General features: G+C 42.4%; 1 protein-coding gene across 1 annotated transcript; it reads right to left on the bottom strand.

Moving 5' to 3' along the window:
* Nucleotides 1-5297: 5297 nt before the first annotated feature.
* LHCGR (luteinizing hormone/choriogonadotropin receptor) lies at nucleotides 5298-64324 on the bottom strand. Its single transcript, XM_059660741.1, has 11 exons — nucleotides 64164-64324; nucleotides 43063-43134; nucleotides 39479-39553; nucleotides 36464-36538; nucleotides 34365-34439; nucleotides 34199-34276; nucleotides 24321-24389; nucleotides 18628-18702; nucleotides 14866-15051; nucleotides 10904-10984; nucleotides 5298-6423 (listed from the first exon to the last, which is right to left on the bottom strand). Exons 1-11 carry the CDS (start codon nucleotides 64322-64324, stop codon nucleotides 5298-5300), a joined length of 2073 nt encoding a protein of 690 aa, XP_059516724.1.
* Nucleotides 64325-64834: the final 510 nt, after the last annotated feature.

Below are 64834 nucleotides of genomic sequence, written 5' to 3'. Positions count from 1 at the left end.
TTACAAATGTGTTCTTATTCCCCCCTTGTCCACCCCACCCCCCAAGCCCCCTGTTGTCTGCGTCCATCACTTGTGCTTATATGCATGCATACAAGTCCTTTGGTTGATCTCTCCTGCTTACCCCCACCCTCCCCTACCTTCCCTCTGAGGTTTGAGCCTTTATCTGATCAACGCTTCTCTGTCTCTGGATCTGTTTTTGTTAATCGGTTTGTGTTGTTCATTATAATCCACAGATGAGTGAGATCATGTGATATTTATCTTTCTCTGACTGACTAATTTCTCTTAGCATAATGCTCTCCAGCTCCGTCCATGCTGTTGCAAATGGTAGGAGTTCCTTCTTTTTTACAGCAGCATGGTATTCCATGTCTAGATGTGCCAAAGTTTTTTAATCCACTCATCTGCTGATGGACACTTAGGCTGATCCCAAATCTTAGCTATTATAAATTGTGCTGCTATGAACATAGGGGTGCATATATCCTTTCTTTTTGGTGTTTCTAGTTTCTTGGGATATATTTCTAGAAGTGGGATAACTGGGTCAAATAGAAGTTTCATTTTTAGATTTTTGAGGAAACTCCATACTGTTCTCCATAGTGGCTGCATTAGTCGGCATTCCCACCAGCAGTGCACGAGGGTTCCTTTTTCTCTGCATCCTCTCTAGCACTTGTCACTTGTTGATTTGTTAAAGATAGCCATTCTGACAGTGATTTTTTTTTAGTGGCACATTACAAATACTATTATTACATAGGTCATCTTTATTTATGTGGTACATTTTATCATTAGAAAAAAAAGTCACAGTTGTCCCATTTGAATTTCTGCATGATGCCATGCCCCTGATCTTTTAAAAATGGGGAAAAAATAATTAAAAGAGTTGGCTTGCCACAAAATAAAGTCCAATAATGCTTATCCTTGCATGCTAATATAAATGATGATAGTTTTGGTGGTGATTGCAGGGAGAGTTAAGATATTTAACTCAATTATTTTGTACCATGTACCCTTTTATTAGTTTTAAATAATGCTAGAAAATATTTTGGTTCTTGAAAAGTTGTCTAAATGAATGATTTTCACAATTTTTATATATTACTAGAGGCCCAGTGCGCACGAAATTGTGCACAGCTAGGGTCCCTAGGCCTAGCCTGTCCTCTGTCGCTTGGCCTCTGCTGCTCTGTGAAGCTACGTGAAGCTCCATGCTCCAGGATGCTTGCGGCCCCTCAACTGCTCTGTGGGGCTCCCCTGCCCCTCAACTGCTTTGTGAACCCCGCGACTGCTCCTCAAAGCTCCCCCCACCCCTCGACTGTTCCGCGAAGCTCGAACAGACCCCCTGCCCCACGACCTCTTTGCGAAACTCGCTGCCACCTGGGTGACTGCTCCGCTAAGCTCATGGCCACCCCATGAAGCAGCCCGCCACCACCGCTCAACAGTCCCCAGTCCCACCCCGCTGCTAGCCCCCCTCATGGTGAGTGGCTTGTGGCCGGGGGAGTGAGGGGAACCGAGAGGTGCTTCGTGCACTTCATGGTGACCGGTCACCCATTTGGTTGTGACGGCACCTAGCTGTTTATATATATTAGGATACTTTAATAACAAGTATATGTTTGCATGTACATAGATACACAAACCAAAACCCAAAATTTCAGAAAATCATGTTTGTCTTTAGCACATGATAGCTTCTTATATTTTCTACTAGAGCAGCAGTTCTCAACCTGTGGGTTGCGACCCTTTCACATTGGAAAACATATTTTTGATGGTCTTAGGAACCGAGACACCGCTCCTCTATCCGTCTCCACGCAGGTCCACCCACATGCAGATATGCCCACATATGAGTACCCAGCGTATTAAAGGGTTGCGGCATTAGGAAGGTTGAGAACCACTGTACTAGGGGCCCAGTACACGAATTTGTGCAAGGGTTGGGTCCCTTGGCCTGGCCAGTGATTGGGGCCGATTCGGGGGGCTGGCTAGCTAGGGAGATACCGCAGAAGGTTGGCCAGCCACAGGAGGTTGGCCGGCTGCAGGAGGTTGGCTGTGGGAGCACACTGACCACCAGGGGGCAGCTCCTGCATTGAGTGTCTTTCCCCTGGTGGTCAGTACACATCATAGCAACCGGTCAACTGGTCATTTGGTCATTTGGTTGCTTAGGCTTATATATATATATATATATATATATATATATATATATATATATATATATATATATATATATATATTTGAATTTGTTCTATTGCACTTCAAAAATGATGGTATTGACCCAATAAATTGATTTCACTACCTACAGATGGGTCATGATTCATAGTTAACCAGTATATTTAACACATGTGCTAAAGATAGAGTGTGACAAATCTTATTCCAAAAGAAAAAATTATTCTTTAAGCTCTATGAATTGGTGGAGTTTATCCAAGACTTGGCTTTGATATGATATTACTTTTACTTTTAGAAACCTCTTCCCCATGTCCAAGCTAAACATTTCTTGTTGCATATTATAACAAAATATCAAAAGTAGGTTCTAAGTTCTTAGAAATACAGTACCTTGGCAAGTGTCATTCTATACCCTTTTATAGGTAGAGGTTACAATTACAGAGGTTACAGTTTGCTGGTTAAATGACATTTGTGTAAGTATCATGTATCATAATTCCCAACTCAAACTTTTTCTCATGCTTATATCCTACAGTGTTTTCTTACATACTTTCCACATCTCTCTGTAGGCTAAGAAGATCATGCTGAGTTTGCATAGTTAGTGTCTTAGGGATTGACCAACTGGCCTTGGCTAGAATACCTTCTTTACTTATTTTATTCAATGTGCAATAATATGTATAAATAATCATATGTATAGCTCAGACTTCATAGGTCAGTGAGACTCCAGTTCTGGTTGAGGCTCTCAGTTTCAGTCATTTAAGTTGTGCAGGAAAACAAATAACCTTAGATTGAAGAGCAACAGTTAATTGGAGTGGTGAGCAGGGAAATTTACTGGGGGATTTTCTTTTGACTCATGTTAGTAGGTTAATATTATGCTAATATTCACATAAATATACTATAAGCCAGGTGGGAACTTTGTGATTTATAACTAGAAGCTTAAATTATAAATAGTAAGTCCATGGTAATCATTCGTAGGAAAAAAACTCAATAAAAATATTGCACATTAAAAAAAGATTATTTCCATTTATGAACATATTTACATAAATCTTTGTGACATAAAGATTCTTAATTTATGCATGGACTTAATTCATTTTTGAGGAAACTAAAACCAAATATTATGACTGTAGGACAAAATACCTTTTGAAAATATTTTGTAAGTTGAGTTATTCCAGGTTGATGAATCCTTTTTAGTCATTTTGGGACTTATTTATGATAGTGTCAAACATTGTGGAAAAAAATACAAGCTATAAATATGAATTTCTTGAGCATTTGATGTTTTTATGATTTATGCATGAGAGATTATACAGCTTAAGAATGCACACACTTTCTATGAGACCATCTTATAAGGGAAAAGCTTTCCTTATGATTGTTTTATATTTCTGTTATAAAAGTGAATCATCTAAAAATATTAACCACCTACCATGTGTAAGGTCTAGGGCAGTGATGGCGAACCTTTTGAGCTCTGCGTGTCAGCATTTTGAAAAACCCTAACTTAACTCTGGTGCCCTGTCACATATAGAAATTTTTTGATGTTTGCAACCATAGTAAAACGAAGTTGTATATTTTTGATATTTGCTTTATATATTTAAATGCCATTTAACAAAGAAAAATCAATCAGAAAAATGAGTTCACTTGTCACCTCTAACACGCGTGTCATAGGTTCGCCATCACTGGTCTAGGGTATATATAGTAGGAGAAACAAATACATAATAGAAATGAGTGTATCAAAGAAATAAAAGAAATCTATAACAAGTGAAATAAGATATTCAGTACTTGTAAAGATAATAATACCCAGCAGTATAGAATAATTTTATTGTCCTATAAGAATAAATTCTGATGAATTAAAATATTTTCTAGTAAATATTGGATATATATTTCTATACCATCCTTCAAAAGATAAAAAGGATAAAAGTTATGTATTTTTCATTTTTATTTTATTTTTAATCCTCACCCAAGGATATGCCTATTGATTTTTAGAGAAAGAAGAAGGGGAGAGAGAGAGAAGGGTGGGAAATAGCAATGCAGAAAGAACATTGATTGGTTGCCTTCCACATGTGTCCTGACCAGGGTTCAGACCCTCAACCCAGGTATGTGCTGAATAGAGAATCAACCCCACAACCTTTCAGTGCACAGGACGACACTCCAACCAACTGAGCCACACTGTCCAGGGCATAAAGGTAAATATTTTTAAATATTTAAGTATTTTCTTTTATTTAAATAAAAAGATGGGGCTCTTGAGAGAAAAATCCTTATAGATTTTGTAACTTCGGTGTAATTCAGCACACTGATTGCATTCCATTGCCAAGATCTTGAGCTAAGAGACAGGAAAACAACATTGAGACAGGAAAACTCTTACCCATAAGGAGTTTACATTCTGTTATTTAATGTTTCATTAGTCTTTAGAGAATAAACACTAAACCAAGGAAGTAGACTGAAAAGTGCTTTTAAATGCTTACCTTACATTAAATTTTAGACAATAGAACATAATAGGGGATGAATAAAAGTCTCTAAAACAGCACTATCCAATAGAACTTTCTATGATGATGGAAGTGCTCTGCGTCTGTGTTGTCTATATATGGTAACCAGTAGGCACATGTGGCTACTGAGCATTTGAAATGTGGCTAGTGCAACTGAGGAACTGCATTTTTAATTTATTTTTATTTGATTTAATTTAAATTTAGCTACATGTGGCTAGTGGCTGTCAGATTGGACAGTTCATCTCTAGAGTGTGTTTCTCAAACTATCTGAAGAAATAGGACAAATTAAATTTCTAATCTGTTATGGACTAATATTTTTGTAAAATGCAATAAAAATTACTACAAAGATGAAATAAGAAAAAAAATCAAAGATGTAAAATGCCACCTAATTTTTTTAATAGTAGATTCAACAGACATAAAATTACTCCGTCAAAATTGCTGTAAACGTTTCTAAACACTTGCAACTTCTGTATTCTATATCATTATGTAACAGACAAATAGTGTTTAGACTGGTGATGGTCATGGACCATACATTGAGCTAGGTATAGGTCTTTCTTTGCCTAATGTGCCTAAGAATAAATAACCTCCTAAAACCAACTCTTTGTTAAAATTACTGGTACAGATAATTTCTACATATTTAAGTATAGTTCAAAAATGTGGTTACTGATGGACAGTTATTACTCTTTACAAGTCTCGTCAACTGTATATGTCTCGACAGTGCAGTGTGGTCAGCTTCAGTGTAGACTGGATGGGCTTATTTGATCCAGTGAAGCCATTTTTGCAGTTGGAGGTATAAGCTGAAAAATCCTCCCTTCTATAAAGTTCAGCCCGATGTTTACAGCAGCCAAATTTGCTCAGCAACAGAAAGAAATCCCTTCGGAATGCCTTTGTGAAAATCGCGTACAGAAATGGATTGGCACAAGAATTGACTGGATAAAAAAGAACCAGTAAAACTTTAGAGTTGGTTACTGTGATAAGGGGCATTTTGAAAGCAGCTGAGATGGCAAAAAAAGAGATAGGTGCCATGCAGGTGAAGTCCGTGAAGATGAGAACTGCCATTTTCTTAGCAGTCTTTGTATCTTTGTTGGTAGCCATCAGCTCTGGATTTTGAACCATAAAATAAATTTTAATGTAGCAAGCACAAATGATGATGAAGGCCACCACATTGAGCATCAAAATTGTTAATATGTATACTTGTGAGAGAGTGGTTTCCACATCCATAGGGAGGCAAATGCTGACCTTCATGTAATTGCTGACACCCACAAGGGGCAACATGGCAATTAGAGTAGAAAAGAACCATCCTCCAAGCATAATCGGAATGGCGTGTCTTAATCGTAGCCTTTGGTCCAGCTGAACAGCATAGGTGATGGTGTGCCATCTTTCTAGTGTGATGACTGTGAGGGTGTAGACAGAAAGTTCACTTGCAAATACAGTGAAAAAGCCAGCAGCTCCACACCCACTTCCTGTCTGCCAGTCTATGGCATAGTTATAATACTGGCCCTTGGTTTGGGAATCAACTGAAGCAATGAGCAGCAGATAGAGCCCCATGCAAAAGTCTGCAAAGGAGAGATTGCACATGAGAAAACGGGGTACTGTCAGTTTATGACAACTGGTTAGGAGAACAAAGAGGACAGTCATGTTTCCCAGGATGGCTAGGATATTAATCAGCCAAATCAGGACCCTAAGGAAGTCATAGCCCATAATATCTTCACAGGGGTTAAAAGCATCTGGTTCAGGAGCACATCGGACTGTCTTGGGTGAGCAGAAACCATAGTCATAATCCCAGCCACTCAGTTCACTCTCAGCAAAGATGGCAGAATAACTGTAAGAAGAATATTTAGGCTCAATGTAAACTTAAGGAATTTTCTGATTATTTAAAAAAAATTCAACAATAATTCTTACTTTTAAAGCCTAAGAAATAAAAGGAGACAACGCCACAATAGTCTCAGTCTTACATTTATTAAATTATCTGAGAACTCTGAATTGATGTAGGCATTCCTTAAGAAGGAAATAAAAAACCATTTAGACTCTATATCTATTTATATATAGATTTTACACATTGATGCAAAGATTTAATGAAGCTGTTTACAGAGGACAATTTTCTTTGGAAAACAAATTTAGAGACACAATATATGCTTGCTAAATCAAAAGGAATTCTCTCTTGGCATTTTTTGTAGCTATTTATCCCATAGTTGTCACCCAAACTGCTCTGAAGCTGTTTGTGGTAGAACACAAATGGAATTGGAAGGCTCACATTGTTGACGTAGTCAGCTAGTGGTGGACTTGCTTGCACCTTAGTCCCTGCTAACTAAATAGCCCAGAGAGAAATAGAAACCAAAGATGGATCAGTAGGACCCTAGAAGCAGAGGAAGAATACAGTCATGGACAATAGGAAGAAATTGTGAAAATAGATAATCCTTAGTGGTATGTATTCAATTCAGAGAGTGGCTTGAAGAGGGACTCTGCCCCTAAGGAAGAAACAGTCCCACCTCTGCCACTCCCTCCTCACCCCATTGCTATTGTTTGAGTTGAGGTTTTCATCTTCTTTAAGGGACAATTTGTTTTCTTCCTGGGATCCTTCCTCCAATTTTAGCTGTCACCCAGTCCATCTGACATTCCTCCTGGGGTGGCCTTTCTTATGCACAAATCTGTCATTTCAAACATTCCCTAGGCTCTCACAGGCTATAGGATAAAATCCAGACTCCTCGTGATGACCTCCAGGTCCCTCCTTGATCTGCCCCCTCCTCCAATTCCTTCTCCAGGAAGCAGTAGTGTCGCACCATTCACAACATGAGCTCTGAAGCAAGACTACCTGGAAAACCAGGAGAGTTACTTAATACCTCTGTGCCTCAAATTCTTCACTTGCCAATAGGGGCAATAATCATACCTTCCTTGGTAGGGTCATACTAAGGATTAAGTGCACGGACACATGTGCAATGTCTAGAATAAATCCTGACACATATTAAGTGTTCAGTGAATATTAGAGATTCTTATGATTAACTCACAAATCCCCTGTGCAGTCATCCTTTTGGTCCATGAAATGACTAGTGGCTTTCAGAATAAGTGCTACTGTTTCATTCTCTGTCTTTGTACACATGTGCTGTTTCTTCTTCTTCCCTTGCCTCTCATTTCCCTGGTGAATTCCTCCTCATCCTTAAAGTTAAGCTCTGTGATTCTCTGTCTTGATTCTACACCTCCAAGGAGTTTATTCCCCCTTCTCTCCCCCGTGGCTGCACTTAGATGCTATTGTAATTATCAAACCACATTGCCTTTATGTAATGATGCGTTTAATAGTTTATTAGCTGCTTGATGGCAGGGGACTAGGTTTTATTTATTTCTGAAATCTCATTGCCTCACACAATTTTGGCTCTGAGTATCCATTCAGTAAATGTGTGTGCAATGAATAAACCAGAGTGATCCTCGCTCTGAGAGGAAGGGACAATCACTGTGTACAGTATGATGCATGTAGGCTCACAAATTTTCTCTTTGCTCACAGTCTGCTACTATAATCTTGGGAGCTGGAGAATTAGTCATAATTTTTTTTTCTGTCAGGGCCATTACAATTATGTATTTCACTTGAGGGTTCCTCACACATTAAACAAGCATTTTTCTCTACTTTCAAAATGTAGCTTCTCATGTTCCATCTAAGGAAGTGTGTACCTAATTCAGTGAGTGGATGGAGTGATATATTTGAGCAATGTAATTACTTAAATAAAAGAACACAAGTTTTAAAAAAAATAAATCTATGACCTGGAACTTTAAAAAGGTGCTAGAATTCATAGATAGCAATTTGTAACTGGAGAAGCTCTGCTGCTATGCACAGAAGACTGCAAAGGAAACTCATATGTTTCATTATTAAATATAAGTCCTCAATTCATGCACATCAATACAATTACCTATCTTTTTAATCTCTAAAGAGGGTGGTTATAAAGCATGGTTAAAGAAAATAGGTTATTTCTTAGCATTATAAAGATCCTTAAGACCATCTCATTGACCCCCTCATTTTATGGTAAGGAAACCAAGATTAAAGCAGGTTAGTGGCTTGCCTAAGATCCCCGGCACTAGGCACCTGTGGCAACACGAGGTCTGTATACCCTTAGTTCAGGGGCCTTTCCTCTACTTCACCAGCTCCCAATCAGCCTTTTTCAAAGTGTGGTCCTTGGACCACTTCCATCAGAATCACCAGGGTGTTTGTAAAATACAGATTCCTGGCTTTACTTCAAATCCAGAATCAAACTTTCTAGGGACAGAGCCCAGGAATCTGCATTTTAAACAAGTTCCCTGGATGATTCCTACAAAATAAAAGTCTGTATTAAATCAAGTGTAAACTTTCAAATGATTGCTGCCTTAATTTCCCTTATCCCTTTCCCTTAGCAAAACTGTTTTGGCTTCTAGAAAACTTCTAAAAATTCTGAATACATTTAATATCAGTAAGAGGTCAGGCACATTCCCTCTCTTACTCCCCTGGTCCTTCGCCCAATCTCCTTTTTTTTTTTTTTTTTGCACTACTGAGTATATGTCTAGCAATATTCTCCTTGGTGATTTATCTTCAGACCAAATACCCCTCTGCTGCTACTTACATTTGTGTCCTGGGATGGCTTCTGAGGGCAGCATTGTGCTTATTGACAAAACCCAGCATGGAGCTGTGTTAAGTGCTGAAGCTTATGGAGGGAATGTGAATGGACTCATATAGGCTTAGCGATATTGAGTCAGAGGAAGGAGGAGCAGTAGCACCACTGCTCCAGCCACAATGAAGGAAGAAAGGAGAGGAGATGGGAGTTGTAGAACAGTGGGCCAGCCATAACAATAAGCACACCATTATATCTTGGGGAGAGCAGGTAAGGCTTAGTGGCTGGCTCTACAATTTCTAAACTCCAGGGTCTTAGGAATAGCAGCAATCTGGTGGGAAAGGGAGAACGGGGATTTATCATAAAAATGTTTTTGCAGGAAGCACATTTTTAAAAAATGACTAATTTCAGGTAGATTTGAGGATGCTGGAGATTAGGGGACTTGTTTTCAAGCAGTGTTAGCAAACGAGATTGTATGCTCATTTGGGGAAGGCTTGTGGTGGGGGCCAATGAGGATTATTGAGAATGACCTACAGTTTCCCCTCCCCCAAACCATCCCTTGGTGCTACCATTGGCTGAACCCAGAAGTGGTTTCCTGTTGATGAGAAAAAAGCCATACAATCGCAAAAGAATAATGTGGAAGGTGACCGAAAGGGAGGCTATCAAGAGGGAAGAGTGGGAAGAGTGAGAAAAAGAAACACCGGAGGCCAGATGGTGACAGACCTAATTAAAAGAACAAGAAAAGGATCCAGAGTATAATATTTATAATGTACCCTTGATGCTGTCACATTCTTCAACTCAGTTCTGAAAGCCAAACGGTGTTTCTGCTGTCCCTTACAGATGAAGAAAGTCTTGTCCAGGAATACCCGGCGTTACAGGAACATTACTGCCAAGGATTCCCATCCAGCTCTGAGGAGCTACGAGGCCCGGGGTCCTTCCATCATACTACCCTGCTGCCCATAACTTGTAGATTGATAGTGGAAAAGAAAAGGGAAAAAAGATGTAGAAGAGGGACAGGAGATTGGCAAGATATCCTAGAAGGGCATCTGGTTTTGTAGCCTGAAGGACACATGGGGGAATGATCAAACTTCTAAATCACAGTAGATGTGGCCTGGGGACTCTGGGGTTATCTTCTGAGGCATGTTTTTTTTACGTTGGAGGTATGTGAAATGCCAAGGCAGCCAGGAAAATGTTAAAAAAATCAGTCAGTAAAATGGTAACTTAGCTCCCATCCAGTATTGCTAGTGGTAGCATTAAGGCTGAGTAATACTGAGCTCCAGAGTGGAGTGGTCAAGGTGGCCTAGGTGTCTTGGAAGGAAGTGGCTACTTCTAGAAGCTGTATCTGCCATTGGTTGATCTTGCTGGGATACTGACCATATGACTAGTGAAAATTCCTAGTGAACTAAATTTTTACTTAAACAAGCCCTTAATGACATTAAAATACTTGCAAATAAAATTTGGATTTTTGAGAATTTAATATAATTGTAGAATGAATAGGTAGGTACTTACTTATAGAGTTGTTTTTTTTTTTTTAAAACCAATTGAATGAGCTACCTGATCAACTGGATGCCACTTGCAAAGAAAAGTTCTCATTTTAAAGCTATTTTTAAATGCTTTGCAAACATCCCCCTAACCAGGACTTTTATTGAAAGAAAATTGTTCCACTGATAATACTAATAAGGGACATGCAGAATGAGATAGGGCTTCCTGAGTTTCTTTGCATGCAATACTTACAGGGTTTCATTATTTGGTTTCCTTGCTGTGCTTTCACATTGTTTAGAAAAGTTTTCAAAAATGGAAAATGAAAAATTCTGCCTGAAAGAGAAGAGGTGGAAAAAAAATACCAGTTGAGCTTTTGGTCTTCAAACTAAATCTGATCATGTCTATTTATGCTTTGTTCATCTAAATTCCTTGCCGATTATACCAGCTTCATGTTCTGCACTATTGTCCTAGCTGAAACGCTTCCTGGGGAGAGAGCAGAGGCTTCTGAATTGTCATTAGAGTGCCTCCAGCTTTGATAAAATGCTTGAATGCTAAGTGTTTTGTGTGGGCTCTAGAGAGGAAAAAACTTAAAAATTTGTCAGATTGAATTACAGTTTTTTCAATGCTCATTAAAAGCTGCCTTTATGGTATATTAAGGTTTGCTTCTTGCCACCCTCCTCACTGCATTGGCCTCAATGAACAAATAACCCTTCAGAGTTCATGGCTTTGAACTGTAACTGGGAATCTCATTTATAAAGATTTGGAGATACTGGACCTGACATTATGTGAATTTTCTGCTCCCCCAGGAGTATATGTGGGTGCTTCTTTTTCTTTCATTTTTCCCTTTTAGCAGTTTAGCCAATAGAAGGGGGAGAGAGTGGAGGCAAAGAATTAAAGAAGGCATATCTACAGTAATAAAAGAGAAAAATGGTAATTGGCGTATGACGATACCCTTTTCATTGGCTAATCAGGGCTATATGCAAATTAACTGCCAACTATGATTGGCAGTTAACTGCCAACAAGATGGCGGTTAATTTGCATATGTAGGCACAATGCAGGGAGGCGAAAGGGAAAGCAGGAAGAAGCCCCCTGCCACTGACAGTAATCGGAAACCCAGGGGGGAGCTAAGAGGTGGGGGGCAGGGCAAAGGCGGGGCCGCCTTTGCCCTGCCCCCCAGCCATGATCAGAGAATCAGGCACCTTTGCCGCCCTGGCCAGTGATAGCAGGAAGTAGGGGTGGAGCCAGCGATGGGAGCTGGACACGGTCGAAGCTGGCAGTCCCAGGAGCTAGGGGTCCCTTGCCTGGGCCTAAAGCGGAGCCCACAATCACGGGGCTGCTGCAACTGTGGGTCCCCGCTGCCCGAGCTGGACGCCTCAGCCAGAGGCGTTAGGCCTGGGCAGGGGCGGAGCCTGCAACCGCGGGGAGCTGGGGGTCCCCTGCCCAGGCCTGACACCTCTGCCAGAGGCCTCAGGCCTGGTCAAGGGGCCGATCCGGTGATTGGTGATCGGAGGGTGATGAGGGTCAACTCCTCTGGCCGAGGCATCAGGCCTGGGCAGGGGGCTGAGCCGGGGATTGGGGGGATATGATGGTCCCCTTGCCCAGGCCTGAAGCCTGGGTCAGAGGTGTCAGGCTTGGGCGGGGGGTGGAGCAAGTGATCAGAGGGAGATGGGGGTCCCCTGCCCAGGCATGATTCCTGGGCCAGAGGCCTCAGGCCTGGGCGGGGGCCAGAGCCAGTGATCGGGGGGAGATGGGGGTCCCCTGTCCAAGCCTGACACCTCTGGCGGAGGCGTCAGACCTGGGCAAGGGGCCGATCAGGTGATCAGAGGGTCATGGGGGTCTACGCCTCTGGCTGAGGCATCAGGCCTGGGCTGGGGGCAGAACCAGTGATGGGGGGAAATGAGGGTCCTCTGCCCAGGCCTGACACCTCTGTCAGAGGCGTCGGGCCTGGGCAAGGGGCCAATCCTGCGATTGGAGGGTGATGGGGGTCAACACCTGAGGGCTCCCAGTATGTGAGAGGGGACAGGCTGGGCTGAGGGACACTCCCCCCCCCCCACACACACACCCAGTGCACGAATTTTGTGCACCGGGCCCCTAGTATGCTTATATTTTTGAAATGAAACCAAAGGGAGGAACAAAGGAAAAGTTGAGGAAGAAATAGAAGAAAGGACAATAGGCTGTGAGAACCTCAATCTTCCCTAAGGAGGAAGGAGATATGAGGCAATCTGAACTAGGCATTTCTATACACTATCCTTCCCAATATTAACAAAAGAGTTATTTCTTTTAGGAATGACTGTATACAAGCAGGAAAATGGAGAGTATATCTGAACTATTTGACCCACTGGACTCATTTTAAATAATCAGCTTGTTATTCGGGGTGAGGATTATACATCCTGAAATTTAAATAAAATCGTGTGTGTGTGTGTGTGTGTGTGTGTGTGCGCGTGGTGTGCTAGCTCTAATCTGACACTAAGGGGTTCTGTGTGTACCAGTCTTCAGTTAACATGAAATGTGGTTGTTCTTGTCCTTCAGATAATAGCAGTGGGGTTCGTCTATCTTTTTTGAAATTTTAATCATAGATACCAAGGAAGTTTTTGGGGCCCTTTGCCCAGGCAGCTGTGAGCATTATCCAGACTTAGCAGCTGCAGGGCAAAGGGTGACTCAGAGATTGCACAAACATCCACTGGCCCAGCTTCAGGCTCTGCATCCTCACTAGCATCCAAGGTTTTGAGCTTAGGGACATGGAAGGAGTTAGTTAGTCCCACTCAAGACAACCCCTGTGTGACTACATTCCCATTGTACTTTGATACTGGTCCACAATTGCATAATCCACTCCCCCTTTTTATACCCAGAAGTCTACTGGAATAAAAAAACAACCCTGAACTAAAGTTCGTGCATGCCAGTAATTTCAGGAAGGTTGTGACCATTTTGCCACAAAAGTGGTGTTCAGACTCAGCTTTATCATAAACCACTGTCTGTGCTGTCTCCTAGTTGGTCTCTCACCAGTTTTGCTCACTTCCAACCCATCCTCCATCCTCCTGCCAGAGTGATATTTGATAAAAGGAAGTCTGGGTAATTTTGCTTTAAATTTTCAGTGGTTCCCCATCCTCTAAACAACTTGGCCTGGCACTCGGAGCCTGTCATGGCCCACCTCTCCCTCATCTCCTCACTCACCTTCCTCTGTGTACCCAGAAGTCTTCCTGTCCCAGTTTTTCTGAATGACTTTCATCCTACTGTCTTTTGCCTTTGTGCCTTCACAGGAACTGTTTTGTCTTTGTGGCATGTTTTCCCCCACACCTGTCTAGCCAACTCCTACCTGTTTTTCAAGGCTCAGCAGAAGTCACTTCCTCAGGAAGCCTGGCATGAGCCCTTCTTTTCTTTGTGCACCCAGAGCCCTCTCAAACATACAACCAACCAGGGAACAAAGCAGACTAAAAAACAGGCAAGAAAACATCAGAGCGTGTCACATGTGAAAAGTTAAGTATTGCTTTGCTTTACTTCAGTTACATATGTGATGTGCACTGGGTTACAATGTAAAAATGTAAAAAAAGGTATTTACTATGCATCTCAGTAAAAAAAAAAAAAGGTCTGGAAAACTGCTTTAAGAAAAGAATGAAATTCTGCACACCCTGTCATTCCACTCTGCATCGAATTGAGTCAACTGCAGTAGTAAGATGTCTGTCACTGGACACAAATCAGCCAGGAGTTTGTGCCCTTTTGTTCCCTAAGCTGGTCCTTAGGGAGCTAGGATTCTGTTCGGAAACAAGATGGTCTGCTGCTGTGAGAGAAATAATTTAAAAACCTTCTGTAGGGATTTTGTCTATCTTTTATTAAAGATTAAGACATTAGGTAAAATTTATCCTCTTGCGGCTACTTCCCCACCTCTTAAGGAATTATTGGCTCTGATAAGGATTAGAGCTAATTGATCTTGGAAATGCCGGTAATGTATCCATTTTGCAGCTGCTATGATAGCCTAATAATTTAAGGCTATAATTCAATTAACTCAGAATAGGGTTCAGAAGTCTCTAGCTGCAGGGTGAAGTGACTCTTTGGAATTGGTTTTCAGGAGGAAGCAGGATGGTTCATTTTCTTCTTGTCTATCTGAAAATGGCCTAGAAGGCAGGGAGTGCAAGGGCAGGGAGCCCTCCACCAGTTGCGTTTTGATGTTTTAGCTGCTGCCACAGCTTGGCAGGCTTTACTTATTGTTTTTTACTTACTCTTTTGTTGGCAAGTTTCTAAAAGCACAGCAGTGGCTGGGGTAAGTCAATACAGCATCCAGGAGATTGGTAAATTTTTCTCTTGATGGCAATTTTTTTAGAGAATAGGATGAGGTGGCAATTAGCATCTGAATGGACTCCAGCCCATAGCTAGGCAGGGCTTGTAGTTGGGTGGAAGAAATATCCCTGAACAAGAAAAGGGAGAAAGGCTTTTTATTTATTTATATTATACATTTGATTCATTGAAACTTCCTCTGAACAATAGCATCGTTCTAGATTGTGAGGAATGTTTTCTCTGTCTCGCCTTCCCCTAATTTTCCATTTCAGTTACTCTCATTAAGATCTAAATTCAAAAAAGCTATGCTGTGTTTTTTTCTTATGTACCCCATTATTCTTGTCAAGGTTGAGTATAACTCCTTGTACCTGTCATGCATTTATTAGCATTTCTCCGTCTCTCCCCCCGCCCCCCTAACCTCTCTCCACTTAGCAAAAGTGAAACAACTACCTGCTTTATGAGACAGCAGGCACACGCGGTGACATCAGCTTTTGTGCTCTACCCCAGGGGAAACAGTCAGGGCTTCAGATGCTTTGGTCTCTGATTGATCAAGCCCTGCAGGGTAGGTTTTCATGAAGCACAGGCTGGCTACGCTATTCATAGCTGCTGTGTGGCGTGAGCCATCATCTACCTGGGAAGCAGAATGCACATCCTCTAAAGGCAACCTGGCTTCATCAGTCCAAAGCAAGCGAACTGGCCATGTGGGCAGAGCTGTGCGGAGAGCTCAGGCTTTGTAAACAAGGTTCTGAACTCCTCAGTTTTTCTAGACGAGGCAATGTCCAAGAAAACTCTGAACAAGTTAAATGTGAGGAGGAAGTGCAGTCAGTGGAAATTTAAAAACGCTGCCCGTCTTCTAAGAGGTTGCTGCTGATGCCCCATGAAACTCTTCCAGCAGCACAGCCACCACCCGCCCCCCACCCCCAGCCCACCCAGCAAACTTCCCCAATACATGGGAGGGGATCAATAGGTGATGGATAGACAGATGAACTTGACAACATGGAATGATGTCTAGTGTTGGCCTTGGTGGAACAATCAAGGCAGGAGATCTGCCCCAGGGACTGCAGACTTTTCCTGCTTTCGTGTCCTTACCAGTTTAGGTACCAGTGTTCTCATTCTGCTTTATAGAGTTATTATCTCAGATGTGTTAGGGATTGAGCACACGACTCTGCAGGCCTGGTGGTGGTGGTGGTGGTGGTGGTGGTGGTGGTGGTGGTGTGTGTTGGGGGGAATATATTTTAACTTGGAATTCTAGAAATGACAAGGACTCATTACAAAGGAGTGTATCTCTGATAATAGATTTTCAGTCTCAGTGACAGAGTTGTAGGGAAAATATTTTGGGGGGGTGGGTGGAAGGAATTCATATAGACACCACTTAAATCCACAGGCGAAATGATAATAGCTGCTTGGGAAGTAAGAGATGTGTCTGGTCCCACTGTTCTGAAGAAGACCAGGTGCCTGCAGTGCTCACAGTCCTTTCAAAGTAGGCCGACCAAGCAGCTCTTCAAGCAAACACTGTCATGCAGGGTGCCCTGTGCCTGACCCAGAGGCAATTCCCTTTAGCTGTTCAGTGGCCAGGTTGGCGGCCAACCTGCTGTAAGAGCTCTGCTCACAGGATGTGCTAGATTGGGGAGCCATCAACCAACCTGTCAGAGTCTGAGTCTGGTATATGTTAAATATAAGGTATATTGAAGGGGACCCCCTAGGATAGGATGGCAGAAGCTGAGAGAGAGCAGAGAAGGAAGTAGGCAGGAGCCATGAGGTAGTGGGAACCATAAGGAAGCATAAGTCATAAGTAAGCGTGAGACCGAGTGGAGAGTAGAGAGAGGACTGACAGGGGCAGAAGTGAGGAAGAAAAGAGAATCAGAATGGATGGTGGTAGAAGCTGGGAAGCAGATGAAGTCAGGAGTGGATGGTGTGAGGGGTAGGCACTAGTACAGGCGGGGGTTGATAGTGGTAGGGGTAGGAAGTAGACAGAGGCAAGAATTGATAGTGAATAGGAGAGTTAGGGAGCAGATGGTTAGAAGTTAGTGGCAGAGCTAAGAAGTTTGGAGTTTATAATGGTGGGAGATAGAAAGCAGACAAAATCATGAATTGATACTGGCAGGAGCTAGGATAAAAAGATTAATTGGGTAAGTTCATTTCTTCCCCTGCTTAAAACCCGAGAGCCTCTTCATCTCACGCAGAGAACAGGGAAATCCTTCTAATGGTCACAAGGCCCTCCGTGACGTGGCTCCCTGCCACTTGTCTGTCCTTAGGTTTAAGGACTGTCCTCTTTGCTCACTCTGCCACACCAGCCTTCTTTCTCCTCTTCAAATACACAAGGCGGGTTCCTGCCTCAGGGCCTTTGCTTTTGCTGTTCCTTCTGCCTGGAATGCTCTTCCTGCTGAAATCCACATAACTTGCTCTCTTACTTCTTTCAGGTATTGGCTTAAATGACAACATTTTAGGGTATTCTTTCCTGACCATCCTCTTTAAAATGGCAACTCCCCTTCCCAACCTCCCGCCCCCAACTGTATCTTCTCCACAACCAATACCATCTTGCACATTGCATATTTTATTTACTTATTTGATCCTGTCTGTGTTCCCCCATGCTTCTGCTCACTGTCTTTCTAGAGCTTTTCTCATTTTCTCTTGTTTGTTGCTTTGCTTGTTAGTTTCTATTTGTCCTATGTGTCTGCAGTCCCTTTAAGGGCAAGGAGCAGAGCTGGTTTGCTCATCAGCCTCTCCAGCATGGTGCCTGGCAGACAGGACGTGTCAGCCCATGCTTGTTGGATGCATGATAACAGTGTACTAGACTAGCAAGTAATGGACTGGCACGAGGGGTGACGAGACACCCTGCGTTAGAGCTTCAGTGTCTGGACCTGTTGCATTTCTCCCTGAAACCTGACCGCAGCAGAGGTTGTTTGCTGTAGGATGTTTCCGGCTTCCCAAGGCTTTGTCAGGCGACAGCTGATCCCATTTCCTGTTCCTCTTAATTTTCCCACATGTCCTCACACTAAATCCCTGTAATTAAGGGAACTTGGCTCCACTCCCTGCACCCTCAGAGAGCCTGACACACAGAACATCAGCCTTGTCCAGCAGGTGTCAGGGCCAGTCAGACCTCTAGCCCAAGATGGCCAGGAGTGGATGCCAGGTGGGGAGCCACCCTTTGGCGGCTCACGAGGAGGCCTCCATATTTAGTGTTATGAGTTGAATTATGTTCTCCCAGCTTCATACATTGAAGTCGTGACCCTCAGTACCTCAGAATGTGACCTTATTTGGAAATAGGGTCTTTATAGAGGTAAGCAAGTTAAAGTGAGCTCATTAGGATGGGCCCTAATCTAGTATGACTGGTAACCTTATAAAAAGAGGGAACACAGGAGCCAGACAGGCATGCACAGAGTGTCATGTAGAGATTGGAATTACACTGCCATGACAGAAGGAAGTACTAGCAGTGAGAAGAGAGGCCTGGAACAGTCTCTCCCTGCTGCCCTCAGAAGGGACCAGCCCTGCTGTCCCCTTGATTTCAGACTTCTGGCCTTCAGAGCTGGGAGACAATACATTTCCAATGTTTAAGCCATGCAATTGGTGGTGCTTTGTTACAGCAGCCCTTTCACATGTAGAGGCTGATGCCCCACAAACCAGGTTGGGGACAACGTGGCTAGACACCCTAAGCAGGCCTGTTGGGGTGCACTGGGTGGGTGGGGAGGCAGCACCACTGTACTCACAAGATGTTGGGCCCTGTGGCCCCCTGGAAGGCTCCGTGGTGCATCTTCTTCAGGTGTGCGTTTCCCTTCAGCTCCCTGTGGGGAAGGACAGTGTCCTTAGTGGAGTCTGCACCTCCTGTGTAACCTGTCACAGCTGTGTACACCCATGCTTGGGCTAGCCTGTGCATGGTGCTCAGGATTGAAGGGTACATGGGGCACTGTAGGTAAAGTGGGAGAAAGACATGCTAGTCTTGGCAAAATTGTGAAATTGTGTATTTGGCCCCACCTTTCCTTTGTGATTTCCCTTACTGGCTGGAACCTTTTGTCCTGCAACTTAAAGAGCTCGCCCCTTCTGCCCTGGGGTTATGGGCGATTACTGTCACAGCTGGGAGGAGGAGGGTGCTGCTCCAGTGTTCAGGGCTGGAGGGTGAAGTGCAGCCTGCCCTGGATCAAGGCTCTCAGTTGTCCTGACCTTGGAGGTCTCAGAATTTACTAGTGATATACTGAGGTTTGCAAATACTTTCCTTAAAAAGAAAAAGTAGAGTTCATTCAATGTCACCCCTTTTATCATGTTAATTGCACTTTTTTTAAAAAAAAATGTATTTGTACAGGGGTGAGAAAGGATGGAAGTACAGGCTGTGGAGAAAACTGTCCCATTACCTGGGAGCCCTGCTGGTGTGTGCTGTGTATGTGATCATAACCAGATGTGCATGTTATGGAAACAAAAGATTCAGGGCCACTGCTCTTGCCTGTGGCAGAAGCCCAGAGCTGCTAAGGCAGAGGCTACCTGAGGGCTTCTGTTCCCTTTAACTCAAAGCAGCTCAGCATGAATTCTCAGAGATACTCCAGGCTGGCCCTGCAGAGTAGCCTCTTGTCTGGGCCCTGAGGCTGGGCTCCAAGCACAGGCCCTTCTCTGTGTGGTCAAAGGAGCTGTGAGAGGAGTCCCTGGGCTCAGTCTTGCCAGCCTTCTTTTCAGCACTTTCTTCCTATAAGAGAAGGGTGGGGACTCAAAGAGTATTCTGGAATCCCTGGGCAGTGGCCCAGTAGACGTCCACTGTTGGTGTGGTGATTTCGAGCATGGGAACAGGATTCTTCTGCATCGTGTTACAGTGTTACATGGCAGAACAGATGCACCAACACCAGCCTCTCCCCTGCAGGATGGCTAGGTAATTACCTGGCACATCTCATAGTGTTCCATCTTCTCCAGCGTCTGCGCATGTCTCCATGCAAGAGCCCCTGCATCTTCCTTCCTGGGTAGCTGTTTTCCATGTGCTTCTACTAAGCGTTCTCCTTGGAATCCCTCAGCCCTTTCATCAGAAAGCACCTGTCAGTCCCACATCACCCCCTTCCCTGGGTATATTTCCACTTTTAAAAGATGTGGTTGTCAGAGTCAGTTGCTGTTTAAAATCTAAATCAAAAGACGCTTTCCTTCCAGAGCCTCCATGGTTGTTCCTCCTGATTTGGTTTGTTTTAATTATGTTCAGTTCTGGTCACAAATTGTTGAAACTGAGCTCTGTGAGCAAATAATCCTCATGTCAGCCAGGTCCAATTAATTTTTTTCAAATTTCATGACACCATCTTGCATGTTTCATTAAAATTCAGATCTTTTTGTGTACTGATAACTGCATTGTGTAACTTGGTCAAAGGTAAATCAAATTCATCCACCACATTTTTCTGGAGGGCACTTTTGGGAACTCTCCCAGGTGACCTGGTCCTCCCATTGTGAGAAGCATAGGCAGCATGGCCTTTTGAAGCAGAGTGGGAAACCCCCAAACTCAACCCAAAACTTTCCTAACATGGTGCTGTGGGAATGATGTGGCCTGACTCTTGGACCCTGGGAGGTGTCTGAGGACAACCTTCCAATACTGCCCCTTTCCACCCTGTCCTGCCTTAGTAAGTAATGTGCTTGAGAACTTGGCAGAACTTTGGTGTCATTCTGAACGCCTGCACCTTTGGACAGGCCTATTAATGGGGAAGGTGTCAGACCCTGGGCTGAATGTAGAGTTTGAAACTTTTTCTTAACAGTTTTGAAAACTCCTCCTCCTTCTGTGTTTTAATCTTTCAATGGGTCTTCTTATTCTTAGAAGAGAATTCAGACTTCTCTCCATAACCCCTCAGTTCAGCATGATTTGCTCCTACTTTATCTCCAGGTTTATCCCACACCAGTCTTCCCCTTGCAGATGACCCTCCAATCCCACCAGCCTCCTCGAAATTCCTGGAGCTTAGAAATTCCGTTTCTTTCCCAACTCAGGACCTTTGCATATGCTGCTTATTTCTGTAACACACTTCCCTTGCTATTGCCATAGTGGACTCCTTGCCATCTTTTAGGCTCAGCCTAAATATCATATTCTCAGTGAGGCTGTCACCTAGCCTAAAGTCAGTCGCCCCTCTGTACTCTCGCAGATCTCAGCAATAGATTATTTTCTTCATAGTACAAATCACTACCTGCAAGAAATTAACTTACCCCCTTTTTGTCTGTGGCTTATGCTAGAACAGAAACTTCAGGAGGACAGGGAGTGTTTCTACTCTACCATGCGATCCAGCACTTAACAAAGTGCCTAATATATTGGTGATGCTTAATAAATGCTTTTTAAACAAATGAATGAAGGATATTGATTTCTGTTCTTGCTTTCCTCTTTCTCCCAACGATGAGGTATGGGGGATTCAGAACCTTGAGTAGTTGTATTATTCGATGTTCACGCGCATTCTGGCATCTCTGAAGCAGGGGAGACTGGTGACCAAGGCCCTCCTTCCTGAAGTCCTATTTTCCCTGACCTCCCAAGGTCTACTCCACTGGTTTCCTTCCACCTGGTTGCTTTGGCTTTGGCTTCTCTTCCTCATGTCTTGTTCCCCCAGTTTTATATTCAGTCCTCTTATTTCCCCCCTTGCGCAGGTGACCTCAGCCACAAAGGACTTTAGCTGCCCCCTCTCTTCAGATAACTCTGATGTCTGTGTGTCTAGCTCTGAGCTACCCTTTCCAACCCTCTGTCCTCCCTGCTAACAGATGACCCTCTAGGTTTTCATTTCCTACTGAACGGAGTCCAAATTCTTTACTCTGGCATCTAAGGCACTTCCTGCTGTGTCCACCCATAACTAGAACTTTCTAAAAGCTACTACAGTGGGGCCTTGACTTACGAGTGTCCCAACTAATGAGTTTTTTGAGATACCAGCTGTCTCTTGGCCGATTTTTTGCTTTGAGTTGACAGAGTAATTTGAGTTAACAAGCTCCTTAACGAGCTCCTTAACAAGCTCGGTCTCCGAACGAATTAAACTCGTAAGTCAAGGCCCCACTGTATTTGCTGGTCTATGAAAACATCTCTTGCTTCCTCTCCTGAGCCATTCTTTTTGTTATCCTCGGCCTGGAATGCATTTTCCTTCTGTCTTTGCCTCTCTCGGGCCCAGCTCAAAGTCTGCCTCTCTCGTGAGGCTTTCTCTGGTTTCCTTCTCCCTGTCTTCTGTTTCAGTTACGACTTAGTGTATAGTTTGCATACCATTTGGAGATGCCTCTTCCTAGGCTGTAGGCTCTGTCAAGGCAAACACCAGGTTTATTCATACTCATTTCCTCTGAAAATAATAGCATGTTCCCTTCAACACAGCTGATGCTTGGCACACACTTGTTGAGTGGATAATGGAATGAGGCATCTGAGAGCACTGTGCCAAGAGAGTATAGGCCTCTGATTTAAATTTGGCAGAAAGAGATTCAATTGGCTGGAGTGGACCCTTCATTAAATTCAAGTCAAGAAGAAAATGATGGGAAATTTACTCCATGATAGGAAGGACAACTTTTAAAAAGCTACTGTTTCTTGAGCACTTAGTATGTGCCAGACCTATGCTAAAAGCATAAAAATGTAATCTTATTTAATTATCATTTACTCATTGATAATTATGTGATGTAATAAATAATAATTGAGCACCTACTCTGTGCTAGGCACTGTTTTAAGTACTGAGGGTACAAAATAGACCTTTTCATTTTCAGGGGTGGGTATCCTCAAAACAAGCTATTAGTGGCTCTATTTTATGGATGAGAACACTGTGTCTTAAATAGGTTGACTAACTTCTCCAAGGTAGCTGATAAACAGTGGGATCGGATATAGAGTCCAGTCAGTGATGCTTAGGTCTGTTCTCTTAGCCACCAAGTTATGTAGCATGGTATCTACATAAGAGGGTCTTTGGTTAATATAAAATTAAAGTAAATATATTATGTAGACTTATGCTCCTCAATTTCAGACTGGCAGCATCAGCATCTCCTGAGAGCTTGTTAAAATTGCAAATTCTTAGTCTCTATCCTACAACCATTGAATTAAAGTCTCTGGGAATCAGGCTCAGGAATCTGTGTTTTCACAATTCCCACATTATTCTTATGTGTGTTAAAGTTTGATAAGCACTGGTATAGACCATACTTTATATGATCGACTTATTAAAAAAGGCTTTTTGTTTATTTTCCTTAATTTTAACTACAGTTGAGGTTTCCATGTGCTCTTAGTTTTTATTATACACAGCTGTAGTGCGATCATCAGTCACCTTGTTCCTGTTAGGGTTCTATTAGAGTGGTTCAGCTCTAATAGAAAAGGAGCCTTACAAAGAAAGAGGTTGAGAACAATGAAGGAGCCAGTTGGTTGGGATGCTCCCCTTGATTTAAAAGCTATTAACACTGGGACCAGGCCTGGTGTGGCTCAGTGGTTGAGCATCGACCTAGGAACCAGGAAGTCACCATTTCAATTCCTGGTCAGGGCATATGCCTGGGTTGTGGTCTCAATACCCAGTGGGGGCGTGTAGGAGGCAGCTAGTCAATGATTCTCTCTCATCATTGGTGTTTCTCTCTCTCTCTCTCCCTTTCCATTCTCCCTTTCCAAAGCTCTGCCAAGTTCTCCCTTTCCATAGGGCAGCCAGGAAAGGTGACCCTGCAAATCAAACACAGCCTGCTGGAAGAGGGAGAGGGGGTCATCTCAGGGAAGAAAAGTAAAACAACCAGCAAAACTGATGTGCTAGAAGGAGCCACAAAGTGTTTTCTGGTCCCATTTTTGCCTCCTGTGGGCTTTAGACAAGTCACTTTCCTCTCTGATCTTATTTCCTCTCTGATCCTCTCAATATTATTCTTTAGTAGTATCTTGTCATTTGGTACCATATATCTCTCTCTCCCTTTCCAATCAATAAAAATAAATGAAAATTAAAAAATAAAAGCTGTTAACACTTGGGACTCAAGTAGGGTGTGGTGAATATTCTTGGCTCCCTCACCTGGTGGAAAATGAGCAGCCTATTCCCTCCCCTCGCCCACCTCCCACCCCCTGCAGTAAGGAGATGGGACTCTGAGTGGGTCTGTTGTGGCTGATTAGCTGGTAAATGGAGTTACCCAATTTCTCTGCAGTGGGGCCAGTGGGAAGAATTTCTTTGCTGAAATCATGCTGCCTCTAACACACCCTCAACCTGAGCACGGGGGCTAAGAGGGAGGCTGTGAGATGGTGGCGCCTAAAGTAGGTGTTGAATATTTCAGCAAGCTGTCAACTTCAATGTATTCCGGCTGCATCTATCTTTGAAATCAGGGTGCTCTGGGGTTTCCAGCCAGCCAGTTGCCTAGTAACATGCATGAAACACCGAGGACTAGCCACTTGAAAGTTTATTTTTGTCCTGAGTTAGTTGCTGAAGATTGAATGTGGTCTGGTAGCCAGAGTAATATATCATTTTTATTCATGAGCTGGGGAAATGAGCGTACTTACAGGGAAATCAGCGTCGTCCCATTGAACGCATGACTTCGTATTTCTTCAAACCCATTTCCATACAGTTTGCTGAAGAGGGAAGAGAGAGGTTTTAGGATAGAAAGAAACGGTTTGGAATCACACATCCTTCCTCTGTGATGTTTACTGCTAAGATAATTATTGGCATTCACATGTCTTAGCTGTGTTTCACTAACATTTTAGATTCTAAGGTTCTGGTAAAATGAAGTTTTGTGGGTTTTTTTGCTCCAGTTTGCCTCTACCTCCACCATTACAATCTTCACCACCACCAGTTTTAAATGTTTATTAAGTATCAGATACTTAGCCAGCCATTGTATGTATAGCATATGATTTCATCTTCATCGTCATTTCCATTATCCTGATGTGAAACCTAAGCCTCGTGCTGTTGTGCAGCTTGCAGAAGATCAAAGAAAGCAGTGGCAGAAGTGGGATTTGAGGCCAGACCTGTCTGACTAACACTCAAGTCTTGCCTGCGGTTGTGCAGGCCTGTGTGTGCACCTGGGCTTTCTGGGTTGCTGAAAGTTAAGGGCAGAGGAAGACTCCCGTACTGAGTGAGCTATCCCTTTTCTTGGACGAGTGTAAGTTTTGGTACCATATCTGGCTCCACAACCAAGAAGATTTCAATGTCTGTAAACAGTTCTTTAAGACTCATTATTGGATAATGAAATCAATATAGTTGGGTGCAATCAGCATTTAAAAAATAAAATAGAAGTGATTAGAACAGAATGGATGCAATTAGGGTAGTGTTGTTTATGAAATTTTGTTCCATAATTTCTGTATGTTATATACATATAAATACACGTACACACACACGCACACGTACATACATGTCTGTCCAGAATAAGACACCGGAGGCTTTTTAGAACACAGATCAATGCTGGGGAATGCTGGAGTCAGAAGGAAACTTGAAAAGAATCAAGTGGCACCCCTTCATTTAGCAAAGAAGGAAATAAGATCAGAGAGGGAAGTGGCTTGTCTAAAGCCCACAGGAGGCAAAAATGGGACCAGAAAACACTTTGTGGCTCCTTCTAGCACATCAGTTTTGCTGGTTGTTTTACTTTTCTTCCCTGAGATGACCCCCTCTCCCTCTAGCAGCAGGCTATGTTTGATTTGCAGGGTCACCTTTCCTGGCTGCCCTATTTAACTACCATCCTCCCCTCCTCCAGCATCTCAGCATTCCCTATCCCCCTTCTCTGATTTGTTTTTCCTCTGTTGCTTTACCACCGTCTGACCCACAGTTATGTTATACTTGTTCATTATCTACGCCCCCCTCCCCCCGCCCGCCCCCAGCAGAATATAAACTCTTCTGCTCTCTGAAGAATCCTCTGCATCTAGAACAGTGGCTGGCACCTGGGATGAATACAGCAAGTATATGTTAAGTGAATTGGATGAACAAGTGGGTCTATGGAAGATGAATTTCTTACTACAAATCATAGTCCAATGAGCTTAAGTAGAAATATTGGTGTAAGTTCTTCATGAGCAATGATGGAAGACTCAGGTGAGAAAGGGCTGTGGTAAAACATAAAATTAAACTCCTGTGTCTGGCAGGGTCCTATCTTCCCTCTACAGGGCTGCTGCAGCTGCACAGCCATGACAGGAACATGAGGGATGTGATGTGAGCAAGAGTTGAGACATATTCTCCACCTACTCTTGCCCCACGTGCCTGTCACCTGAAAGCACTTTTATCTTGGTATATGTATATGTATATATATATGTATATGTATATGTATGTAGTGTTTGTGTGCAATATGTATGTATTTTTTTGTGTGTGTGGTTTCTATCAGCCCCCAGCACACCTGACACAAATCAGCATATAAATAAATAGAAGTGGGACTCACGTTGAAGCATAATATTTGAACACTGAAATTCAGAAAATACAGTGGTTATGAAATAATTCGTAAAGTCTTCTTATTAGATTGAGTTCAAAGAGAACAGGGGAGGATACGAATTCATTCCACAAAACCCTCAGGCCTCTCATGCTGTCTGTTATCTAGCAGGGGCTCGGTCATCAGGCTGGGTCGAGCAGAGGCCCTGTCCCACCGCAGCCTCCCTGGCTTCCCCTGCTCTCCTGTGCTTCCTTCCTTCTGGGAGTCTTTTGAGTTTAAGGCTGCATGTGCTAGCTTTTAACCATATTCTGTAATCCATTACTGGATGCCATTTTTTCATTAATTTTCCCTCTCCATTTGAATTGTAGAATCTGAGGGGATAGGAGCTTGGTTTATATCTGTTGTCTTGTAAAATCAAAAACAACCTTTTTGCCCCCTTAGCACTTAGGCCCACTGGATTTTTTTAAAGTTTTACACTTAGAATATTATTCTTTAGTAGTATCTTGTCATTTGGCAGTATCTTGTTATTTATAGCAGTTTCTATTAGATGAATGAATCCTACCTGTCTTTTCTCTAAACTTTTTTGAAATTGAAGTGTTTATCAAAGCATTCTCTTCCATCCACTGAATCAGAATCACGTATGGAATCAGACTCTGGTAGTGGCACCCAGGAGCATGTGCTTTTATAGCAAGCTCTCCCAGTGAGCCCGGGCATGCCACTTTGGGACCCATTGCCCTAGGGCAGTGGTCGGCAAACTCATTAGTCAACAGAGCCAAATATCAACAGTACAACAATTGAAATTTCTTTTGAGAGCCAAATTTTTTAAACTTAAAGTATATAGGTAGGTACATTGTTATTAACTTAATTAGGGTACTTCTAAGGCTTAGGAAGAGCCACACTCAAGGGGCCAAAGAACCGCATGTGGCTCGCGAGCCGCAGTTTGCTGACCACGGCCCTAGGGCATGTCATAGGATCATACAGTTCTCATCATTTCCATAGTGCACACCAGATGGTCTGTTGGTCAGAATTGAGTCCAGAGTCTAGTCCCCTTATTGATTTCTTTGCCTTGTATGTGATGAAGCTACATGTGTAGTGGATCAAGAAGAAGTAGCCCCTACTTTGATTTTGGCAAAGCAAAGCTGCCAGCAGTTGTCTGGATGCCATTCCCCATCACTGCTAGGTGCTGGCTTGATGATCCTAGTTTTGATACATATTGGGATTTTGTTTTTTTTGGTGGGGCTTATAATGCTCTAAGTTAAGTCTGCAAGCCCTGAGCCCAACTGACTGGGCTTGAATCCAAGTCTACTGCTTATGAGCTGAATTACTTTGGGCAAGTTACTTAACCTCTCTGTGTCTCAATTTCCTAATCTGAAAATAGAGGTGATAATAATAGTATTGATCTCAAAGGCTATTGTGAGGATTAAAAGAGTAAACATATTAAACACTTAGAAATGAGTGTTTATTGGAACACAGTAAATACTTAATGTGTTGTTCCTATCATTCATATATTCAACAGTGGCCTCCAGCTCTCCTACCAGAACTGAAGGGAAGGGTCTTCCTTTCCATGTGCTGGTCAGAATTTTCATGAAATGCAGCCACTGTTTAAATGAACTCCACTGGGGTAGAGGCCTCTCTGTTCCTGGGTGGAGCAGGTCAGTTCAGTGGCCTAGGCTGCCCCAAATGTCCTCACTCTCTGAAAGCCCTCAACTACCTTTCGCCTGTGTTGGCATCATTGACATTTTTGCAATTGGACATTTTTCATGTCTTTTTTTGAATAGCCTGGGTCCTGCTTGTGCCAATATTGCAAAGAACATGGCTCATTGTTTCCTTTTCAACTGCTGCTCTTTGTCTCTGTTCTTACCAGACTCACACAATAGAATGCACTGCATTGTTTTGATTAAAGGACTGGCTTCCTTACTCTGGAGAAATTACAAATGCGAGTGGGAGACCTCATGTTGTCAGGCCTGCACAATGCTTTGTGCCCATTCAAACATCTGGAGAGTCACTTCAGATAACTTTTTTCCAAAACATCATGGTGTCAGAATTAAATGAGAAAGGCTTCCTTTGCCTTGAGGATGCTGTCACAGGCTGGGAAATGAATTTTCCTCCTCCTCTCCCCTATTATGATAGCTGCACCTTACTTTAAAGCATTGTCTAGGTTCTCTATTCAAATGTCAGTACTTGTGATCAAACAGAGAGAATAGTACCTTTTTATTCGAAATAAGACTCAGACTTTAGAACTTAACCACAGATGACACTTTAATTCTGAATGCTGCCTTATAGCAAACTCCAGATATTCCTTGGACTGTAAAATCATTTCTTAGGTTATATTAATGTTATACTACAGTTCCCTCTTGGATCATGTACTCACCTAGTTTTGGATGATTTCAAAGAAGAAAGCTTAACTTATGTTTACAGACTCTCAGGGACTCAAAAGACCCAGTTGCTGAAGGGCAAAACATACTATTTTAGAATATATGTCCTAGGACGGTATATCTATCAACAAATTTTTATCAAACAACTATACAAACACCATCTCAAAGAATAGGGATCCTAAGTTTGCTACTGTCTTCTCCATGTGCTAATTCGCTGAAGTCCTTTTATATAGGAATAATTCCTCATGCATAAAGACACTTGTGTGCTGGATTCCCTGGCAGTGGTTGTAGGGATAATTATCACTGGTCTCTACTGTCTGCTGCCAGGACCCTAGTTTTGAATGTTCATCAGAACTCCCCCATTCATGTGGGGCTCACAGACTCTATGGCATGGGGTCCCTCTCTCTGATTTGGTCATGCCTCCTGCCTTACAGCAGACCTGGAGTTCTATTTTTATATATAAATATGTTTTTATTGATTCCAGAGAGAAGGGAGAAGGAGAGAGGGATAGAAGCATCAATGATGAGAGAGAATCATTGATTGGCTGCCTCCTGCATGCCCCCTACTGGGGATTGAGCCCACAACCTGAGCATGTACCCTGACTGGGAATCAAACTGTGACCTCCTGCAAGGGTCTACACCAGCCGTGGGCAAACTACGGCCCGCGGGCCGTATCCGGCCCGTTTGAAATGAATAAAACTATTGAAAAAAAAGACCGTACCCTTTTATGTAATGATGTTTACTTTGAATTTATATTAGTTCACACAAACACTCCATCCATGCTTTTGTTCCAGCCCTCCGGTCCAGTTTAAGAACCCATTGTGGCCCTCGAGTCAAAAAGTTTGCCCACCCCTGGTTTACACTCAATCACTGAACCATGCTGGCCAGGCAGCACTAGCGTTCTTATGTTTCCTCACATCTCACCAAGTTCATGTCAACTTACATGACTTTATCATATGTAACAAAAAAAGGTGATAGGCATCCAAAAATGATAACAACAATGGATTATAATATAGTGAATAAAATGCTTTTAAAATCCACACTCCACGGTGATACTTAAAAAGAAAGAATGAGAGAGAGAGAGAGAGAGAGAGAGAGAGAGAGAGAGAGAGAGAGAAGGAAAGGGAGAAAAAGGAACCCTCTTTATTTTTTTTAACAGAAGAGTGCTGACTAACAAATGTAGAGGAATGGTAGACTTTCCTATGTATTAACTGAATAATCAACAGATGCTGAAACCATTGGACAAAGGTTGTTGGCTACAGGATAGTCACACAAACTCAAATTATCCCACCATGATTTAGTTATTAATGACAAAGGGAAATATGCACCCTTACAATGAAGAGATCAGTCACTACCTTAACCGAATGGCTAAGGAGTGGGACAGTGGGACGTGCTGTTCCTCCTGGTTTGCATTGGGAGAGACATAACGTCTCTTTTGTTGTGTTCTTGCAGAAACATTGACCTGAATCTAGTTATGACAGTATAGACAAATGAATCCAGACATTGTCATCCAGAACAGAGGAAGGAAGAGGGGCAGTTTTTTTGCAGGATGGGGTGGCAGGTGATGTTGGGAGGACTAGGGACATAATAGCAAAAATGCAATGCATACACTTTGATTAGATTCCAAGTTTAAAAAATCTATAAACATATTTTCATTTGAATATGGATTATAGGTTGGATACTGCCATTAAACTCATGTTGATTTTCTTAGTTGTAGTTATGTGGAATTTCCCTATTTTGGGGAGATATGTGCTGAAGTATTTAGATATGAGGTGTCATGATGTCTATAAACTTTTTTGGATGGTTTGGCCAAAGGGAACTGTATTGTATATAGTTACATATATAGAAATGGAGTAGGCATGGCGAGCTGGAAATAGTAGCTGAATCTAGGTAAGGTATATAGGGAGTTCATAGTACTATCTGTTCCACTTGTCAGTGGGGAGACAGAGAGAGTGACTCCAATTACCAGTTTAAAATTTCAAAATAAAAATATTTAAAATGAGATGATGCAACAGTGTTTTAAGGGTGGTCTAAACAACTAGCTTGCTGAATGTTAGTTTTTAATTGTGACAGTGCTGTGCAGACAATACAGTGTGACTGGCTTTATACAAGGGGGTATTAATAATCCCATTGGAAAGACAGAGACAGAGTTACGTTGAGGTGGTGTGACTTGACTAAGGCTGGTTACATGCAGAGCCAGGACTAGAACACAGGCTTTCTAATTCAGTGCCAAGCAGTCTGTGGCTTGTCACAGGTGCAACCTGAAATCTTGTCATTCTTTGCCAGGCATCTTTTCTCTGAATTAGTCTTAGAGAATTAGTTGCTGTGACCTTTCCTTCTCTTTGTGGAGTTCTGATATGAATCAAGATTGTCACATTTTTGAGACTTGCACGACCAGTGATCTAGAATATTTTCTAGAGGTGGTGAAGCCAAATCCTGCTTACCTAGGGGGGGACATTTCAAAGTGGCATCTGAAGGAGATTTAATGGAAAGCCAAAGGGCCGTAAAGGCACATAAAAGTATAATGCATGGCTTTAGCATTAGCCCCACTGAGCTTCTCCAGCATCAAGTGAAGTGTTTTGTTTTTATTAAATGAGCTCACAGTTGGTACAGATTTAGGTGGGGGAGGCAGGAAGGTTTCCATGAAAAGCAAATTCTCAAAAAATACTCATGAAGAGAGAGGGCTTACTTTCATTATTTTCTAACTAGAGAGCTGAACTCTATAGTTGAGAAAATCCAGGCTTTCCTTTTTAAGTAATACCCTTTTCCAAGGGGGTGCTCCACAGGATCCTCCACTTACAGTAGGGCCCATTCAGCCGAGGTCAAGTGCCAAACAAATAACTAATCTCTCCCCTTCCAGACACGGGGGATGGAGCACATTGCCCCCACGGGCTCTCTGGGAGAAATGGATCCACAATCCTCATTAACTTCAGAAGTGGGGCAATTACACCCTGCTGGTAGGCACTATTCATCTTAAAATCAGTACTAACACAAATTAATAGTCCACAAATAATACCATGTAGCTGTTGTGTACACATGCTGAAATATGTGTGAAAAGGAATCTTTGGTTTTGTTACTTTGGTGGGGAGGTCTGGTCTTGTGAGCTTGTAGAACCCCATGAATTATTATTTTCTTCTGCTCTTTCATTCCTGTTCATTCCACTCCCATCATTGTACATTTACCTGAGAGGAGTATCTGTTGGTTCCTGATTATTTTTAGATTTAGGTCAAAATCAAAGGGAGTCTTGGCTATTTATGATCTTTGAATAAAGGCAACTTATTTGAGTGGTTTCTTCTTACTACTTTTATTTAGTTACTTCTAAGCCTCTAGCCCCTTATCCCAGCATTCAGGACCCTCTGCAATCAAATGTTTCTTCCATTCCTTTTTATGTAAACATATTGATCTAAACCTCTTTCCCATCCCTTAAGCAGGATGTTCACTCCCAGTGAGTATCCCTCATCCTATTTTCCTCCTCCCACAGCCTTGTGTTTGCACATGCTGCCTTTCACTTGGATTCCTTGTTCCCCTACTCTCAGTATGTGGTACAACATAATGATGAAGCCCATGACTCTAAGACAGACTGTTGGTTGTATACCTTGACCTTGGGTAAATTACTTAATCTCTAAAAATGAGAGTGATAATCCCTACCTCAAAGGGTTGCTGTGCAACTTACTAGTAAATGGGTATTTAAAAATACGTACTCAAAAATTGTGCAGGCTTTTAATAGGTGCTATATAAATATTACAAATGTTGCTTCTATGAGGTCTGACTCAAGTCTCAGCTCTGCCCTGAAGCCTCTTTTGATTTCTCCAGCCTGGTAAAATCTTGGAGGATTTCTCCAAGACTTTTCATTTCTGTGTACTACACACTCTCACAGTGGCTATCTACTGGCTTGTATTCTTTTTATTATTTCATGGTTTTTCCCCATTGAGATTATGAGCTACTGGAGTACATGGATCTTATATATATCTTTTGTGTTCTCAATAAAGACACCAGAAGACCCTCAATTCTAATCATGCAGTACCCCTCCACTCATTGTTTGTTCTGAAATACCCTGTTTCTGACAGGGATATGATGGATGAATAGTTCCAGATCCACATGTAACAGAGAAACACTTTATAAACAGCTGGAAGAGCTGTGGTATTTGAGAGAAGTGGAGGGGTAAAAAGATTGTAGAGCGGTTTTCCCAGTAACTACAGACTTCCTCCTGGTGTTCAAGAGTTACAAGTAAAGAATTTTACTTATCTTGAAACCTTTTTTGTTGTTGTTGCTCTGTATTCTTTTGATTGCACTAATGAGCTGGGACTACATTAGCCAAAATTTCATAACATAATTATATGTGTTGGTTTATGGATTATGCCTACACAAAGTAAAAAATACTATACAAATGCAGTGTACCATTGATGCCAATTTTTAGAATCCACTGATATACAAGAATCCCCTGAGATGCCTCTCCTCGTGCTTTACAACTACTTCATTTCAGGGTCATCCAGTCCATGCTCTCTCTCTCTCTCTTTCTTTGAGGGTGAGCTCACTTATTACCTCAATATGATCCTGCCATGGACTATAACCAAAGCAGAAAGAGAGAGAGGAATATGGATGTGTGGAGTAGAATTGAATATTCACTGGGCATTGAATATAAATTAGACATGGTGTCCAGGATGCAGCTTCTGAATGGTAGGTCAAAGGAAGGTGCCCCATGTGACAATGGCAGGGATCCAGCGTGAAGGAAACCTGGCAGGTGTACAGTGAAGAGAGTGACTTGTGTTATTTTAGTACAATACTCACTTGAACTCAATTGTGCATGTGAATCACTTGGGATCTTGTGAAAATGTATATTCTGAGTCAGTAGGTTTGCGATGGCCCTAAAAGTTTGCATTTCTAATCAGTTTTTGGAAGATACTGTAGATGCTGGCCCATGGACTATGCTTTGAATAGCAAGACATTAGGAAAGAGCCTGAAAGGGATAGAGCCTTTGAGCCTGGTAGCCTGATGAGTGATGATCAAATAAGAAGACGTTATTTTCAGATTTAATATTAAGGGATTTAGGGAATTGGGCATTGATGGTGTTGCTTCAGAAACAAAAGTCACCCAAGGGGACAGTGAAAAATCAGAGAGAAAGAGAGAGAGAGGGAGAGAGAGAGAAAGAGAAAGAGAGGAAGAGAGAGAGAAGAGAGAGAGAAGAGAGAGAGAGAGAGAGAGAGAGAGAGAGAGAGAGAGAGAGAGAGAGAGAGAGAAAGAGAGAGAGAAAGATGGTCCATTGATCAAATACTCTACCTACTTGGAGAGTATCCTTCCAAACTCTTCTCAGATGAAACTTGAAATTTCTGTGCTCTCTTTTAAACACTCCAGGCTGTCTCTTTGCAGCTGCAAAGCATTCCACTGATGAATGAACAACTTCATCAGTTGGAAATTTTTTCACTATAAATCCTCAGGGTCCATTTGATTAATTTTAAACTGACGGGGTTGGCTGGTTGTGATGTGAACATATGACCCAGATTTGATGCCACACAATTCCTCTCAACTTTGGCATTTTAGATCCAAAAGAATGTCACCAGCAAGTGAGGGGCAAGATATAAGACAAGAAAGAGATCACCTTAAACTAGAAATGAGAATAGCAGGAGGCTGTATGGAAGAACATGAACCTGGGAGTTACTCACAGTGTTATGGATTCGTTATTCATCCCTTGAAAAGCATTTCCTGGTATGGTGGTTATGTGTAAGTTATCACAAATTTCCCTTGAGGAATGAAATGAGAAATATTTACTTTCCAAATTTTAGCTGCAAATAGGAAACTGTTATGCATAGCAATCAGCCTGGTACTTACAGAATGAAATTAAATTCAGAGGAGAAGATCTTCGTAACATCTGGAAGCTTTTGAATGCCAGTGTTACAAATGCTCCTGTGATTTGGGGCAAGGTGGGGATGTGGGCAGAGAGTGAGCAAAAGGGAGTGTTATTATGGCATAAAGATAAAAAACAGTAGAAAGGCATTTTGCAAATACTATTTTCACATTAAATTTAAAAATATTGTGTTTGGCTTTACCAGTCACACTTTCAGATGTCAAAGACTGTGAGACTTTAAAAGCCCCTAACCCTATGGGAGAAGGTGCTCTAATGATTTCTATTTTGAGATCTAGGGGCTGGGACCAAACTTTCAGGTGTTTTTCATTTATGTTTATTTTTCATTGCATTCCAGTTTCCTTTTGCTAATTAGTTTAGACCATGCTCTTCATAGTTCTAGAAAGCAGCTCTCTATTGTAGACAGGTTTTAACTAAGACTCTTCAGAAAGATTAATCTCTATGTGAGCAATTCATATCCAGAAAGATTCATCTCTTTGTGAGCAATCCATATCCCTTATCACTGCAAATTTTCCTTTATTTAGCTATCTGGGATTCAGGAAAGTCTCCCTTAAATCTCACTGAAATCATTCAACATTCTCTTTGTTATTTGAGCTACTGAAGGCTCCTCCTCTTCCTTTCACTTAAACTTCAAAGAAGAGAGAGGCTTCAGTGGTGGGTTAAACTGAAGGATATTTTATTACACAAGAACGGGATTCCTTTAGAGGAGTCAAGTCATCTGGATTTCACTCAACCGAGTTTCAAGTCCCCACTCATGGACTCTGGACAACTGACATGAACTGTTTGGCACCCTGGTGACAATGAAAGGAAGCCAGGTTTCTGTTTTGGCTCTCTCTGGTTCTCTTCCTTACCTGCTACCCCAGATCACACTGAATCCTGCCCTGTCTGTGGCTGGTGACAGCAGTGCGGGCTTAGACTGCAATGTGTATGGGGGTTGACAGAATATCCCTTTTTTTTTAAAGGAGTGGTGAAAATGCTATTTAATAAAGACAGTGATTCTTGGATGAAAAGGGGCTGCAGTCATCACACTTGGCTCTGGGATTTTTATTATGTTTTTCCAAAGTGGTAAATGCTGAGATGCTTATGTGTCCTGTAGACCCCTTGAAGGTTTGGAAAAGCCGAACACCTGAGTTAGGAATCCTCCAGCATTGGCGCTGCCAAAGGAGCTACCGTAATGCCAGCAGCAGCTCCTGTCAGGGCCCCAAGCAAGACTGTACAGATGACGTTGAACACCAGAGAGAGGATGTCCCTCCTCTCTCCTCCATTTTTTAAAAAGTGGTAGGCATTGTACACTTTGCATCCTCTGGAGATTTTATGAAATTTAATTTATCAGGAAGAAGAGAGAGAGGATATCTGTGTTAAGTGATTTATTTTTCTGTGTGAATAAGTAATTGATATGTGAGAAGATCCACAGTGATAAATTTATAGATTGTATCAAATTTCAGGAATTTTGATTTTGCTGGTAAGGCAATGAATCTGCAGGGCTAGGGTGGACCTCAGCTGATAATTCTAACTAGTGGACCAATCAGACTTAATGGGACATACAAAATAATGGTTTAGATTATATGGCACAGTGCCTACCTGAAGGCAATACTTAAAATGTTTTCACTTAATGAATGAAGGAACAAATGAGATAAAGGAGATCAGTGATTCTCAACCAGGGATAGGGGTCAAATCAGAATTGCCTTTTCCACGTTCACCTGTCCTCTCTCCACATCACCACCTCACCTTAGAGATTCTGATTCACCCTTTTAAAGTGTCATGACCTCCCCCACCGCTCCCATTCCTACCACCAGCTTTGAAAATCACTGCAAAGAGGTGATGGTCTTCTCTGCTGTTTGGGACAGAGATAGTGTTGAGAACTACTTATACCACTTATAGGTGTTTGGAAGTGCCAGCATAGTGGCTGATAAGAAATGCTGATTAAATCAGAGGGCTGAAGACGGACATGAAAATAATTCTAAGTATATGGTTAAAAAAATTCTTCTCAACCTTGGAATTGTTTTGCTTTTTACCAGATCCCCATCTTCCCCTCCCCAGTTGCTTAAAAACGAAAATTCCTCACAGGTATTTTAACCGGGGGAGATTTATAAATGCTCCAGGCTCGATGTATACCAGATTTTTGGTGTTCTGGATCAGTCTGTAAAGAGAGAAGGGGAAACAGGCAGCAGTTTACTAGATGTGCATTGTTTGGAATGCATGAGACCATGGTCACCAGAGGATGCTGACTGAAAACAGCATCAACAGAATCAAGTGCTTGAGAGGCACTCCTGAGACCCCGGGGATGAAAGCAGCATGGTGAGAGCCAGTGGCTATTTCCAGGAAGCTCTGCTCTCAACATCCTGCCAAGGCAGGTGCATCATAGCTGGGAATCTGTTCTACCCCCTACCCCTGTTCCAACTCCTTCTACCCCTTTTCCCCAGGCAGCATTGATCCCTTGGCTCCTGGCCAAGTACGTCCTGCCCTACTATGGAGCCTGCACACTGGTGATGATGGGAGGATCTGCTCCCAGGAGAGATGAGCAAATTAGCTTCTCTCTCTTGTAGTAAATTGGTTCTCTTCATACTGGGCTGGCAGCCACACTGACCAATTATCCAGATGGTCACCCAGTCCGTGGAACAGCAGGGCAGAGTCCAGGAGCTTGGATTAGGGGGATTTTATGCTTATTCTGTAGATAATTTGCTGCGTGATGATGCCCAGTCTCCTAACTTCCCTGAGCTAGTGATCCCTTCTGTAATATTGAAATAATAACACGCACTCTTCCGACTTCACAGGTTGAGAGGTAGTAATAGAATATGCAGAAACAATGTACAAGGTAGAGCTTTGCAAAGTGTAAAAGTACAGCCATACATTATAGTGGTATAAGTGTCCTTCTCCCTAGTCCCACCAGTGAAATTGACCCTTTGAGAAGAGGCCTTAGTTGCCGGGTCCCATTTACTTTGGTTCCAGTAAAAGGCCAGTAAATGCCTTTGGTTTTCTTAACCCATTCAACAACCACTCGATGAAAGATTACTCTTGTATAGAGAAAATATAGAGCACTGGTTAGGTGGATGGACTCTAGGGTCAGCTTGATTTTACATCTTGGTTTTACTAATTGTATGACTTGGATATGTCACTTACAGCTCTGTCTCTTCATAGGGCAGTTTTAAAGAAAGAAATATGTAAGTTTGGTTCATAGTAAATCTTCAACCAATGTGAACAATTACTATAGTTGATGAAATCAGGAAATTGAATGATTTGTCTGAGAAGTAGCAGAACTTGGAGATGAACCCAGTTTTTTCCTGACTTCAAGTCTAGTGCTCATTCCACTTTACCTTATTTACCCACCATTGGTGCCTATTTCCATCTTTTATGTCCTTTTGATTATTTAAAGGTCAGTGACATTTTGTTGTAATTGTTTTTACAACTGAATCAAGCAAACATGGGCTATATAAAGCATTCTGTGAGTGAGATGGAAGGGAATTTTATCTCTTAAGGATCTTTTGTGGTTTGACCTTAGACCACTTATCCATCCATCCATTCATCAAACATTAATTGGGCTCCTATATGTGCCAGGTGTGGTTTAGGTGCTGGGGATACAAAGCAAAGAGAACCTGTGCAGAGCTAGCATCCTAATCTCAGGGCCTTTCTTGGGAAAAGTCCATAAACTTTCCCTTAGAGCATTTCATTTTTCTTGCTGTTGATAAATGTTGCTTTGCATCGTGAGAAGCTTTATTTACCTGAAGCTGCTCTTGTGGTTCTCAACATAAGCTGTGCTGAATCAGCATCCCTCGGGAAGTCTGTTAGAACTGCGGATTTCTAGGTCTATAGACTGTCATCTATAATTGTAATGGCCCCCCAAGAAATTTTACCTCACAGACAAGTCCAGATATACCTTTAGTACTTAAATGCTCATTACTGTGGATTTCTCATAATTGTTTGGTGAGTTATTCTCACTCCCCTGGCCACACTCATCTCCTGGGGAGATTTGTATTTTTACCTCCTCTGTACTCCAGCAGCATTTGGCCCTTGGTTGGACATGTGGCAGGTCATTATCATACTTATTAATTATTCTCTTTAGATAATTGCTAATTGGACCATTCATAGGGAGATCTTCTGGTATGGTGACACATGCACAATCTTTGAAGAAAGACAGGCTGAGGTTGAATCCCAAACCTGCCATTGTCTGAGGCACTACATTGGTCAAGTGTCCGACCTCCCTGAGGCTCCATTCCTTCCCCTGAACACAAGGGGTAGTTACTCCATTTTACAGGGTGGTTGTGAGGATTTAATGACACAACCTAGAAAAAATAAGTGCCAAGCATAAGTGCTTAAAAACTGTTGCCAACATATTTCCCCTTTCCTTAACTTTAGAAACTCCTATGCAGGTGAATTTTATAGACATTCAGGTTTGGGCCAAACAAAACAGCAGTAACAGACCCAGTTTCAGAGTCACATGACCTGACTTATAGTCTTAGTTAACTTGCTGTGTGACATCAGGCAAGTCAGTTAACCTTTGGGACACAAAGTTCATGAGCTGAAAACTGAATTAAGCTAGTCTTCTCCCATCCTTTTCATTACTTGGAGGAAAATAATTTGGAAAGGATAATTTTGAAGAATCAATTTTAAGACATCATGATAACAACAAACCCAACATACACATGCCCAACACAGGACTTTTACATGGTAGGTATTCAAGAACTATTTACTGAATGAATGAATATGTCCAAACAGCTCCCCATGAACTAATTCATGAGCTATAAGCTCCTTTCTAAATTTTCCCACCACCCCAACTACTCCATACCCTCCCTTCCATAAGGTAAGAGCTACTTAGCAGGACTCCACAATGGCAATTTTAATTTTTAACTTTGTGTTGTGATGTTTCAGAGTTTATGCAGCTCTCAGGGAGAAGCAGTTGTCACCATGGCAACCTTCAGGCCACTGCAGTGAGTGAAATTAGTGCCTGCCCAGACCTAGTAATTGCTGTAGTCTTTTCCTCTTGGCTTCCTAGCAGTGGATGCTTGAATACAAAAACCGAGTGGGCTCCAGCCAGTGAGAGTAATAGTGTACAGCAGTAAACGATCTGTTAGCTGATGCTTACATTTCAGACAAATTGAGGAGGTTGTCAAAGGCCTTAGCTTCTATCTTTTCCAGGGAATCACTCTGAGAAATTTCACTAGGGAGAGAGGGGAAAAAAAAAGAAGAAACATGAAATAAATGACTGTCTGCATCATAAGCAGCTGTGTATGTGGCCCAACAACTGGGGTGTCCTTTTAAAAAAGAACAGTGGCACCTTTAGCTGTCCTCACATAATGAAGTGCTAACACCTCCCTTTAGGAGCCCTGATGGGCATCTACAACCCAGGTACTGTTGAAATGCAAGTTTCAGTAATCCCTGTTTATTTACAACAGGATTTTTTTTTCTTGTTTATTATGACACTAGGAGCCCAGTGCATGAATTTGTGCACCTTGAAAGGAACTGTGGGCCACAAGGCTGCTGTGGGCATAGGGGTGGGTCTCGGCCTATCCTCCATGCCCCTTCCTGGCCCCTCCCACAGAGGCCCCCCGGTCCTCTGTCTGCCAGCAGCCCTACTCCTACTGCCTCTGTGCTGGCCCCGCTCAGACCCGCTGATGCTGATGGCCTGGAGCGATTGGGGCCAGCGCTGTCAGTGGGTGCAAGCAGTGGCTGCTGCCCTGATCACCCCTCAGGAGCAGGGGGAGGTGGAGAAGCCCTCAGAGGCAATGGGGGCCAGCAGGTGTGAGTGCAGGGTGGGACTGCAGCACGCAGGAGCAAAGAATTTTGAGTAACCACAAGAGGATCAGCTCAATGACAGCGGCCAGCACCCCACCTTGGTCTGGTGCCCCCACTCTCCTGCTCCACCATCCCACTGTGGCCGACGCCTGCCATGTTCTGCACTCTGCTGCCTGCTGCCCATGCCCACCATGTCCCGCACACGCCCCTTGGTGGTCAGTGCATGTCATAGTGATTGTTGTTTGGTTGTTCCACCATTTGGTCTATTTGCATATTAGCCTTTTATTATATAGGATGGCATCATAGATTATTAGAAGTCAACAGGCCCTTTGAGAAAATCTAGTCAGATTCCCTTGTTTTACAGCAAATTGAGTTTCTGAGAGGAGAGGCGCCTATTGTTTTTTCCCATTTATTTTTCATTTATGCTTGTATCGTTTCTTTTAAATAATTTTTCAATTAACTCAAACTCAATATTTTTTTGTACTAGTTTCAGGTATATAGCATAGTGGTTAGATAATCATATACTTTACAAAGTTTTCAGCCTGTCCTGGCACCATACATAGTTATTACAGTATTATTGATTATATTCCCTTTGCTGTAGTTTACATTCCCATGATTGTTTTGTAACTACCAATTTGAATTCCTTAATCCCTTCACTTTTTTCACCCAGTCCCTGAACTCCCTCTTCTTTGGCAACTATAAGTCTATTCTCTGTATCTATGAGTTTGTTTCAGTTTTGTTTGTTCATTTATTTTGTTCTTAGATTCCACATATATGTGAAATCATGTGGTATTTGTTTTTTCTGACTGATTTATTTTATGTAACACAATACCCTCCAGGTTCTTCCATGCTTTTGCAAATGGTAAGATTTCATTCTCTTTTATGACCAAATAACATTCCATTGTGTAATGTACCATAGCTTTTTTGTCCACTCATCTGGTGGTGGGCACTTGGTTTACTTCCATATCTTCACCATTGTAAATAATGCAGCAGTGAACATAGGGGTGCATATATTCTTCCTAATTAGTGTTTTGGTTTTTTAAAAAATATATATTTTATTGATTTTTTACAGAGAAGAAGAGAGAGGGATAGAGAGTTAGAAACATTGATGAGAGAGATCAATCAGTTGCCTCCTGCACGTCCCCCAGTGAGGATGTGCCCGCAGCCAAGATATATGCCCTTGACCGGAATCGAACCTGGGACCCTTCAGTCCACAGTCCGAAGCTCTATTCGCTGAGCCAAACCAGTTCAGCAGTGTTTTGGTTTTTTTAGGATATATACCCAAAAGTGGAATCACTGGGTCATAAGGATGTTCCATTTTTAATTTTTTGAGTATTCTCCATGCTGTTTTCCAGAGTGGCTGCACCAGAGGCACCTACTGTTTATAGGAATGTTTCAGGATCAGGATCAGGCTATCTGGGTTCCCAACTTCATCATTTTAGTGAGGTTTTCATTTGGGTTGAATTCGTTGTTTCATAACTCTTTCCCTTTCCCCAAATCCTGTTCTGAGGCAAAAGCAAGGTGGTCACCTCCTGCACATAGTATCTTTCTGGTTGTGACTGTCTATTTCTTTGACTGTTTTTCTCTGTTAGCAAATTGAGGACAGAGAGTATGTCCCATTCACTTCTGAACCCTGGTGGCATCATAATGCCTGGCACATTGGGAATGAATGAATGCATAGATTAATGAATGAATTGATTTTTTTTTAAAAAAAGACACAAAAGTAAAGGAAACAGTTTTGCCATATACCACCTCCAAGCATGTAGGTAATGTCAATGTTATTCTAAAATCCCAACATAAGCTACCATTTACTGCCAGCTAAGAAAAATGTCTCAAATTCACAAATTGTACATTTGCGTGTTTTTTAAGGTTAACATTCATTGAAGCCTTCAGATTTGATGAGAGCTTTAGCACACAGAAAGGCTGAGCCTAGGGCAGTTAATGCCTTTTATGAACACAGTAATGGATCATTCCTGGGCTGATTCATCTCATTCCTACCTAATGGTTTGCTTATTTAACTATGGCTGCCTTTTTTTTTTTACCAGGGGGTCTCAATGCATTGAAAGTTCTCAAAACTCACCATGTAAATGTGAGAGCAGAAGAGAAGAATTAGGTTCAAGCAAACTGACATTTCTGTAACCTGCAGTGAATTTCTCATAATATGCACTAATTCTTAAGGAATTATTTTTACTGTACTCATTGCTTGCTAATATCCTAAAGAGAGTCAGAAGTTCCTCAAGGAGCTGGAATTGCTTTGAAAGCCCAGTGGATTGTTAAAAATCAGAAAAGGCCCCTTAGGTCTTTTGACTCAGACTAACATTAAGGAGGATACCGGAATCCTGGAGTACTGAGAAAGTTCTCTCTCCATGTGTGGAGTCTTGGACCATAGAAGCTGAGACCCAGGGCAAAGGATTAAAGTTACATCTGAACAAATGTGAGATCACACTGCCTTTCCAGGCTGCTCTGCACTTTGATAAATACCTCTGATCAATAAGGCTGTAAGTATTGTGTTTTTGTCATTGCTTATTATATTTTAGATACAAAGATTATCTTTCCATGCACAATAAACTTCCAACACGTTTTCTTCTATGTGGTGTTATCTAAAAATGTGACACAAGGAAATAACTACTGTAGCAGGAGAATTTTTATGATTGGAATCTATCATCTTTTCTACTTGAGAAGTTTATCATCACTTATCAAAATACATTCAGTTCACTGAAGCAAGGTTAATTATCTAGATTTTAATGACTCTTGAAAATCATACCTCTCTTCAAAGGTTCCTAGATATTATTTGTATTAATAAGATAAAAGTACTAGGTTTCCCAAAATATAGTTTCTCTCCTAGAAAAATGATCCCCTTTCAACTATGCTTTCCCTTGGAAAAATTTATTATTCCAATTATAAATGTCTTTTGATATGCAGTATCTTACTTACATTTTTATGACCTCATTAAGTCCTCTGAAAGCTTGAGATGGAATTACTTTGATACGGAGATAGGTGAGTGATCTAGAAAAGAAAAAAAGGAAAGCCAAGAGTTTAAACTTTAAGATTGGGTGCCTTTTAAGTTCATGAATAAAATGTGTGTGTGTGACTACAGAGCTCTCAACAACTGAATTTAGGTTGGGAATTCTAACTTATATCCATAAAGAGATGTGCCATGAATTATTGCTGGTCTATATCAAACTGTGTAATTTTTTGGTTAAAATCTGAACTTTGGGATCAGACACATCAGGTTCAAATCCTCACTCTCTTACTACCTGGCTATGTGATCCTGATCATGTCATTTAAGCCCTCTGTTTCAGTTTCTTCATCTATAAAACTAAAATAAGATAACCCATGTGAAGGACAGGGCTTCGCACCAAGTAAATAGTTAATACATAGTTCTAAAGTGATCCTATAAGTTTGGTTGGGAGGGTGGAAAAGAAGCTTTCTTGGGTAGAGTGGAGAAACAAATGGTAAAAATACAACTGAAAATTAGGCAGACAGGAGAAGGGAAGATCTATTAAGAACATGCCCCATCTTCTCCAGGCAGCTTATTATCCCAAGAGCACTTGCTAATATGGTTAAATCACACGGGCATCACATGCCATTTTTGGGGAACATCTATATAGCACATTTCCTTCAGGCACTCACTTATATCCAGAGGAACAATCTAAGTGTTCTTGAATTGAGATAAAAATTATGCATTACATAACAGTTGAGAATAGAATGATTACTCAGCAACAGCAAAAACTAGAACAAGACGATGTACAAGTGATAAAGGAACTTGGAGTTATGATAACTCAGAAGAAAGCATCAGCCAGGTAGGGATGAATGTTCAACATTTATCAAGCACCTACAGTGATTCAAAATTTTAGCACTAGGACTGGCAGAGAGAAGGGGCATGGAGCAGGACATTTCAGGTGGGAGAAGAATATCATGACAATGAGAACAGAGGTGGGAGGTACTGCCTTGCTTTTCATTATCTATGCATCAGAGACTGCCTTAGCTGCTGGGACAGAAAAGCTCCATGATGAGCATATTTGAGTCAGTGAAATGTCTTACAGTTCCAGAGAGACTTGCTGCTGGTATAAAGTGCTATGTGAGTGATGCACACCAACCTATAACCTTGTTATAGCTACTCAACAATGGAGTGAGTAGATATTCCCCTTTAATAGCAGAAGAAACTGGATCACAAAGATATTAAGTAATTTGAACAAGGTAACAGGACTAAGCAGATTGAGACCAAATTTTCTTCCCACTGGCAATATTGGGCCAAAGTATGTGATTCCCAATCCACTCTTTTTGTTTCTTCCCTTGCCCCCCAATTTTATTGAGGAATACTTGACAAACATATATATTTAAGGTCTTCTACATGATGATTTGATATATACACATACATTATGAATAGTTAACTTTTGTTGTGGTGAGAACACTTAAATTAAGATGTACTCACAGCAGCTTTCAAGTATACAATCCAGTATTATTAACTGTAGTCACCATGCTGTACATTAGATCCTCAGAACTTATAACTAATAGTTTGTACCCTTGACCTCTACATTTTCTTCTCTCAGGCCATGGCAATCATTCTATTCCCTGTTTCTATGAATCAGCTTTAACAATTTTTTTTTAGAGTCTACATATAAGTGATGCCATGCAATATTTGTCTTTCTCTGTCCAGCTTATTTCAGTTAGCATAATGCCCTCCAGGTTCACTCCATACTGTCACAAAGGTAGCTTTTCTTCTCTCTTTTTTTTATGGTTGAAAACTATTCCTTTGTGTGTGTGTGTGTGTGTGTGTGTGTGTGTGTGTGTGTGTGTGTGTGTGTTTATATATCACATAGTTATATTTTCTATCTATTCATCTGTCAAAGGACATTTAGGTTGTTTCCTTATCTTGGCTGTTATAAATAATGCTGCAGTGAACATGAGAGTGCAGATATCACTTTGAGATAGTGATTTCATTTCCTTTGAACATCTACCCAGGTAATGCCCTCTCTTTCAGTGAGCACAGTGGTGGGACAGGCCTTGTAACCTTGCTTTTCTTGAGAGGAGGCATGTCACACTCTTGATATTCCTCCTGCAAAGCATCTTACCGACAGTTCCTCTCTGGGGCTAATGCAAAGCAATTTCATTGCAGAAAAATGCTTTCATTCAAGATTCTCTTAGAGATGGTACAGCCTTGAGGAAGTAAACCAAACTTGATCCTCTGAATCTATTCCTGAAGACAGTCTCCCCAAGTACACCGTTCAATACCCAAACAGGGCATCCAAGAGGAATAGGGACAGTGGGGGAGAAATCTTCTTACGATGGCATGTTTGCTTCCTATATTTCTTCTGGAATCATGTCCGCTTGGCTTACTGATTAAAAACACAGTTTTATTGCTCTCTGCACTGCCAAGTCAATAAATTTCCAGAAGAGAAAGCTGTATTCTACTGTACCCCATGCAACATCAATAAAACTGACAGCCAAATTCTGATTCCAGAGTCTTTATTGCTGGGGATAATGCAGTGCAGAACATATTTTGAAGAGTGTTTACATAAAAGCTTCCACTGAACACTTCAGAGCCATTTATATGCAAATGAAACCCCCAGGCTGAAGCCATTCCCCAGGCAGTCTCCTCCTCCATAAGGGTACAAGGTGTGGCTCTCAGAGGAGCAATTTGGCTCAGATTTGACCAGGGAGGTTGTTTGATATAGGGACAAGGGATGAGGAGCAAAGGTCAGACAGAAGTGAAAGAAGCAGTAGATCATGCACTGGCTGTCCCCAATGACTATGGAAAATCCCTGGTACAAGATGAAAATTTTGAAGTTGATGTTGATGCCACAGAGCAGGAAAGGCAGAGTGATTGAGTTCCCACCATAAAAGAGCCACGGGGCAAACAGCAGGTAGTTTTGTGGTTGTGGTTGGGACCAGAGAATGGGGAGAGAGGTTGAGTGAGGTAGGGCCACTGAGCTTTTCACAACAGACGTATTCTCTTAAACCCATGTGGAGAATGTGTTTCTGTGAATCCAAAACTGTTCCCCCCCCCCCACTGATTTATATTTTTATTTGAGAGATGCTATGTCTTTATTTCCATTGCATCTTCAATTGGCAGCAGTTCCTAAGCATTCAAGTGTATGTCTCCTGTATTTAAATGTGTTTGTTCACGTGGCCCATGATTTATTCATGACCATTTGAATGCACTTCCATTAAGGTGCTCTATTCTTTGATGGATGCTTCTATGATTCTTTCCACAAAGCCAGAAACTTTTAGCAATGTGGTTGTCTCAATTACACTGCTATTCTACTCCCACATACATCCCAGAAAAATTCTCACACTGATACTTAAGGGCAACTGTACAAGGATTGTCTTCATAGCATTGTTGGTGTCGGGTGGGTTGGAGGAACCTGAGTATCCTCTGCTGAGCGAGGGAATGGTAAAATGTGGACAGTATACACCTACCTAATTGGTCAGCAGTGAGAAGCAAGCATCTAAAGCATGATTCTAAGATCCACACACAGCATCATGTGTGGATCTTAGAATCATGGTGAAAAGAGAAAAAAGTAAGAAATTACTGATATATATATATATATCTCAGTAATATATATTTATGTATATATATGTACAGAATTAAAATACATACACATCAAACATAGACATTTAAAAAGAAAACATATAAACATACATTTGGATGGTTGCCCATGGTGAGTCAAAAGGAAGTAGGAGAAGGGGATAAGATAAATAACTGAAAACAGAGAGGGACTTTGAATGGACCAATGATAATGTTTCTTGAAGAAATATAATCAACTTAATGCTCTGTACTATGAGAAAAATGGAAAAGAGAAAAAGTTTTATTTTGATGTATCGAGTTTCCTCCTCCTCTTCCCTCCCTCCTTCCTCCTTTTCTTCCTTCCTTTTTTGCAGTTAGGCCTACATGCATTCCAAGACTTTTGTGAACTTCAGGGACTCTTGTGGGAAGGCCAATCAGTATCATTAGATATAGAACAGAAACCAAGGAGAACTGGGGGAAAAAGGCCAAAGGCACGGACTGTTCAGCGACTCTGCTGTTCAGGGTCAAAAGAGGCATGAAAGCTATGCATAAAGCAAAGAAAAATAAAGGAAGGACAGCCTTTTCTGTCTCAGACAAATAGAATCATTCTTCCAAACTATGGATCTCAGATGATTAGTAAAGAGCCAGGATTAGTGGGCAAATGTGAGTTTGAACTTGCAGGGTGGGGCGTTCTCTCTGCCTCTTGAAAAGTGAGATGGCTGTGGAAGAATATGGCTGTGAAACCATATGTAGCTGCTTACATTTATTACATTTTCACAGTCCTTTGTACAGTTTTAAACTTTGATTTCTAAATGAATAATGTAGCATAGGTGACACCTGGAACATGGCCAAAACCCACCTTGCCCAAGTGCCTTTGACACAGATGTTGAAACAAATACTTAGATCGGAAGATAAAGGTTGCCTTCGTTTCATCATTTTTGGAACCTCCATCTACTCAAGAATCCTGCCTGCAAGTTCCTCACCCTTCCAGTTATAAAGTTGAAGTAGAAATAGCCAGACTATCTTCCTTAGAATTGGAATAAAGCACTCACCCTAGTTCTGAGATCTTGTAATTGGTTATGACTCTGGTGAAGCCCTGTGTTTCTCTGCATCATCTACATTGGGCCCAACAATATTTGGAGAGTAGGAGTGTGCCTGCATGCCTTGGATTATATCTGCTTCCCCCACACCATGTTGGTGCTTGTTTTTGTCTTGATTCCTTATTCTGTAACCTGCAGGTCCTCTCTAATTGTTCCTAATGTCTCTTGAATACTCAAGGTTGGGCCTTGAGCCGCTCTTCTTTTTCTCTCCTGACTGATAACCTTCAAAGGAGACAATCTGTCCAGCCCACTGAATTGTTAATGAACCCTCAAAATAATGTTAGTTGGAGAGCTTTAGAACCAAGAGGACTCTGTGTCCCCCTTCAAGGAAATCTAGGATTTGGAAATCCTTGCTTACAAAAACCTATCAATTGGGAGACGTTTGTTTTATCAAAGGGTTCTTTTTTCTACAAAAAGATTCCAAGCACAGTTCCTTTAAATAACAAACTTCATAGGTGAATTGGAAATATGGTTCAGTGGGTACACTCTCTCCTTTTAAAGACAGGCCATGCATAAAGCCAATAACAACTGCAGGTTCCCCACCTCCCTTTGGTTTTTAAGAGCTTGGAGCACACAGTTCAGGGCAGGACCCACTTCTGAAGCCCATAGATTGAGCAGGGGCAGAGGGAGACAAGAGCCAGGGAAGAGATGCAGCACCAATCTGGAGCCTTCAAAGCTTGGGTGAAGTCTTTGGTCACTTTGCTGGAGCTTTTACCTTCCTTCTGTTACCAGTGAATCAGGTACTCGGTTCTTGAGTTTAGCAAAGGAAGAATTCAGAGCCAAGAACTCTAGTGCCAGAGGAAGTTTAATTAGCAAGCAAGGCACAAGTACACTAGAAAAGAAAGACTTGAGCCCACTGCTCAGAGAGCTGCATTGGCCTTTTAGAAAGAAGGTCACAGAGGCAGAAGCAGTGAGCTAGCTGGGCTTCATGGACTCAGGAAACAAGTAACAGAGGCAAAAGGGGGGCCCTTGGAAATAGGTTCAGGGGGTTAGCCCAAGATGAGCTGCCCCTGCTCACTGCTACCCTGGTTGCAAGTCTCATGGAGACCTTTAGAGCTGAAGAGAAAGAAAGCAAAGACACAGGCCTGAAGACAGTAGACATGGGAGAGAAAGAGAGAGAGAGAGAGAGAGAGAGAGAGAGAGAGAGAGAGAGAGAGAGAGAGAGAGAGAGAGAATGAGAACACTGGGTCCTTTGTCTTAAGGGTTTTTATCTGTTTTCTAAAGGCGGGAATTTTAGGGGAGGTGTCAGGAGAGGATCTCAAATAGGATATTCATCAGCTTTCCAGGTGTATCCCTTAATATGCTGATTCATCAAAATGAGGAGGATCAGGGTCATGATCTCTACTGGTTGGTCAGTCCTAGGGTAGGGGGTCATTGGTTATTGCATCTGGTCCTGATGCCAGCCGTGGTAATGCTTGGTCTGCTTTTGCTGCTTTTCTGGGCCTGGAACTGAAACACAACTGAGGCCTAAATGTTATGCTGGTTGGACTAAAACTCTGTTAACAGACCTGAAGCTTTGTTCCTAAGATTATTTGATGCTGATAAGAACCTCATTGTTCTGAAGGCTTTAATGCTTGAGGGAGTGGTATGTGGGAGAAGGAGGCAGGTAACTAAGGATGCTGGATGAGGCCAGTTTGAATCAGTCATCTGTCTCAGTTTCCCCATTCTACTTGCCAAGGAATTTTCCTAGCTTCTAACTATCGTGCCTCACTTCTGCCCAGCATGACAGAAGTGAAATATTTTTATTCACTTCCCTCTAATTGTTTAGAAAAGCCATCTATATTATTGACTTAGGAAAGCTACAAACATCCATCCATCTTTTACAGATGATTAGTTTATTGATGGAGCTACACACGCTGAATTTTAAAACACTACAAAATCAAAGGGAAGGGAAAAGAGAAATCAGAGATGATAAAAGCTTTTTGCCTAATAAACTCATTGAAATAGGAGGGAGGAACATTAGCTTATTTAAATTCAAAAGAATGTTAATGTTTTTGTATTTATAATATAAAACCTTGTTCTATATTTAACAGAAGCTTAAGAATTTCTGTATTCTTTTCAAAGCTGCTCAGTAATTACAATAAACTTGCTTTCATCTTGAAATGATATAAAATGGCTTTTCTCTTTCCAAATGATTTAAATCTTTGTGATTTCAAGTGCATTGATCTATTTGGTAACTTTATTACTTGGTATGCCTTCATTTGTTGGCCTCTTGTCTTTAGCATTTACCTTGAGGGAGCTGAGACTGCAATGTTAACTGAAATATGAAGTCAGTATAGATGGACATCCAAAATGTTAAGTTTTACTTCAGAAACTTTTGGAGCATACCTTAAAAATACATCCAGGCAGCCCTAGTCGGTTTGGCTTAGTGGATAAAGCATTGGCCTGTGGACCGAAGGGTCTCGAGTTCAATTCCTGTCAAGGGCACGTACCTCCATTGCAGACTCCTCCCTGGTCCAGGCTCTGGTCAGGACTCATGCAGGAGGCAACCAATCAATGTGTTTCCTCATGTCGATGTTTCTCTCTGTCTTTCCCTCTCTTGCACTCTCTCTAAAAATCAATGGAAAAATATCCTTGGGTGAGGATTAAAAAACAAACAAACAACACATCCAGGTAGTTCTATTGTTTGACTACTTCTTTAAGCAGGTATTGTATTTGGCTCAAAGGATCAGAGTGAAAGGTCCACTTGCAGGTGATTTGGTTCAGCCCCTCACTTTGCAGTTGAAGAAACAAGTTAGGAAAAGTGAAATGACTTCCCTGAAACTACCTGGCAATTCAGTGGCAGGTCTGGATTATAACGTAGGTCACTTCATTCCTGGTCCAGTGTTGTGTCCTTCACTAATCAAATCACATCAGTACTTTTCTTTGGGGGGAGGGGGGTTCATACATCCTGCTACATGATCCTCTGGTTCTCCTGTGAAAACCAGACTTCTGATGGAGCCTTCAGCTTCTTGAAGGTATATGCTCACAGCTTTAACATTAAAGATGGGAAGAGATCAGCCAAAGAACTTATATGCATATATACATAACCCATGGTCACTGACAATAGGGTGGTGAAGGCCTGAGGTGGAGCGGGGGGGGGGGGGGGGTTAGAAGAGGTCAATGGGGGGAAAAAGGGGACATACGTAATACTTTCAACAAAAAGATAAAAAAAGATGCAGCTCAAATTCCTCTTCCTCCATGATGCTTCAGATTCTACCAGAATGGGTTTTCTTTCTCTCTTTGGTTCTCATCAGCATTTAATAACTACATAGGTTTTTGTTTGTTTGTTTACTGCACTGTTATTTGAAATTTACCAGGAGCCCTGTATGAACATTTCGTCTGTTCCACCATTGGACACCCAGGCTCTGGTGGATTCTGCCTTCATATGTATCTTGCTTCTAGTCCTTTATCCCTTTCCCACTGCCACTCTTCTTGGCCTTTTTCCCCCCTCCACCTTGACTCAACTACACTCCCCAAATTGGTTTCCTCTCACCCTGTCCTGGGTTTATCCTGCCCAGTCTAGATTAATCTTCCTTATAACTCCTACTGTGTCACACTTAGATATCTACAGATGTCTCAGCCTTGCATTCAAGGCTCTGTAAATAAAGGCTCAAACTTCATTTGTCAGTCCTATCACTCATCATTCCTCTCATATAACTAGTATACTAAACTTGCGCTGTCCAGCACCACAGCCACTAGCCACATGTGGCCACTGAGCGCTTAAACTATGGCCAGTCCAAGCTGAGATCCATTGTAAGTGTAACATACACACTAGATGTTGAAGACTTAGTATGAAAAAGAATGGAAAGTATCTCATGAATAATTTCATATTGATTACATGTTGAATAATATTTTGTACATATTGGGTTAAATAAAGTATTTTATTAAAACTAATTTCACCCTTTAAAAGCTTTTTAAATGTGGCTATTAGAAAATAAAAATGACACCTGTGACACATTATATTTCTACACAGTGCCTATCTAGACAAATCAGACTATTGTGCTTCCTGAACTTGCCTCACTTTCCTTTCTTCATTCATACCGTCTCCACCATCTGGCACATCTGCACTTCTCTGCTGGTCAAATTCTACTCTTGTTAAAGGTTTGTCTTGGGTGCTACATTCTTTAAGGAATGTGTCTTCCCACCAATTGCATGTGCTTTCTCTTTGGACGTAGCACAGTGGGGGTAGTGAAGAGTATATTTCTGCAGCCAGGCTGTCTGGGTTTAAATCATCACTTCATTCTATATCTATAAATGATGATGATGCTAAGTAACCCAGAGATTTTTGAAATTAAGAAAATGTCTATATAATACTGCTACAGCGTCAAGCACAAAATAAGGCTCAGTAAGTACTTTTAATTCATAGCTGCTTACTGTGAAAAACTCAAGCTTCCCCACTTTTGCCTTCCTTGTCGGGGGTGGAGTAGGGTGGGTTCAGGATTTTGGAATGCACTCTTCTACTTAAGGTCATCCTTAAGCTTATAAAATGGTGACTTGTTCCAAACACTTGACTATCTGCTGATTATACATAGGACAACTGAGAGGAAGACTAACCACACCCAATTGGCATCTTTCTTTTGGGTTCAGGTATCTCTTATAGGCCTCCCCTAATAGCTTTTAAATAAATGGTAAAGAACAACTCTCCATTAAATATTTCAACTCTAGGGAGCCACTCTGCAGAGTCCACATTTGCTCACTGATTTAAAGAAGTTCAGTCGAAACTCTGCCATTGAAAGTGCAGTTTGAGTGGCCGTCCTCTAAGACGGCCATTGCAGAGCACCGGCCAAGCTGCTAGGTGCCTATGAATTATAATGGGAACCACGATGTTCAAGAAGCTTCCTGGATAATGGATTTTCCAAGTCATTTGTGCTACAACTAAATTAAAAATATAAAGCCTTGGAGGAAAATGGTATAATCTAGGCTCTCACTCAAAACCCATTTCAAGGTTTCTCAAGACACAAAGCAAAATGATCTAATCTTTACCCCCTAAACTAGAATTCTCCTAGCAATAATATAACATGACAAGAATAACTCTGGTAAATAAAAGTACACGTTGAATTCTTCCAGGGGGGATGTCTGCATCATCTGAAATGATTTCTCAAAAATATTTTTTTAGAAGCAGAGAGTATTATGTTGTCAGGGCAGTGCCATGGCAGATATGCTTCAGGAAGCTCTTTGATTACAAGCTTCTGTTTCCAGACACCTAAACCTTCTTCATTTTATTTTATTTTACTTTAATTTTTAGTGAGCCTGTAAAAGGTGGTTGCACTGATATACCACATATTTTAATTAGTCTGAGGATGGGTTTGACGTGCCCGAAATTACTGGCATGTGTGCTTTCTGGTTGCCTGGCTCAAACATGACCCTTCTCTGGAAGCATGTCATTGCTGATTGTATGGGGTACAAGCACCTCACTGACTGTGCTCTTATGCGTCTGCGTTGGGGCCTGGCAGGGGGAGGCAATCAGGTTCTCTCTCTTGGGAATTTATTTTTATTTTTATTTTTTTTTCAATGTACAGAATTATATTTGATCACTTTTCTTTCTTTTTTTTTTATTGCTTAAAGTATTACAAAGGGTATTACATATGTATCCATTTTATCCCCCCGCCCTAGACAGTCCCCTAGCCTCCCCTATCCCCCAGTGTCTTATGTCCATTGGTTATGCTTATATGCATGCATACAAGTCCTTTAGTTGATCTCTTACCCCCCTACCTCCTGCCCCCCAACCCTCCCCGGCCTTCCCGCTGCAGTTTGACAATCTGTTTGAGGCAGCTCTGCCTCTGTATCTATTATTGTTCAAAAGTTTATAATGGTCTCTATTGTCCATGAATGAGTGAGATCATGTGGTATTTTTCCTTTATTGACTGGCTTATTTCACTTAGCATAATGCTCTCCAGTTCCATCCATGATGCTGCAAATGGTAAGAGTTCTTTCTTTTTTAGAGCAGCATAGTATTCCATCGTGTAGATGTACCACAGTTTTCTAATCCATTCATCTACTGATGGGCACTTAGGCTGTTTCCAGATCTTAGCTATGGTGAATTGTGCTGCTATGAACATAGGGGTGCATATATCCTTTCTGATTGGTGTTTCTGGTTTCTTGGGATATATTCCTAGAAGTGGGATCACAGGGTCAAATGGGAGTTCCATTTTCAGTTTTTTGAGGAAACTCCATACTGTCTTCCATAGTGGCTGCACCAGTCTGCATTCCCACCAGCAGTGCACAAGTGTTCCTTTTTCTCCACATCCTCTCCAGCACTTGTCGTTTGTTGATTTGTTGATGATAGCCAGTCTGACAGGTGTGAGATGGTACCTCATTGCTGTTTTGATTTGCATCTCTCGGATGATTAGTGACTTTGAGCATGTTTTCATATGTCTCTTGGCTTTCTGAATGTCCTCTTTTGAAAGGTGTCTATTTAGGTCCTTTGCCCATTTTTTGATTGGATTGTTTATCTTCCTTTTGTTAAGTTGTATGAGTTCCCTATAAATTTTGGAGATTAGGCCCTTATCAGATATGTCATTGGCAAATATGTTTTCTCTCTTGGGAATTTAAAACTATAACAGACAGACAGAAGGAGTCTTTGCAGCTGATTCATTGTGAAGGTGGCATCTAGAAAGAAGTTCCCTGATCTCTTACTGCTAAAATGCCAGATTCTCCCTGGATCTTGCCAGCACCCTTCTACCTCCTTATTCTTCTCATAAATTCATCTCTTATGATTAAGTTTGTCAGAGGTGATTTCTGGTGCTCGTAAATGAGAAAAGCCTTATTTGGAGCCCTACCCAGGGTTTCCAGTGGAAGTGGTCCACTGTGCCCTTGATGCTCGATACATAGACAGGGCCTGTGCTGGTGGTCAGTGAGAGAGCAGAAGACTTTGAAGAGTGATTTTAAATCTATCTATAAATCTATCTATCTATCTATCTATCTATCTATCTATCTATCTATCTATAGAAAGAGAATCATTGATCTGCTGCTTCCTCCACACCCCTAATGGGGATCGAGCCTGCACACCAGGCATATGCCCTTGACTGGAATCAAACCCGGAACACTTCAGTCTGCAGGCTGACGCTCTATCCACTGAGCCAACCTGGCTAGGGCAAGAGTGATTTTTTCCCCCCCAGTAGCTTTTCTAAGCTGGTGTCAAAGGCCAGGACTGACCTTATGGGATAATGGCGCTAACCCAGCTGCCCATATAGAGAATGAGGCTTACAAAGCTACACCTCAGATGATACCTCCACCAAAGTTTCTTTGTTACTGTGGCTAGAAGGGAAGGCTCCTCTGAACTCCTATCAGATGTTGTCTTTATTACCTTCTATTGTTCCGGGTGTGATCTAAAAACTGTAGTCCTCTCTTTCCTACAGTCTGAAGACTGTCATTGGATCCTGCACATTGACCGGTTTCAGCATGTAGTTCCTGAGTGGTCAACAAGTCTGACCTGAGGGCTTTCTCTGTTTCTAGCCTGAGGCTTAGGGGTGGGGAATATGGAAATGAAGGAAGAAGAATGGGTTTTAGAGCAGATAGGAGTGGCTCAACTAAACAATAGGAACCAGCCTACAATGAGGTGTTAGGTGGCCTTTGAGAGGCAGCTCAGCCTGGGCTGAAAAGACCAGCATATCAGACTCCAGGCAGTAATGAGCTCTGCTATTTATGGATTCTAACTTACTCATCTTCAAGGTTGAGGATACTTAGTGGGTCATATTCTCTAATTAACACCTACCAGGAACAAAACTAGTCCATTAGGCTTGCTCCTTGGAAGACAGATATTTACTGTTCATCCTCCTATATGGGCTAGGACAGTGGTCAGCAAACTCATTAGTTAACAGAGCCAAATATCAACTATACAACGATTGAAATTTCTTTTGAGAGCCAAATTTTTTAAACTTAAACTATATAGGTAGGTACATTCAACTTTAAATTCAACTTTAAATTCACGGTTTTCGTCTTCTGTTTTTCTTTGCTTCTTCTTTGTAGCCATTTCAAACAGGGCACCTAAAAAATGTTTCATTTTATAATAATAAAGCCACCAACACAAAAGAATTGGAATTCTTAAATTGATGACAAAAATATCTGTAGGATTTGCAGCTGGTTGGAAAAATACAGATAACTTTATGCTTCGAGTAGGTACTTTTGTCACCCACGCGCCATTTGTGGACGTGACTAGCACTATCCATTGCACATGAGACTGTTGACTGACTGACTCACTCAGCTTGTTCCTGAATCGCAGGCGCCTCCCCGCGCTGCGTATCCCGCGGCCCACCTGCGCCGCATCTCCTGTCGCCCGACCAACACCCCCCACTTCTTCTAATGCCACTTCTTCAAAATAGACTCGCCCAGGCCGAAAACTGACTTCTGCGCATGGACCACGAAGTTTTAATCGCACTGTACATGGGCACCCGCACGTGGTATTTTGTGGAAGAGCCACACTCAAGGGGGCCAAAGAGCCGCACGTGGCTCGCAAGCCACAGTTTGCCGACCACTGGGCTAGGAGAATGAACAGTAAATGCAGTCTTCTCGCCATCATCAGATTGCTAAAATAATACTTTGTAGTTATGGTAAACCTTTACTTCCCAGTACTTTTGGCTCTGCTGTTCTGTTTATCTTCCCCATAGTCACACCCACTCAGGGGCAGGAGTCATAGCTCCCCTTTTATGGACAGCATAGAGCAGCGGTTCTCAACCTGTGGGTCGCGACCCCTTTGGTGGTCGAACGACCCTTTCACAGGGGTCACCTAAGACCATCCTGCATATCAGCTATTTACATTACGATTCCTAACAGTAGCAACATTACAGTGATGAAGTAGCAACGAAAATAATTTTATGGTTGGGTCACAACATGAGGAACTGTATTAAAGGGCCAGAAGGTTAAGAACTACTGGCATAGAGGCTTTATCAGTAGCCCGAATCCACAGTGCAAGTTAGGGAAAAGAGACCTGGTGCTAGAACTCAGGTCTGCCTGGTCTTTGTCCTGTCAATCAATTCAGATCACTTGGGGGCTATGTTGGGCCCTACCCTATCATACCAGAGCATCCCCATCCTTGTGAGCTCAGATGTGTTGTCTGTTGTTCGTGAGGTAGAATTAGGGACCCAGGAGTCACCTCATTTCCTTAGAGTCAAGGATGATTCTGATTTTGGCTCCGGTGGCATTACAGAGCTTTGGCTCAGGGCCACACAGAGCAGCTGTGCATGGTTTGCTGGCCAGGAGGGGGTTTCATCTCCCAGTGAGGCAGAAGCTGGGAGTAAATGAGGACCATGTAGAGAAGCTGCTAGAAGCTGCCCACCAAGTCAGAGAGCCCACCTGCCTGGTGGGAAGGATTATTTTAATTCTCTTCTTAAAAAAATAGCTGGTGGGAGACTTGCTATAATTTGCATTGAATGTGATTTTTCCGCACACCCAGGGGAGCTGCCAGAACAGACACATATGCTCCCCTGGAGCCAGCCCTCTGGGGTCTGGGCGTGAGCAGCAAGGCCTCTCCCAACTGCAGGGGCTCAATTGGTTTTAGCTTCCTGTGTGTGAGATCAGTTACACGTGGCCAAGACTCCGTCTGGTACAGCTACTCTGGAAGATTATATTTTGAAAAAGAGATTTCAGGCCTCATTTTAAGACATGAAGAGAAGCCAAATTGAGGGGCTTGGAAAGAAGATAGAGGTGGGTAAAGGAGCAGAACTTGAGCTTTGAATTAATCTGACACTGCTTTTGAAATAAAAAAGAATAAGGCAAGAAAAACCCACAGAATTATTGCTCTCCAAGGGGGGAAGCTGGGTCCAATGCCAAAAAGGTCTGTATGTGAACCTTTTGGCTCTACACTTCCACTGAGAGTTTGGGAACTCTATTGCATGTTTTTTGGTATCTCACTAGGGGCCATCATTCCCCAAAAGGATGATTTTTAAACTAATAAAGTCTGGTTCTTGCAAAGCTTCCCCCAAGGAGCCTGTTTATAGGCACAGGCGTGTTTAAGAATTGCCTTGAAGGTACAGCTGGGGGAGCTGAGTCAGAACTGAGGTTCAGGATCAACCGCTACCTGGGGCCTTTGCTTTTTGTGGGGTAGGGAGGTGGGACAAGAGCTTCCTGAATTCTGAGTTTTTTGGTCTGGCTAGTGTTAGGGAAGGCAGGGATAAGACATACTGTCTTACCTGCAAGCGTTAGGAAAGCTTCCCTCTGTCTAGTGGGCTCCTACCTGGTGTCCCGGACAGGACATCCATCAGTCTCAATTCAGGCTGCCTTGGTGGTTGTTTTATTTTGTTTTAATGGATCCTGGGCTGGGGATTATTTTTTTTCTTCTAATGAGTGAGTTAAAACAAATAGACAATAAAATAATCTGGATGGGAGTATATTAATATAGGTATGTTTCGTTTCCAGTCTTGCTTCTCAGAGGCTGATATGTCTACAAAGGCCTATTCAAAGGACAGACTAGGGCTCTGCAAAATCTTGGACCTGATTGTTGATATAACAGAGAACTCCCTCCAGTACCCATAGCACCCTTGCCTCCTCACTGTCTAGGATGGAGAATTTTTAAATGGTATTTAGATATGGTACATTCTAAATAATATGTGTTTCCTTTTGGCATTGGTTTGTTGTTCTTATTCAACTTCTATTCAGTTTGATCATCATGTATGTAGATCAGTAAACATTTTAATCATACTACCTGAGAAATTCTGGGAATCTTGAGTTGAATAAGACCTCTTCAATTGATTCTCACTTCAATGATTCAAAACCAAAGGGAAAGGGGCAGATTTTACCCCCAGGCGCTATTTGGCAAATGTCTAGAGTCATTTTTGGTTGTCACAATTTGGGAGGGCAGTGCTACTGGCACCTAGTGGGTAGAGGCCAGTGATGCTACTAAGCATACCACAGTGTACAGAACAGCCCCCACAACAAGTGATTATCTGACTCCAAATGTCAGTTGTGCTGAGGTTGAGAAACATGCTGTAGCAGAAGAGACACACATTGAATAAATGGTTACACTGTGGTGAGATATATGCAAAAATATACGTAAGTACAAGATATTGAAGCAAGTACATGTGTTTGTGTTTGGGAGGGTGGGGTAGGAGAGGACATTGGGGAAAACTTCATGGGAAAATGACTCCAAATCATGATTTTTACTTAATGCCTTTTTTTTAAATATATTTTATTGATTTTTTACAGAGAGGAAGGGAGAGAGACAGAGAGTCAGAAACATCGATGAGAGAGAAACATCGATCAGCCGCCTCCTGCACACCCCCCACTGGGGATGTGCCCGCAACCCAGGCACACGCCCCCGACCGGAATCGAACCCGGGACCCCCCAGTCCGCAGGCCGACGCTCTATCCACTGAGCCAAACCAGTCTCAGCCTACTTAATGCCTTTTAATTAACTGTCCAAGAATGACTTTTGAAAGTTTATTAGTCAAGAACTACATATTGGATTTTTTCTTTTTGCACAACCCTCTGGGTAATTTAATCAAATGTTTTTGATGACTTCATATCTTCCCTTAAAAATAAAATTTCCCCAAAGAGCTGGGGAGAGGCATAAAAAGAAAAAAATCCATTCAACCTTATTTCATGTTTCTCTAGTCCCGTGGTCGGCAAACTGTGGCTTGAGAGCCACATGCAGCTCTTTGGCCCCTTGAGTGTGGCTCTTCCACAAAATACCATGTGGGCGCGTATGTACAGTGCGATTGAACCTTTGTGGCCCATGCACAGAAGTCGGTTTTCGGCCTGGGCGAGTCTATTTTGAAGAAGTACTGTTGATATTTGGCTCTGTTGACTAATGAGTTTGCAGACCACTGCTCTAGTCTACTATAACTTATTATGGTTATAGTCCTTCCACCTGGACAATTCTTCCCTTTTCTCCTTCATGATTCATCCTCATGACCTTTGGCTCATGAAACCTTTGGAGATTTCAGTTCACAGTTATTGATCTATTCTCTAATTTCCTTAGAGCCTTGTTACCTCTTTCCCCATGAATATCAGTCTCTTGAGCATATTTACACATAGACTATGGGCTACTAAAGGACAGGGACCACACCCTCCTCCTGTAGATTCCTCTATAACATTGAACACTGTTCTGGACCCTGATTTCCACTGCAAGAGGAAGAAGGAGAAACACATTCAGGAAAGATGTTAAGATACTAACATTTTGCTGGGACACTGGACTCATGGATATAACACATTTTATCTTTCCAAGTCTCTGGATCATGTCTTATAATAAAGTCTAAAAGTTTAATCTTTGCTCAGTTGGAACAACATGCAAAAAGTAAATTGCCATAATTATTATTAGCATTTTCTTACAAACAGATTTTTCAGAAGCTATTTCTATATCAAGCAGATCAACCTTTCTGTTGTCATAGAGACAAAGATCTTTATATAACCATAGGCAAGGTGAGATCTTTTTCTCTCTCTCCCTTCCATTTGTCTGGAACTAATAAGGAAAGGAAAATTTTTAAATATTTTTTCTATTATATTTTTTTATTCCTCAATTAAAACTAGTAAAAATGTGGGAGGCTATTGTTTTTGTATCACATTTTAGGATTTAAATATCTAAGTTTGAATAAAATATGGAAGGGATGGACAGATAGGAACAATTGAACAATGCCATTTTCAAGATTTGCAAGCATGGGCTTGTCAATGATAAGCAATTACAGTCTCTCCCCCACCCTTTTAAACCAAACAGTGAGCTTCAGTTGGAGGTCTTAAAAGTCAGGACTACCAAGGCCTGAAATGATTAAAACGTGAACTAGCACTTGCTGAGGGGCTGCTGAATTCTAAGGGGCACTGGGTATCCGCCTTCTCCAATTCCCGAACCCAGACTGCTCCTCTTCTCTCTGCTGAGCAAGTCCTGTGGATAACTGAGTGCAAGACCACCTCCCTCTTCTTCTGGAAGCCTTAGCTCATAATTTCAGTGCCCTTCTTTTTACAAACTCCTGATAACTTGTTATCCATAGCATTTGTCTATTTTATAATTACCATTTACCATTTCATTCATTCATCATTAAGAAAAGAGGATTTTATCATGAACTCAAACACTTTTCCTGTCCTTTGCCTCAATGTTGAATTATATCTTTACCCAACTGACTTCTTGCCCTGGGACTCAGAAGTCTGTCTGTCCTTTCTAAGATTAACCCTTCCCCTATGATCTGAGACTAATGCTATCCTCCCACCCGCATTGAGATCCCACTCCATCAAGTATTATTCTCCCCACCCCTTGCATTGTCAGTGTTTGTCCTTCTCCATGGATTCCTTCCCCTATTTATCTTAAAAAAAAACAACCCCAAACGACCATTTTTTTTCTCTCAATCCTGTTTATTTTTCATATGTCTCAGAGTTTGGGGTTTTAATTTGATCACAGCTGCCTTTTGCCATCGATAGGCATTATGGATGTATGGATGTGTGTGGGGGATGGTGGAAGTGTGGAGACGGGAAGTATATGGCACAAGGAAGTTTACAACAGACTTCTTGCTTTCCAGAAGGTTATATCCTCTGTAGAGAGCAATATCTTGCATCAGAATCATGCGGGGAGTTTGTTAAAGCACGGACTGCTAAACCACACCCTCAGAGTTTCTGATTCGATAGATTGGGGCCGGGGCCTGAGAGTATGCATTTTTAACATTTCCCAGGTGATGCTCATGCTGCTAGTCTGGGACCACAGTTTGAGGAATATTGCCTTAATATATCTACTCTCCTATTCATTTTTATGCACCTCTATTGTCATATTGATGTTGAAGTCACCATATCCTGCTGAAAAAGTTATCCTGTATGGGCCTTTATCAGCTCCACCTCCACAGGGTTCTCACCTGAAGATGAGGTCATCTCTCGATTGCTGATCCTCAGGAAATCTGATCTTGTGAGGGGCAGCATGTCTGTTGACCCAAGGCAGGGTGGGGTACCTTTTTTCTTCCAAGGGCCATTTGAATATTTATAACATCATTCACTTAATATAATTCACTTAATATAAATTTATGTTGCTATGAAAAAAGCTCCTAGATTTATTGAATTGTGAGTTCCACCTGCAGTTGCCTTGCAGGGTCAGACCAAATGATTTCAAGGGCCTTATACGGCCTGATTCTGGATGTTTCCCACCCCTGGCCTAAGGGGTCTAAATGTCTAGGAGAAGATGCTCCTGGTGTGATGCCAAAATAGTGCGCGTGAAGAGAGGAAGTCAAGGGTTCTCCAGAATCCCACAGGGATGGCAAAGGACTTCAGAGCCTGGACAACTAGCTCCTTTTTTGGGAGTGAGAATAGGCAGCTTTAGCGTGCTAGCAGACTTACCTTGTCTCACACTCAACCCCAAATCTAGTCAGCCCTTAACATCTTTTAGAAGGGTTCTCAGCGTCTTTAAACTGTGCTGTGGGGCAATAAGAGGATTTTTGTTTTGTTTTGGTCTTTCCCTTTCTGTCTTCTCCAGGGAAGGTGTACACTCCTGAGGCCTCCAAGGGTGTGGCAGCAGGAATTGTTGAGAGATTTCAGTGAAAAGCTGAATCTGGAAGGAGCTGGGACTTGGCCCTCCCATTCCTGCCGCCCACCAGGGGTTCTCCACTCAGTGCCAACTTTGGAGAAGCTGGAGAAAAAGTCATATATATATGAATGAAGGGGTAATTTTCTTGCTAAGAAAACAAATATAAAAAGATAATTAATAGATGAAGTGTCTTTGCTACTCAATAGCTGCAGGGCCTTGGTTATTCTGTTTCTTTGGATCTAAGTGTCTTGTAATCTGTATGATGAGCACCAGGCAAGTGAGAGAGGCTGCTCGTGGCACAATCATTCATAAGAGCAGGATGAGAGGCTTGTCAGAGAAGGACAAGGCCTGGGACTTTGAAGGCAGGTTCCATAGATTTGTTTATTGATTGAAACAAATTCTATCAGCATGGTCCTCACTTTTAGGGGATTGAACTGACAAGATAATTAATGAGAATTAATATAAACCCCTCAACCTGTAAACTGTATCTGTCAACCACAAATATCCCATGAAGGCTACTCATTCTTCTGGGGGAGAAGTCTGGCCCCTCAGGAGGGAGGGCATTCCCCTCAATGAAATGGGCATCTGACAGAATGCTGGGGCCCAAGGAATTGGGGAGAGGGGGTCTCTTTTCTCCCCCAGCATGAAATTCTATCACCTCCAGCTGTTAGAACATGACCAAGACCTCCACTTTGGTGCCTTTTGGATTCTTTTATAGTATCCCTTTTCTCTTGTAGCAAGTTTATAAAAATGTAATTCATATACCATAAACTCACATATTTATAGTGTACAATGCAGTAATTTTTAGTATAGTCATAGACTTGTCCAACCATCACCACAATCTAATTTTAGATAGTTTTTGTTACCCCAAAAGCCACACCCTTTAGCAGTCACCTGACCCTTACTCCAACCTGGCAGCTTCTAATCCATTTCTGTGTATCTGGCTCTTTCATTTTTTTTAAAAAAATATATTTTTATTGATTTTAGAGAGGAAGGAAGAGAGAGAGAGAGAGAGAGAGAGAGAGAGAGAGAGAGAAACATCAATGATGAGGGAGAATCATTGATTGGCTGTCTCCTGCACATCGATTGGGGATGGAGCCTGCAACCCCAGGCATGTGCTCTGACCAGCAATCGAACCGTGACCTTCTGGTTCACTGGTCAATGATCAACCACTCAGCCATGCCGGCAGAGCTCTGGATATTTCAAATAAATAGAATCATATTATGTGGGTACCTTTTTCTAAATTGAAGAAAGGAGACCTGGTGACACCCTGATACACTAGCACTCACCCCCTTCTCTTCCTCACCCCATTATTTCAACACACACCTTCCTCCACCTGCTTGCTGATGTATACAATTCCCTTAACCAGCCCTGTGAGGGTGGAGGCGTTGGTGGCAGGCCCAGGTGGGACACAGGGCCTCCGATTAATGAGGCCTTGATTCAAATGCGTTCGTTTGGGACGGGGTGGAGCAGGGGCTCGCATGCTCACTAAGGTGTAGGTGTGCCCTGGCTGGGGGAGGCGGCTCCCAGCAGTCCGGGTTGGGTGACCAGGTCACCCCTGGCCATTGGGCCTGAACACCTCATTCCTAGAGGACCACAGGAAGCCAGAGGTCACAGTAAGTTCTACCAACCGGGCTGCCCCAAGGCTCAAAGACCACGCAAGATTTCCGGGGGGCAGAGACAGCTGCTGCTTGAGCAGCATCACACCCTGCCCCTTTCCAGTAGCGACAGGGAGACAGGGAGCAACGCCTTCCCCTGTCGCTTCTGGGCAGTTCCACAACCCCTGCTGCGGCCCCAACCAGGAGAAAGAGGGGCCGGGGCTCCCAGGGGCTGGAGGTGCGACAGGGTGGTAAAGACAGACCCCAATGTTTGGCTTCTCATCACCCTAAAAGCTGGTGGGTTTGACCAGGGCAAAGATTTTCCTCCAAAGTTCCAGGTAAAAGCGGGCAAAGAGTAGGGAGGCGAGGTGGTGGGGAGCGAGGGAGGGTCGCAGGTCCGGGGCGCCGCGTACTCACAGTCGGGTGAGGCCGGCCCGCGGGCCAGGGCAGCTCAGGGCGCCGTCGGGCGGGCAGCTGCAGGGCTCCGGGCAGTGCGCCCCGCTCAGCGGCCGCGGCAGCGCGGGCGGCAGCAACAGCAGCGCCAGGAGCGGCCACCGCGCCGGGGACGCCTGCCCCATGGCAGGAGAACCTGAGTGCAGGCTTTGGCGACTGGGCGGGCGTCCTTGATAGCCCTGGAGTGGCCCGCGCCCCTCTCCCCGCCCCTTGGCCTGTCCTCCCACCTCCTCCGCTCCGCCCGCCCTTACCCCCGCTACGGCGTCCCCTCCGCTGAAATTGTGTGGGACAGAGTTCAGTACCCCATCACTTCCTTACTGCTGCTTTCCCGCTACATCTGCAAATAGCCTTAGTTCTGGGGTAGCTGTGGGAAGGGTGCATGCTTGGCTAAGGTTGGGGAGTTCAGAATGCCTGTCCTGGCTCCACTGTAACCAGGAGTGTGAAGTTGAGTGAGTTGTGTCACTTCCCCTAACTTCTTTTATTTCATCAGGGAAGGGACAGCCCCAGACTCGGGGTACAAACCATACCCCATCCCAGGGGTGAAAGTGCCCAGCTGAGAAGCTTCTCCTCTCCTTCCTTCTCAGCCCTAAATCCTTTCTCCTTCTTCCCCACCATCTCCCTCCACACTAAACTAA

The sequence above is a fragment of the Myotis daubentonii genome, chromosome 12 (assembly GCF_963259705.1).
Source record: "Myotis daubentonii chromosome 12, mMyoDau2.1, whole genome shotgun sequence".
In the NCBI taxonomy this organism is placed as follows: Eukaryota; Metazoa; Chordata; class Mammalia; order Chiroptera; family Vespertilionidae; genus Myotis; species Myotis daubentonii.
This window is presented reverse-complemented; position numbering and strand designations above follow the sequence as displayed.

Coding starts and splice junctions, on each gene's coding strand:
- LHCGR (XM_059660741.1), bottom strand. CDS start 64,324: ATGGGGCAGGCGTCCCCGGCGCGGTGGCCGCTCCTGGCGCTGCTGTTG. Junction 36,539..39,478: donor CTCCTCAATTTGTCTGAAAT/GTAAGCATCAGC, acceptor CTCTCTTTACAG/ACTGATCCAGAACACCAAAA. Junction 18,703..24,320: donor GGGACGACGCTGATTTCCCT/GTAAGTACGCTC, acceptor CCTTCCCCACAG/GGAGCTGAAGGGAAACGCAC.